We start from the raw sequence: 72,089 nt of genomic DNA, 5'->3' as shown, positions 1-72,089 counted from the left end.
TCTGAACCACAGTAAGAGTAAGTGTGACTGCAACCTTAAAGTCGTCGCCTTCTTGAATAAGCCCGGCTGACCCCTCGGGGTCCCATTCTTCATTTGTATCTATCATATGTACACCATCACCTCTGTGATCAGGGAGGGGATTGTTGCCGACGTTAGGTGTGGCTTCCTTTGCTTGTATGACCTTGTTGTCAATTAGCCTCTGGATCTTATCCTTCAATGTTCGGCATTCAGTAGTGGTGTGCCCTTTCATACTAGAATGGTATGCACAAGTTTTGTTCAGATTGACCCATTGAGATGGATTTTCTAATGCCACAGCGGGAACAGGAGTGACGTAACCTGCGACTTTCAACCTTTCATATAGTTGGTCGATGGGCTCAGCAATGGTGGTGTATTGTCTGGGCGGCTTGCAGTCGAATTTGGGTCTCGGTCTTGGATAATTTTGGCGAGCTGGTGGTGATTGGAAGTGGGATGGTTGGGAGTTATAGGTGTGATAGACAGTGGCTGGTTGGGAATATGTAAGCGGTGATGCTTGGTATGTGGGTGGAGGTGTTTGATATGTGGGTGGAGGTGTTTGATAGGTAAGTGGAGATTTTGGGCCCTGGGCCACCATAAATGCCCCAACATGTCTCTTCTCCGATATGCCACCTGATTGTAGTGCCTTATTCATGGCTTGCAGTGCCTCGAAGTTCGTTACCATCCCGCTCTTGATTCCTTCTTCGATTCTTTCCCCAAGTTTGATGATGTCAGAGAACTTGTGATTTTCGATAACCATCAACCTCTCATAATATTGTGGATCATGTGCCCTGACGAAGAATTTATTCATCTGTTCTTCATCCAAAGAGGGCCTGACCTTGGCTGCTTTCGACCTCTAACGAGTAGCGTATTCACGGAAAGTCTCAATAAGTTTCTTCTTAAGATTCTGAATGTAGAAGACATCCGGTGCATTTTCTGTGTTGAACCTGAACCGGTCCATAAAATCTAACGCCATGCTTACCTAATTGGACCATTTCTTGGGATTTTGGCTGATATACCAAAACAAAGAATCCCCAGTAAGGCTCCTCATAAAAAGCTTCATCCAGATCTTTTCATCTTTCCCGACCCCAACAAGCTTATCACAATAGGTCCTTAGATGAACCCTAGAATCACCTGTGCCATCGAACATTTCGAACTTAGGAGGTTTGTACCCCTCTAGCAGTTCGACATCCGGCTGTATCACGGATCTTCATAGTTCAAGCCTTCTATTCTTCTATCGCCTTCAACACCTTGAACTCAGCTTGTTAACTTCATGAGTTCTTCATCCATGTTTTTAATGAGCAGGTCCTTCTCGGAGGATTCTGGTGTATATGAGATTGGTTGGGTAGAGTGAGGTACCGTTTCCACATATATAGGGTTGCTTTGATAGGTGCTAAGGACTTGGGTGTAATGATAGACATTGGTGGAGTTTTGGGGATCGGGAATGGGTTGTGTGTTTTGGGGAGTGTGGTAAGTGGTGGTTGGTGGGTACGAGATTGGTTGATGATGATGTTGTGGTGGAATTGGTATTGGTATGGGCAATGGATTGATATTTTGGGGTGGAGTTGCGTATTGATTTGATGCGGTAGGATTTTGTGGCTGTTGGTTTTGTGTGTTCTGAAGAGGTGTCGAGTTCTTTGTGTTCTGTTGGTGGATATCGGGGACATTGAGGGTGAGTGACAAATTTGCCAAGTTGCGAACTTGCTCAAGCTCTCCTTGCAATTCTAGTATCTTTTGTTCCAGTCTCAAGACTAGATCATTTGGGGCTGGAGTACTACAGCCATCTGGGGTTTCTGCGTTCTCAATATTCTCCTTTCGGATACCACTTAAGTCGTTCATTTTTGTCTTTCCTTTGCCCTTTGTGTTGCTTGTGGAAATGTATATTCGTGTCCTACTTTGGGAACCTCGTTGTGCCCGAGGTAGGACTAGCGACAAATAAATTTGGAGAACTTTAAATGTTAATAAATGCTTCATTTCATAATATAAAAATAGATGAATCCCAAAACGATACTAAGATAATAAAAATAAGTCACTACTGACACTTTGGCCTTATTATATTTGGAAAGCGAGTAAATCTAGCCTATTTGGTCCCAGAAGGACCTTCCCCAGATTAAATGTTCTCGTTGATCAAATCCCCCAGTTGGCGTAGGTTCACCAGTAAAAATGCCTTTGCCAAATGTCCTCCTTCGTTTCCCTCAGCGTTCTGGCAGTCGGTGACTCTCTTCCTCACTTTTCCTTCCAATTCCAACAGGCTGTATTCCATGTATTCCAGCTTTTCGCTAGATTTGGCGGCCATTTCTTTCCATTCATTGATTTGGTCGTCTGATGGAAGATTCCTCCACTAGTCTAGCAAAAGTGGGGGTGTGCTAACCATACCGAAGCTGGGGACCTCGTTCTTCATTTTCTGCAAAACAAAAGGGTTAGACCTTACCCCCACCAGACTTGACTACTTATACATTTATGATCAACATATCAGCATTTAGTTCTCCAAATTAATGCACCGAACGTGATTGTGTACGTTGGGATTATGGAAAACCCGATGGACTTTGGATAAGGCTTATATTAAAAGATTATTATGTGGACAACATAACTGATCCGACTAGGTTTGACCATGATGCATGCACAATTTTAACCCGAGTAAGGTTTCTATGGGGTTTTTAGACTGGTACCCTCAAGCGGACAACTCGAGGGGGAAGGCACGAAATCGTCTACTGAACCTCTAATCGACTGGTTTTATCGCAAATAAGCCTTTCCGAATTTAAGGGTAGTAAATAGGAAGAGCGCAACCACTCATTAAAGCATTGCTATAGGATTTGATACGCACAAGTGGAATATATTGCGGAGCATGATTTATGCAGCAATTAATAACATGTAGTCAAGTATTTTCACGTAGGAAAAAGTAAATACAGTATTTAAATAATTGAAAGATGGTTACAGGAAAAGAAAACAAAAAGACAAGTCAGTTTCAGGGATAAAGAACCATAAATGCTTAAAAATGGACAGTTAAATTCAAATAAGGGATAATGGTACGGGATAAAGCATGCTTGGACAAATTTGTAAAAAGTTAAGTTTGTTATGGTAAGAGTCTAAAGGTATCCCCAACGGAGTCGCCATGTTGTCACGCCCCCTTTTCTCCTTCCGCGGAGAGAGGTCCGGGTTTCGACATTCATGGGGGTAATAACTCATTTTTTTGGGGGAATTGGGTATTTGAAGAGTCGCCACCTAACGAATTATGGTACGTTAGGGTACCTAGAGTGATTAACTCTTGGATTGGTTTGCATTACCAGAGATTAGGGTAAGGGCTCGAAATTACCTCGAGGGGAAGGTGTTAGGCACCCCTCTTGGTCCACAACTGTGGGTCCTGATCGAATTTATATTCACAAATTAGTCCATTACAAATAAACAGTTGAATCAAATAGGTTGCAAGTAAAGTACGTTGGATAACTCAAATAATAAGATAAAGATTTTTGAACAAGTTGTATAAAACAAAGTTTTAAACAGAAAAAAGGAATTTTGGAAAAGGAGGAGTCCTAAGTTGGTTAGCCTATAGTATCACCCTACACAATGTCCGGTAAATACTTCTCGATGAGGGGTTGCACGTGACATTAGCACGTAGTTATTATATCCCATATCTACCCTTCCCATCCCCTTAGTGGTCATTTAAAGCGAGTGTTGGTCAGCGATATCTATTGCGTGTTGTTGTCCGTCCCTTCTTAATGGTCCTGGAGGGATTTAGGACCTCTACCTATAGATGGTTTTAAATAGACCCCTAAGGTTTAAAAGGTGAAAATACTAAGACGACAAGCAATAACACATAGGACTCTTAGCAAACAAGAACAGGAAGGAGCAAATAAGAGGCTCAGTCTACCTCCACAGATAAGGCATGTAAACAGCACGACTCAAACATAAATAAAGGCCTTTTTGTTAAACAGTATCCTAAGGCATGATGTCTAAGTGAATATACAGAAGACGCGTAGTTTATTTTATAAACTCAAAAGTAATGACCCTAGCAGTTGCCTACTGATTTTAAAACCTGTTAAACCAGAACAACATTAAGTCACCGAAACAATTTCATAATTGCAAGTTTTGAAAACACCCTATAGGCTTGCCTATACGCGGAATACTGATGACTACATTTTATATAGTGAAACAAGGCAGGTTTTGAAACGGACTCTTTAATCCCTATAGACATGCTGTCTAATGATAAATTGAGGCACTTTTTGAAAGAACTCGTTTCAGGAAAATAGACCATTAATTAAACCGGATTAGAAGTGAGCTAATCGTTAACCAGATTAATTTATTTAAAACCAAACTAGTTTAGATCTATAGGCAGAATTCTGGTGTTGTTCTTTATAGGCAAGATATCTAATTTTAATACTGATTTCAGAGACTTGCAGGCATGATGACAAATGAAAACACACATAAACACTTGTTATAACAAAAGTCAGATTTGGATTATACCCTATAGGTATGACATCTATTTGTGAAGCTGGTTTTAAGACTTATAAACATGATTTTTATTATGGAATCAATTGAGACATATAGGCATGATTTCTAACATAACAAGATACAAAAGTCCTATAGGCATGGTTTCTACTTATAAAGGCAAACACAATAAATTGTAAAATTCTATAGGCATGGTTCCTACCCGTATTACCCCACAAACATATAGGTACCCACCTTTTTCACTAATTACCTCAATATTTGTTTACAAGTTATTACAGACCATATGAATGAATTACATAAGTAAATAAGAAAAGAAGAAGTTATTCTATAGGGAGCCTACAGATAGGCTCAGGTTTCCAAAGCCTTCAATAGCCTCAAATGCCTCAATTCCATAGACGATGTCATAGTCTAGGTGCATCAAAGTTCCCTAAGGATCTCAAGGATCCCGGGAAGTGCTTACACCTAGACTTGGTAACCAAAATTGAATAAGTGCAGTGTGGAAGGGCCAGCCTCAGTATGCCAGAGTTCAGAGGGTTCTCATGAGGATCCCAAGGCAGTACACATACTGTAGGGGGCAGAACTTATTGACTTAGGAGTAGAGTGAAAGTGCTTGACACAATTTGAAAGGTTTTAGTAGGAAAATAGTATAAAAAGGAGGTTTGTTTGAAATAGTTTGTGGAGTAAAAGAGGAAGTCATGCAGTAAAACAACTTTAAAAAGAGAGAGTTACATGATTAAACAACAGTAGATCAAACAGGGAGTCCAAAACCACATCAGCAATACTCACAGGACCAAAACAAACCTACACATAGGAGTGATGGGGATTGGAGATACATAGAGCACGTGATTGTAAACACATAACAAACAAAGGTCTTAGGAATTGGTACAGACATGCTCAGACACAACTGATCAGACATAGTCATAGAACCAGCAATGCTTAAGGGGGTTTAGTAGGATGAACATGATTTAAGATCAATCCCAGAACCATACAAGTTCAGCAGTGCAGACTACTTTACAAGGAGATTGATATTAGAGTCCAGATAGTGCAAGATTACATGGAGACAGATTACATAGAAGGGGTAACATGCTCATACTGATTCTAAGGAAGGTGAGTTCATAACATGCTAATCATGTAAGCATATTAACTGTAGGTTTCACAGCAAAACCATAATAAAAGCAAACTAGAAACAGGATGAACTGAAGCAATAAAAGAACCATATTGTTGTAGGAACTTGAATTGAAACTACAACATACCAGTAGAGAAGACAGTAAACAAAAGTGAAGGGGCAGGAGAACACAATAGTTAGCCTTGGCTTGCATCCGGCTAACTCGGAATAGTAGCAAGTATCAGAAAAGAGAGAGCAGAAAAGTTTAAGTGTGAGAGAGAGAGCTTTTGAACCAAAAGTGTTCGTGTGTTTGTGTTAATGAGAGAGTGTGCATATATAGTAGTTCGAAATTGGATAAAAATAAGGTAAGAATCATAGTAGCATAGTAATTATGGAACTCAGAATCAATTAGAGCAAAATCAGGACAAGTGCTCCATTAAGTTAAGGGAATTAATTCAAACGGTATGAACACATAATAGATAAGGAAAGAAATCAGTGTATGACTAATAAGGAAAGATTCAAATTCAGCAAGTATAGGGTAAACAATTAGGGCTAAGTTCAGAACACTATAATTAAGGAAATAGCCAGTAAGAATAAAGTACCACAGCAGACAAGGTAGGCGAATCAGTTAATTTGAATAGAAGAGGTAGAAATTAAGGGTTTAAAGTAAGGTCTTTCAATCAAACCCAAAAAATAGGGAATCCAGAATCAATCAAAGAGGTAGTCATGATTTTGTATTCATTATATAAATAGAGAAGATAAGAATAACCAGACTTAGCAAGCATACAAGTTAAATAATATCGATAGAAAGAGGAAAGTCTGAACAATCAAGATGAACATAAGCACATAGAGGTGATATAAATTAGGCTAAAAACTCAGTAAGAACATATTCGAAGCAAGATAGTTACAAAAATTCAAACAAGAAACGAGTAGTCATGCTAATACACAGAACCAAAAAAGTCTAGAAAATTAGGGTTTTCAACATAGGCGAGTTGAAAAGATAGTAAAATCATAGAATCAGTTGAAATATGCAAGAGATGTAAGTTTAAACATAAGGAATCAGTTTAAACAAAGTTTTAAAAGGAGTTCCGAAAACCCTAATTTTAGAAGAAGGTGAAAACCTTTTGAAATCGATGATTCTTGTAAAAGAGTCCCAAGAATAGTGTATACTACTAAAGAAGCAAACTCAAATCGTTTTAAAATTGTACAGATCTAGAATATGTAGGCAGAAATTAGGGTTTCAGAAGAAACTCAAATAGAGATGAAAGAGCCTGTCTAGAATCCCAAGGATCGTAACAAGTACAATATAATTTTGCTTGAAATTACACTGAAGTAGCCAAGAACAGATAAATAGAAAACCCTAGATGCAAGTTGGCGTGGCCCAGGGCCCTTGAAAACCTTAGAGAAGGCAAGCATAGCATTAGAGGAGCAATTGGAGGCTTAGGAATTGAAGTAAGATCACTGTCACACCTCCTTTTTACGCGCCCGAGGGGCGCAGGGGGAGTTTTTCCAATTAAAGGACAATCGAAACGGGATTGGTTTATTTATTTCAGAGTCGCCACTTGGGAGATTTAGGGTGTCCCAAGTCACCAATTTTAATCCCGAATCGAGGAAAATAATGACTCTATATTACAGTCTGCGTACCAGAAATCCGGATAAGGAATTCTGTTAACCCGGGAGAAGGTGTTAGGCATTCCCGAGTTCCGTGGTTCTAGCACGGTCGCTCAACTGTTATATTCGGCTTATTTATCTGATTTTTAATACAATTATGAACCATGTGCAAATTTTATCTTTTAACCGCTTTATTAATTATTATTATTAAGAAATGTGAACATCGCTTAAAACATATCTTTGGACTGTGTCACATGAAATGCACCCACAATCCGAAACATATTTTATTTGATGTTTTAGAATTTGGATTTGGGTCGCATGAAATGCACACCCGAGTTTAAGAAAATTAAATTATTAAAGACGCGCCTAAAGCAACTAGCGCATTATTATTTTTTGCGGAGGCCGTGAAATTCGCTAAACAACCCTCCTGAATTCTAAGTAATTTAAACAAGTTTTTACTGAGGGCCCCACAATTTGTGTTTTTATTTGGCGAGGCTCATCTCATTCTTATTTTTTTTAAAAGAATTTGCAACGTCATGAAAATGCATCTCGGGCCACGCCACAATCAATGCGCCCGTGACTAAAGACATATTTCGACTCCGTTGAGATTTGGATTTGGGTCACATAAATGTGCACCCGAGTTTAGGGAGATAACATTATTAAAGGCGCGCCTAAAGCAACTAGCGCATTATTATTTTTGGGGTAGGGCCGTGAAACTTGCTAAACGGCCCGTCCCGGAATCTAAGTATTTAATATATACGTTTAGAGGGCCCCGCGGCTTGTGCATTTTTTTTTCTTTTTTTTTTTTTTTTTTTTTTTGCGAGGCTCGTCTCATTTTCACTTTTTAAGGGCAAACTTAAAACAACTACAATTTCCTACTAGTGAAGCCATCCGAGATTAAACAAAAAAAACGATTCTAACCGGTAATAATATCCATAAAAAAAATGAAAAATAGAATAACCTCGTTCATATGCTCACATTAACTTTGAGCATGCAGTAACTAAACATAAAATACCATTTTTAACACAACAACAAAATTGCATTGTTGACATTCATACATATCGAATATTTTCATTTATTGCCTTGAACCATAATATGCAAAATGAATGAAATGAAACAAAGGATGAAGAACACCAACCTTCGAACCTCGACAATCCTAGAACGACAAACAGTGCTTCTTACGGAACTCGAACCGGACCTCTCTGAACGAAGAACAACGACGGAACCTCGGACAGCACCTCGACGTACCGGACCTCGACGGAAAACAGAAAACTCGGCAAGGCCAAAATGAATGAAATGAAACAAAGGATGAAGAACACCAACCTTCGAACCTCGACAATCCTAGAACGACAAACAGTGCTTCTTACGGAACTCGAACCGGACCTCTCTGAACGAAGAACAACGACGGAACCTCGGACAGCACCTCGACGTACCGGACCTCGACGGAAAACAGAAAACTCGGCAAGGCGGGGTCGCAGCGACCCACAACTGCTCGCGAAACGTAGTTACAACTGCTTGGAGGTTGATGACCTTGGACTGGAAATGGCGGACTGAAAATGGCGGACTTGACGACGGGGAAAACTGTTGGTCGTGGTGTTGGGTTGTGGTGAGGAGCTGGTGGGTCGACGGACTGGAGCTGGTACGTGGGGGGTTTACCGGTGGTTTTGGACGATGGTTTTAGGTTTTCTGCTTCTTCTTCTTTAGGAAGAAGAAGCTCGAACAATGGAGGGGTCTGCTGGCGGGTGGTCGATGGGGTGGAGATGGAGTTTGGGCAGGAGGTGAGGAGCTGGGGGGGAGCTGTTTGGGGTGGTGTTCGGACAGTGGAGGGGGGCTGTTCGGACGTGAGGGAGGAGGTGGTTTCGCTGGTGGGCTTTCGACGCTGGGGGGGGGGGGCTGAGATCGTTTTGCAGTAGGGTTTTCTCTTCTTTTTCTTCTGAAGAAGAAGATTGAACAGTAGTCCTCAAAATCTTCCAAAATCATGTCCCGTTCGTTTTCTTTTTGTTCCCCCTCCCCGGTTTCCTTTCCTTCTTCTTTATGAAGAAGAAAGAGCAACAGTACCCTTTTTTCAATTTTTTAAAAAGTCCCCCCATCCCTCAAAGTCTGTCCGCGTTTTGTAATGTTTTGCCCGTGAAAATGAGCCCCACGCGTGGTGGGGTTCGAGGCATATGTCCCCCACGCGTGGTGGGGTTCCCCACGTGTCCTGGACACGGTTTATTATGGGCTCGTTCCGAAAATTAGGCCTGAAACCGGGTAGTTTGAACCCGAATATTATTCTTTTGCCCGGACCCAAGAAATAGAAACACGTTGCTTAACTAGTCCTACGTAAACAAAATAACTACCAAAAATAAGACTAGTATTTAAACAAAACTACATCTTTTTTAAATATTTTTTCAAGATTTAAAATAGCTACAAAATATTAATGAAACTATTTTATTTTTATTTTATTTTTTTTGTAATTTTCGTTTTAAAATATTAAGATAAAATATGAGGTAATATTTTTGTATTTTTTCAAAGTTAAAAATGCCTATAAAACTTTAATAGAATTATTATTTTTGTATTTTTTCGAAATTATATAAGGTACAAAAATAAGGTGCAATTTTTGTATTTTTCAAGTTTATGGGAAATACATAAACTAAAATTTATATATATATTTTTTGAAATTTTCTTTTTGCAACGAAATAAAGTAAAAAATAGTTAAAATAGCTCTATTAGTCCTAAATTAGATATTTTAAGCTAAGAGCGTAAAAATTCCCGGGGAGGGTCAAAAATCACGTGCTTACAGCTGCCCCTCTTTGACTGGAAACACGAAGAGTTTTCCGACAAAGAACGACTAGACGTGTTTTTGACCCGACCATTACTTGGACGGACTACACTTAAGGAAAGGGAGGGAGTGTGACCGAGCCCTGGTATCTGAGCTGCCTACATATCCTTGGTTATACAGGAATCAGGCCACGTGTAGTTCTGGAATGAGAGAGATAGTGAAGTGTACCGAGGTGAAGAGTCGATCGAGGTGCCGTTCCGTTGAGGTTCCGGTCCGCGGTCCTGTCATTACAACAAAAATGAAAACTGAAAAAGACTAACTAAGCCTATCAGCTACTAGTTACAAGGATTCCTATCTCTTAAGTCTTCTGAAACTTGGTCTTGAGTCTTGAATGGTGCTTCATACAGACTTTTGGACTTGAACCTTGATACTTGCTAGTTGTAGGCGCTAGTTCTTGAGCAGATCACATTTGTTCTCCACATCCGTGCTTCGGATTCATTCATTTTTCTCTTTTTCTTTTTCTTCTTTTTTTTTCTTTTTGTTTTTTTTGTTTTTTTTTTGTGACTAGCTTTTGTTGACCCTCTCAGACTGTTGACTCGCATTCTTGGGGCGAGATTCTTGTTGCTTCTATCTTGGATTGAGTGCTGGGGATTTTTGTTGTAATCCTTCTGCTCTCCAGTGGGTCACTGCTTGATTTTGAAAAATGTTTTCTCCGTTCTACAGGCGGGTCCCTGACAATCAAAACAAACAAAACAAACAAAATTTCCTAACCCAGTTTGTGCTGGGAAGGTTTGTGAGTCGTTAGCAAAATTGTAACTCACTTACACTACTGATGCAATGATGAGAGTGAACTAAAGACTAGGCGAGGATGTGCATCTCCTATGAGTAAAACCAAAACTCTTGCTAGCAAATGTGTCTGCTAAAAATAAAAACCTCAACGACTTAAACTAGAAAGTGTGTCTTCTATGGTTGAATCGGAATGAGCTAAACTAGGAAGTGCGTCTCCTAAGGGTGAAACTATTCTTAGGAAGTGCGTCTCCTATTGTGAAACTTGCTTAGGAAGTGCGTCTCCTATTGATGAAACTTGCTTTAGGAAGTGCGTCTCCTATGGTGAAACTTGCTTTAGGAAGTGCGTCTCCTATGGTGAAACTTGCTTTAGGAAGTGCGTCTCCTATGGTGAAACTTGCTTTAGGAAGTGCGTCTCCTATGGTGAAACTGACTTAGGAAGTGCGTCTCCTATGGGTGAAATGAACTTAGGAAGTGCGTCTCCTATGGTGAAACTGAACTTTAGGAAGTGCGTCTCCTATGGTGAAACTGACTTAGGAAGTGCGTCTCCTATGGGTGAAATGAACTTAGGAAGTGCGTCTCCTATGGTGAAACTGAACTTTAGGAAGTGCGTCTCCTATGGTGAAACTGACTTAGGAAGTGCGTCTCCTATTGATGAAACTGACTTAGGAAGTGCGTCTCCTATGGGTGAAATGAACTTAGGAAGTGCGTCTCCTATGGTGAAACTGAACTTTAGGAAGTGCGTCTCCTATGGTGAAACTGACTTAGGAAGTGCGTCTCCTATTGATGAAACTTGCTTAGGAAGTGCGTCTCCTATTGGTGAAACTTGCTTTAGGAAGTGCGTCTCCTACTGGTAGAACTAAACTTAGGAAGTGCGTCTCCTGTGGGTGAAATGAATCTAGGAAGTGCGTCTCCTATTGATGAAACTTGTTCTTAGGAAGTGCGTCTCCTACTGGGTGAAACTATTCTTAGGAAGTGCGTCTTCTATTGGTGAAACTTGCTTAGGAAGTGCGTCTCCTATTGGTGAAACTTGCTTAGGAAGTGCGTCTCCTATTGGTGAAACTGCTTAGGAAGTGCGTCTCCTATTGGGTGAAATAAACTTAGGAAGTGCGTCTCCTACTGGTGAAACTTTTTAGGAAGTGCGTCTCCTACTGGTACAATGGATTTAGGAAGTGCGTCTCCTACTGGTGAAACTTGCTTAGGAAGTGCGTCTCCTACTGGTGAAACTTATCTTAGGAAGTGCGTCTCCTACTGATAAAACTTGCTTAGGAAGTGCGTCTCCTACTGGTGAAACTTGCTTAGGAAGTGCGTCTCCTACTGGTGAAACTTGCTTAGGAAGTGCGTCTCCTACTGGTGAAACTTTCTTAGGAAGTGCGTCTCCTATGGGAAACTTTCTTAGGAAGTGCGTCTCCTACTGATAAAACTTGCTTAGGAAGTGTGTCTCCTACTGGTGAAACTTGCTTAGGAAGTGCGTCTCCTACTGGTGAAACTTGCTTAGGAAGTGCGTCTCCTACTGGTGAAACTTTCTTAGGAAGTGCGTCTCCTACTGGTGAAACTTTCTTAGGAAGTGCGTCTCCTATGGGTAAAGGCGTGGAATGTATGCCTCTGTTATCTGGGCGGGCTCCCAATTTCAACACCTGAAATAAAAAAACTGAATGTATGCCTCTGTTATCTGGGCGGGCTCCCAATTTCAACACTTAAAATAAAAGACTGAATGTATGCCTCTGTTATCTGGGCGGGCTCCCAATTTCAACACTTAAAAATAAAAAAGACTGAATTTATGCCTCTGTTATCTGGGCGGGCTCCCAATTTCAACACTTGAAAGTAAAAAAAGACTGAAATGTATTCCTCTCGTTATACAGGTGGGCGCCTGGTTTCAACACTTAAAAGTAAAGACTGAATGTATTCCTCTCATTATACAGGTGGGCGCCTGGCTTCAACACTTAAAAGTAAAGACTGAATGTATTCCTCTCATTATTCAGGTGGGCGCCTGTTGGTAAAGATATGAAAAATGATATGCCCGCGTTATACTGGTGGGTGACCTAGAACAAAAATGAAAAGACAGAAAAGTATTCCCGCATTATACTGGTGGGTGACCTAGAACAAAAAATAAAAAGACAGAAATGTATTCCTCTCGTTATTCAGGTGGGCGCCTGTCTTCAAAACTTAAAATAAAAAGACTGAAACCAACATATCCTATTTGAGGGCGGATGAACCCGACATATCCTATTTGAGGGCGGATGAACCCGACAGATCCTATTTGAGGGCGGATGAACCCAACAGATCCTATTTGAGGGCGGATGAACCCGGCAGATCCTATTTGAGGGCGGATGAACCCAACATATCCTATTTGAGGGCGGATTAACCCGACAGATCCTATTTGAGGGCGGATTAACCCAACAGATCCTATTTGAGGGCGGATGAACCCGACATATCCTATTTGAGGGCGGATGAACCCAACAGATCCTATTTGAGGGCGGATGAACCCAACATATCCTATTTGAGGGCGGATTAACCCAACAGATCCTATTTGAGGGCGGATGAACCCGACAGATCCTATTTGAGGGCGGATTAACCCGACATATCCTATTTGAGGGCGGATGAACCCAACAGATCTTTAAGACTTGAAAATGTCTTACCTCGAATACTTGCTGGGGATTGGGATGAATTTTCCTTTTCTACCTTCCCCATTTTTTATTATTATTCTTTTTTTTTAATTCTCTTTTTTTTTGTTTTGTTTTTGCATAGCTTCTTCCTTCAAAGACTACCTCCCTTGATTTACTTACCTGTTGGCTGGTAAAATGTTATCAGCTGAGGGTACCTGACTTCCAGAAAATTTTCTAAATGGAAGGAAAATTTTCTGCCCCAGTTTGATAATATCCCTTGTGGCATGCGCTTCTGCATCAATGCCATTTCCTTTACCTGTTTCAAATCAAACAAAATTTGTTAGTTTAAAACATGGTGGTTGGCTGTGATACTCCTGCTGGGATGGTTCTCCCTTTCTCCCTCCTTGCTCTGTGTTCCACAACTTGTTGAGGATGATATTATGTGCTGGGGATAATCCCGTCCTGCTGGAGATATCCCTCTTCTTTTGTGGCATAGCTCGGAAACTGGCATTTTCCCGACCTTTTAGTCTAGTATGGATTTCGCCAAATCATGCCCACTGCTCTCCTTGCTCTGTTCATGGGCCTTGGCCTTTGAGGTTTATAACCTTGGGTTTGACAAGGATATCTCTCTTGACGCTCGTTAATCCTTTTGTCAATTTCCCTTTGCTGGGGATATCTTTTTTGACACTGGCCTCGCGCTTGTTCCTCGCTGACTATACCATTTGGATATACTAGTCAGATCTCATCTTGGAAAGCTGATGGCATATTTTGAAGTCATTTCATACTTGTTCTGACTGGACAGACTCTATTGGGGAAATTTTTTATGAAAGGAGAAAGATAATAGAAACAAAATAAAAGACAAAGGAAACGATGACTCTTTTACAAAAGAAACTATAAATAAATAAAAATATATCAAATGCAGATACCGAATCTAATGGCCATGACATGTATATGGGGCCTATCCTTTACCGTCAATCCTCTTTCAAGATCTTCAATTGGCGATTCCCCATCTGATTCTCACTCTTATTCGACTTGTAGTGCCCGAAGGGTTTTCACTATCAAGCCTCTCTCATTTCGGTTTTCTCTCAGCTTTTATCGCCTTATGGTGTCTGTGAAGGTTTTCACCAATAAGACTCTCTCATTTGTATCACTTTCCAGCTGGGAATTTGGAGTGTTGCCGGCATGACTCTTTTTGTTGGAGATTAGAGTCCTTTCTGTTGTGGAAACAGAATGTTATGTTCGCCGGTAAGAATCTTATTTGTCTGACTTGGCATCTTTTGAAGACTGGTCAGAAGGTCTTTCTTTGGACCGTAATGTGGGTTTTGGATAGGGCTAGAAATAAAGGGTATTAAAGGCTCAAAAATGAATCGATTTCGGGTTATTAATTACAACCTTCGGAATTAGATTTATTTACAGCAAACGCAACTTTTGCCCCAGTTTCTTGCTTGGGGATATTTTGATTGTTTTTTTTTTCATTTTTCAAAACTATGACCGAGCCGTGAAGCGCCTACGTATCCTCTTTGAGGAATCAGGTCAAACGTAGTTCCCAATTCCTCTTTTTCATTTGATTTTTTTTCTTTGCTACCAATTTTCTTTTCTTTTCTTTTCTCCCCCTTTTTTTTCTCTTTTTTTTCGTTGCTGTTTTCTTTCTTTCTCTTTTTTTCGTTGTTACTGATTCCGAACGAGGGGTATGAAAGAAAAATAAATAAGGCTAAAAGGGGTAACGAAGGATAAAGTGTTTAGGTAGCAGAACAAAATGCCTTCGTCATTCCAGTCTTCAAGACATGCCAAGTGCAAACAACACCATTAATCAATAGATTTATAGTCTCTTCCGATGGTGCTAGATTTGACAATTATATTCGACATCTGTTCGTTCATTTGTCACTTCTAAACACCACTGGGCAATACTCTCATTATCATGAACGCCCCTTATGCCAATTTAGCGAATCTTGCTTTTAACGGTTTTCTTTGTGCTGAACTTACCCCAGTTCCACATGACTCGGGCTCCAAATAATCTCAAACCGTCCTTATTTTCTTTAAATGGTTTGATCGCCTTTCTGGGGTTTTATGATTAACTTTAAAGACTAGGCCCAAACTGTGTGCGCATGTCATGTCACTAGAATCAGTGCTGAATAAAAATGACATAATGACTAAACAGAAAGGTGACTGGGAATAATCAAAGACTGAATTTTTTGCATTGGACTGAACAAATGGTTTTAAAAACAAAGAAAACCGGAATAAAATCCTAAACAACTTGGACAAAACTTAAACAAACCGCTATGACAAAACGGAAAGATAAGCGGAAAGATATTGACACAAAACAAATCGGAATTACAATCCTAATAATCCGAACAACGGAAATGACAACAAAATAAACCATCAAAGATCCTCTCCGGTTGACCCAAAATGGAGTGTTTTTCCAACCATCCAAGCACGGCATCTCCGGCTGACCCAAAATGGAGTATCTTCCAACTGCAAAGCATGACATTTTAGCCATTGAGCTCTATATCAACATTGCCAAGACCATCCCCAACTTCAGTATTATCAACATCAATCAACAAGTTCTCAAGATGATTCGCCTGCTCCCTGTCACTGTCGTTGATCACAATTGCCCCTTCCTGAATCATTCTTTCGATTTCCTTTTTCAAAGAACGACAATCTTCAATGCTATGTCCTTGGACATTAGAGTGGTACATGCATCGTACAGCAGGATTGAACCCTTTTGCATATGGATCTGGAGTATAGCCAAGGAGCGGCTCAATCAGTCCTGAAAGCTTTAGCTTTTCAAACAAACTTGCGTAGGACTCCCCAATTGGCGTGAAATTGTTTCCTTGCCTTTGTTTTCCCCCATGCCCCTGTTTTCTAGGGTCGTTGGGTGCTTGAAAACGTTGTGAAGGCAAGAATGCATTACGTGGTGCTGGCTCTCGCCAGCGGGGGTGACCTGATAGTTGACCCTGCGACCGGACTTTGTTCGGAGGATAATATTGAGGCGGATTATATGGAGCTCGGGGGCAGGCTTGGGCATGATGGTCTGAAAAGAGTGGCTCTGATGGTGGATAGTAGGGTTGTGGAAGGTTGTATGGAGTGTGGGGCCTGGGCTGGTAGTGAGGGGAAGGACCTCTGAATTTGGACCCAGTACCTGCTTCGACTGATGCGACCTCGAGCACACCTCCCGCGCCGCTCTGAATAGCTTGGGTCGTTGCCTTGAGCGCTGAGTAATTTAGGATTTTGTCAGACCTTAGGCCCTCCTCTATCATGACCCCTATCTTTACCACTTCATTGAAGGATTTCCCAACCGTTGTCACTAAGTGACCAAAGTAAGTTGGATCAAGTGTTTGCAAGAAGTAGTCCACCATTTCTCCCTCTTTCATGGGAGGATCAACTCTGGCCGCTTGTTCTCTCCAGCGGAAACCAAACTCACGAAAACTTTCCCCGGGCTTCTTTTCAGTCCTCAGCAATGTGAGACGGTCAGGGACTATCTCAAGATTGTACTGGAAATGACCTGCGAAAGCCTGTGCCAGGTCATCCCACGTGTACCACCTGCTGAAATCCTGCTTGGTATACCATTCCAGTGCAGATCCGCTCAGACTTTGGCCGAAATAAGCTATCAAAAGCTCATCCTTGCCTCCTGCCCCTCTCATTTTGCTACAGAATCCCCGCAAATGTGCCATGGGATCACCGTGCCCTTCATATAAATCAAACTTGGGCATCTTGAACCCAGCCGGGAGTTGGACATCTGGGAAAGGGCACAGATCTTTGTATGCCACGCTGACTTGATTGCCCAGCCCGTGTAAGTTCCTGAAGGATTGCTCCAGGCTTTTGAACTTTCTCAACACTTCATCCTGTTCAGGGGCCTTATCCGGCTTCTCAACCTCTGCCGGTACTTCCAAATGGGGATTGTAAGCCTGTGGTTCGGGTGCATGGAATGTAGGCTCAGGGGGATAGTATTGTGTATCGTGAGCCTGAAACAATGGCTCACTGGTCGTTCGCTGCAAAGGGGCTGATGCAGGTCCCACAAAAATGGGAATATTGGGTGTTGGGAGAGGTTGATGGGGTGGTGGAGCCTGGGAATCATGAGGGCTTCTTTCTTGATGGTAACGGGGATTTGGGAGGCTTGTTGAAGGGCCGGAGTGAGGGTATTCCGGCATGTGCCCCAATGGCTCAGGGCTCTTTTGTGCTTTGGCTAGAGCTACCTGCATTGCATTCATATCTAGTCCCATCCTTTCTATCTTTCCCATCGCTTCCTTTAACAACTGGCTCATCGGCCTTTCTTCCTCGGTACTATTCTCTGAAGTAGCCATGCTTGTTGTTATCGGTCCTTTGGATATAGTTTGGTAAGGGTGTATTGCCAGAATTCTTTAACAACTAACTGTTTGAGATTCGGAAAACAACAGACTTGTTAGCGTTTAGAGTTTAACAGATTTGACAACAACACATTGAGGATGCAATGCCCCTGGGCAGTTAACCGTTTCTAACATGCTTTGCTTTAAACAACATGCGTCACCCCGACTTGTTTATTTGCCCCTTTGAAGTACTTTGGGAACCCCTGTATTTATTTTGTATTTCCTTTTTCTTTCGATCTTTTTTCTTTTCTCTTTTTCGATTTTTCATTTTTCCTTTTTTTTTTCTTTTTGTTGTGGTCGAATCTTATGGAGATTGCCTACGTATCATGACCCCGCATGAATCAGACCTTGCGTAGTTCGGACCAATAAGAGATAAACCATAACAAACAATTATTCTTTTCACTTTTCATATTAAAACAAACTGGGTTTCAAAGGTTTAAAGATGACCTACCAACTTGAAAATCGAACAACCCGCCTATTTTAATCAAAAGATTTATAAACTCAAAAACAAAAGGCTAACTCCCTTTCTCTGTTCGACAAATGCAACCAAATGGTTATTTTTGCCAATGTGGCCCCTTCCAAATTTCACATGAATTTTGAGGCCGGGGAGGATTATTTTATGACACTTTACAAACTTGTCCGTTCTTTTACGAAAATAACCTTTCGACAACTGACAGATACTCTAAGGCTACTTCGGCAAGAACGGTTTAAGACGCGGCCGAAACTGGCTCGGCTTATTATTCACTTGACCGTCGACTCTTTGTTTTTTTTTTCAAATTATGATAAACTTGGTGTTGCAAAACACGACCCTTTAGAGTCTCGGGGACGAAGCTTTTTAAGGATGTGTGGGTCAACTGGACCAAAATCCTAAACATGACCCAAAGGTGGCTGTTTATGCAAAGTCAGCCTTCCGGCGTCCCTTTTGGGAACATTCGGCTATTTATGACAAAACAACATCACCTGACTTATTTATAACTCTTTTTATCGTTTTTCAAAATTAGAAAAGTCAATATTGCGAACACGGCCTTTCAACGTCTCGGGGACGAAGATTTTTAAGGCTGTGTGGGTCAACTGGACCAAATCTTAAATATGACCCAAAGGTGGCTGTTTATGCAAAGTCAGCCTTCCGGCGTCCCTCTCGGGAACATTCGGCTATGTCTTGATAAAACAACGTCACCCGACTTCTTTATGACAAAATTAAAATTTGACATGTTATTCTTTTATTATTTTTTTTTGTTTTTGGCTATTTTAGCAAAGGTGGGGTTGGACCCGATGAGGGTTGCCTACGTATCTCACATCCGGTGAGAATCAAACCCGCGTAGTTCGGGTAAATAAACTGTTTTTGAGAGGACCCTTTTCCATTTTCTATATTTATTTTTTATATTTTATTATTATTTTCACAACAATCAAATAGACTATTATTCTATTATTTTCATTTATAACTTCCTTCTTTTTTGAGAAGGTGGGGTTGGACCCGATGAGGGTTGCCTACGTATCTCACATCCGGTGAGAATCAAACCCGCGTAGTTCGGTCAATCAAGGATAAGTAGATGAACTAACTTTTTTTGAATTTGAAAGAACTACTTTAAAAGAAGAAAGGAAGTATATTTTTTTATTTTTGATTGATTTTCTTTTTAAAAGAAACACTTCTAAGATATATTTTTGAATTTCATTTGCTTTTTTTTTTATTCTAAAGAAGAAGAAGAAAATATTTTTTGGAATTTTACCTTTAATAAAAGAAATGCTTCTAAAATGTTTTTTTTTCTGAATTTTCTAAAGAAGAATCAAAATATTTTCGGATTTTTATTTATCTATTTTATCTTTTTGAATTTTGAACTTTCTTTTGAATTTTTTTTTGGATTATATATACTTATTTTTGGAACAAATAATAAAACTCTTTTTATTTTTATTTCTGGCATTTTCATAGACAAACAAAATAAAACATTTTTTTTTAAAAAAAAAAACAAACTCTTTTTCATTTAATGGCAAAACAAACTATTTTCTTTAATATTTTTTAAAAAACAAACAGAACAATGGTGATTTTTTTTTATTTTTCCTTTGCTTTTAATATAACAAACTAACAAGACATTTTTTCATTTTTAAAATTTCGGCAGAGTTTCGACTCTACTCGGACTTCTATGCTGTTATTTTCTCCTCTTTTTCACTATTTATTTTTAATCTGTGGAAAATAATGAAAACATACAAAATCTTTTTGAATTTTCATGCTTTGTTTTATTTGTAAATTTTTTTTTTTTTATTTATTATTTCTTTTAAAAATGTGGCATGGGAGACATAACGATTTCCAAGACTTCTTGGATTCCGCAAATGCTCCCCATGCGCTTTTCCCAACATATGAAGCGTGGGGGACATATGGGAATTCCAAGACTTCTTGGATTCCACAAATGTTCCCCATGTGTTTTCCCAAAAAGCAAGCGTGGGGGACATAGGGAATTCCAAGGCTTCTTGGATTCCACAAATGTTCCCCATGCTTTGATTAAAATAACATTATGCTGGAAATGACCCAATGACCCATACGCCCTTGACTAAATACAACATGTAGCACATAGGATGCCGAAAGATTGTCTATTATTTTCAGGTTGCTTGTCCTAGATGGACCCAACCCCTATGTTGAGCCCCCTAAGTCAAATGCACATGATGCAAATAAACGTTCCTACTAGGGATCCGGCATGTGGCTTTGTTATACTAGGTTCAAAAACCTGGGTCGGTGTTCTAGACAGTGTACCCGAGCGGACAACTCGAGCTGAGGAAGGAGCTCCTTTCCGGGAACCAAAAGGCCAGCCGGCTTAGAAACTTTCCGAGCCTCGTTTATTTAGGGTATGACACTAACAGAATAGGGAGTCTCAACCAGTAAGCACATCCCCGGAGGTAAGAAGAGAAAGGTTTCGGCACAGTTTATATACAGTTCAAATAATATCAAAGCGGTAAAAGCAGCATTTAGCACATTAGGCTCAAAACATGTAATAATCAGATAATAAATAAAGCCAAATAATAACAATTATTCTAAGCTCGAATTCTTAACCCTGAACCAGTGGTTCTGGGTGTTTCGTCCCCAGCAGAGTCGCCAGAGCTGTCACACCTCCTTTTTACGCGCCCGAGGGGCGCAGGGGGAGTTTTTCCAATTAAAGGACAATCGAAACGGGATTGGTTTATTTATTTCAGAGTCGCCACTTGGGAGATTTAGGGTGTCCCAAGTCACCAATTTTAATCCCGAATCGAGGAAAATAATGACTCTATATTACAGTCTGCGTACCAGAAATCCGGATAAGGAATTCTGTTAACCCGGGAGAAGGTGTTAGGCATTCCCGAGTTCCGTGGTTCTAGCACGGTCGCTCAACTGTTATATTCGGCTTATTTATCTGATTTTTAATATAATTATGAACCATGTGCAAATTTTATCTTTTAACCGCTTTATTAATTATTATTATTAAGAAATGTGAACATCGCTTAAAACATATCTTTGGACTGTGTCACATGAAATGCACCCACAATCCGAAACATATTTTATTTGATGTTTTAGAATTTGGATTTGGGTCGCATGAAATGCACACCCGAGTTTAAGAAAATTAAATTATTAAAGACGCGCCTAAAGCAACTAGCGCATTATTATTTTTTGCGGAGGCCGTGAAATTCGCTAAACAACCCTCCTGAATTCTAAGTAATTTAAACAAGTTTTTACTGAGGGCCCCACAATTTGTGTTTTTATTTGGCGAGGCTCATCTCATTCTTATTTTTTTTTAAAAGAATTTGCAACGTCATGAAAATGCATCTCGGGCCACGCCACAATCAATGCGCCCGTGACTAAAGACATATTTCGACTCCGTTGAGATTTGGATTTGGGTCACATAAATGTGCACCCGAGTTTAGGGAGATAACATTATTAAAGGCGCGCCTAAAGCAACTAGCGCATTATTATTTTTGGGGTAGGGCCGTGAAACTTGCTAAACGGCCCGTCCCGGAATCTAAGTATTTAATATATACGTTTAGAGGGCCCCGCGGCTTGTGCATTTTTTTTTTCTTTTATTTTTTCTTTTTTTTTTGCGAGGCTCGTCTCATTTTCACTTTTTAAGGGCAAATTTAAAACAACTACAATTTCCTACTAGTGAAGCCATCCGAGATTAAACAAAAAAAAACGATTCTAACCGGTAATAATATCCATAAAAAAAATGAAAAATAGAATAACCTCGTTCATATGCTCACATTAACTTTGAGCATGCAGTAACTAAACATAAAATACCATTTTTAACACAACAACAAAATTGCATTGTTGACATTCATACATATCGAATATTTTCATTTATTGCCTTGAACCATAATATGCAAAATGAATGAAATGAAACAAAGGATGAAGAACACCAACCTTCGAACCTCGACAATCCTAGAACGACAAACAGTGCTTCTTACGGAACTCGAACCGGACCTCTCTGAACGAAGAACAACGACGGAACCTCGGACAGCACCTCGACGTACCGGACCTCGACGGAAAACAGAAAACTCGGCAAGGCGGGGTCGCAGCGACCCACAACTGCTCGCGAAACGCAGTTACGACTGCTTGGAGGTTGATGACCTTGGACTGGAAATGGCGGACTGAAAATGGCGGACTTGACGACGGGGAAAACTGTTGGTCGTGGTGTTGGGTTGTGGTGAGGAGCTGGTGGGTCGACGGACTGGAGCTGGTACGTGGGGGGTTTACCGGTGGTTTTGGACGATGGTTTTAGGTTTTCTGCTTCTTCTTCTTTAGGAAGAAGAAGCTCGAACAATGGAGGGGTCTGCTGGCGGGTGGTCGATGGGGTGGAGATGGAGTTTGGGCAGGAGGTGAGGAGCTGGGGGGGAGCTGTTTGGGGTGGTGTTCGGACAGTGGAGGGGGGCTGTTCGGACGTGAGGGAGGAGGTGGTTTCGCTGGTGGGCTTTCGACGCTGGGGGGGGGGGCTGAGATCGTTTTGCAGTAGGGTTTTCTCTTCTTCTTCTTCTGAAGAAGAAGATTGAGCAGTAGTCCTCAAAATCTTCCAAAATCCTGTCCCGTTCGTTTTCTTTTTGTTCCCCCTCCCCGGTTTCCTTTCCTTCTTCTTTATGAAGAAGAAAGAGCAACAGTACCCTTTTTTCAATTTTTTAAAAAGTCCCCCCATCCCTCAAAGTCTGTCCGCGTTTTGTAATGTTTTGCCCGTGAAAATGAGCCCCACGCGTGGTGGGGTTCGAGGCATATGTCCCCCACGCGTGGTGGGGTTCCCCACGTGTCCTGGACACGGTTTATTATGGGCTCGGTCCGAAAATTAGGCCTGAAACCGGGTAGTTTGAACCCGAATATTATTCTTTTGCCCGGACCCGAGAAATAGAAACACGTTGCTTAACTAGTCCTACGTAAGCAAAATAATTACCAAAAATAAGACTAGTATTTAAACAAAACTACATCTTTTTTAAATATTTTTTCAAGATTTAAAATAGCTACAAAATATTAATGAAACTATTTTTTTTTTTTTTTTGTTAATTTTCGTTTTAAAATATTAAGATAAAATATGAGGTAATATTTTTGTATTTTTTCAAAGTTAAAAATGCCTATAAAACTTTAATAGAATTATTATTTTTGTATTTTTTCGAAATTATATAAGGTACAAAAATAAGGTGCAATTTTTGTATTTTTCAAGTTTATGGGAAATACATAAACTAAAATTTATATATATATTTTTTGAAATTTTCTTTTTGCAACGAAATAAAGTAAAAAATAGTTAAAATAGCTCTATTAGTCCTAAATTAGATATTTTAAGCTAAGAGCGTAAAAATTCCCGGGGAGGGTCAAAAATCACGTGCTTACAATCACCGGAGAAGACCAGAGAAGAAGGTCGGCGGTTGAAGCAGATAGGGTTAGGTTGAGTAGTTGAGAGAGGAGAGGAGATGAGAGAATACAAAGGCGGTGGTATCTGAACAATGCTAGGGTTAGGGGTCGTTGGAATTAAAAATGGTAAGAGCGGACGAGGGTCGTTGATCTTTTAGATCAACGACCGGGATTTAATATGACTTTGGGTCGGGTAGGCGGGTTAAGGGCTTGGGTCGTGTGTTTTTAATCTAAAATTGTGCTGGGGTTGGGTTTAAATTGGGCTACAATTGAAATGCAAATCTGGCTATATTTTAAATAGCCAATTTTTCCTATATAATTTATAATAAATGATAAATAATTTCTAAAAAATAATTTCACGTACAAAAATGATTTAAAATAGATATGTAACATTTTAAAAATATAGGATATCAATTTTACGCATATAAATGTAATCATACATTAATGTGGCTAATATTGCAATTATATGCAATTTAGCTTTAAAAATACAAAATGCAATTATAAAATGCATAAAAAATATTTTAACCATATATTGGCATAAATATAGAAATTAAATGACTAAATCACCACAACAATAATTTGAGGAATAATTATTGGGGATTTTATGAATAAAAGGGAAGGAAATAAATTAATTTAAAATCTTTAAAATTATAGGAAAATTATAAAAACCTTATGCATGCTTATATATGCATATATATGCTATTTTGAAGATATTTATGCATATTAAAAATATATAGAAAAAAATTGGGTATCAACAGTACCTACCGTTTATGATCCTGTATGTAGGAAAAGAGGTGCTGCTAATGTTTTGCCTTCTTTACAGAGTAGTGGTATTGGTTGTACCTATGATTTTGAGTTACTATCTCGATCCAAACTACTAAGTGCACCCATTGTGGCTATTGTTGACGCCCCTGAAGTTGCTAGTTGGAATGATGTGTATATTGCAATTATTTTTTTGGTTCCTTTTACTAGCGGGGGAGTTTACATGGCCGCCAACTAGAAATTTTAGCATGTTTTCTGCTTATTCAAGCCTGTTACGCACAGACCAAGGGAAGAGATCGTTTGTTATGCTCATGTCACTTTGGATTCCTTCTTCATTGTTGCCGCTATCAGGTAAATTTTTCTATGTTTCCTTCAAATGAGTGTCCAGGAAGACAAGGATGACACATTTATAATACAACTTCTCCACCTATTTTTCATACCAATGTCTCCTAGGGGAAAGAATTCCAACATATCCATAGAAGTTGCTGCAATTATAAAATACAGAGAAGTCATTCAAATACTCTCCATGGCTAAGATTCTTGAGAAGTCCTTCAAATACTCTCCATGGCTAAGACGCTTGAATTATTTCAAAGGGAATATGCCCGTTCTCTTGTAGTGAAAGTAGTATTAAGTGTATTTCATCAGTTTGGGTGGATTACTGCTATTGTATATTATGCAAGTCCTATTTTTTATTTAGTTGATATCTCCAGAAGGATTGCATCAATTCCTATGGTGATTGTAGAAAAATGATTTACCCCTTGTCAGAGACATAAGGGTACTTTAAAAATGCCTAAACACGACAATGTTCCATTGGGAGGAAAGTCATATTTGCAAGATGGCAAGTATGATGATTTCACTAAATTTAAATATTTGAAGGGGGCTATTGCGATGCAGGAGCTGCACTACATCTCAACTTCCCTCAAGCATTTGTTCACCCTATGTCAAGTTGGAGTATTATTGAGTATGGTCCAAACTATGAAGCTGCTGTGGAGCTCAATCATGCCACCAATATTATGATAGCAGTCCTTATTCTACTATTCTTTCTAGTATTGTTGTGGCCTATGGAGCTTTCAGAGAAAACACAAGATTTTTATCATCACAACCCTGTCAAACGTAAACTAAACGTTGCCAACACACTGAATAATTCCTATTTTACTGAGTTCATGCTTTTGTGGAGGTATGTTACTGGAATGTTTGAATTGGTTTTCTCATTTAGCTTGCTGCTAATTGATTCTAAAATATGGCAAGCAAGGTCATATTAATATGCAAAGCATGTCAAGTTAATATATGTGTTACTATCTACTAAGAGCCACAATGACCAAAAATTTGATTGGCACATAAAGGGCACATAGTTTGGTCTAGTCACAAAGCATGCCTTGGTTTTGAGATAATGGGTTGAGAGCTCGCGAGTAACACCATTCTTAACTCGAACCTTGAGGACAAGGTTCTTATTTACGACGAAAGTATTGTTATGAACCAACCACAATCCAATGTCACACAAGTAACTATTGAGCTGAGAAGCATTTTTGGGCCGAGAACAAGTAATAGGGCCAGGTTAATTTAGGATCCATGTTGATTATTGGCGCAAAGGCGCTTCTATTAAAACTGGGAGTGGTCGGTTGTTTTGGAGGTACGCGAATATTATTGAGAAAAATGTCAGAGTCCTCTCACCCCCAATTCTCGTGTCTATCTTCTTATCTCCTTCTATTTGTGTATCTTTTCCTATATTCACAACTATCTTAATTTCAATATTTCCATTGTTAGCCTGCAATTTGAGTTTGGTTCGGCTACTAATAATTATAATAGACCTTAAGTTCTTACTAATATACTTTGAAATTGTAGTATTTGTTATATAAGCGAGTAACTATTGCGAAGTGCATTTAACGAAGTTTGACCTAGTTAATGGGAAGAATCGCGGCATGTACAATTCAATATCATACTTCGTTTTAATAAATATGAGAAGCATGAGTTATCTTACTTTTTGATTTACGGGACACATGCGTTTCACGCGTATTCTATATCGATTAGTAAATAAGGAATAATAAATAAAACAAACAACAAAACAAAAACGTTTCCATAGACCTAAATGTCTCTTATGAGAAGTTGGGAATAATTCAATGGCGGGAAAAAGGAATCTCTAGAACCTCCGATATGTACTCCTAAGTCCTAATGCCAAGCATAAGCATCCCCAGCTTCTTCAAAATTCCTTTTAAGAACAATTCAAACCCTAAATTTCTTCTTCTATTCCTTTCTCCAATGGCTTCTTCCGCGAAAGTCACAGTGGAGTACGCGAAATCAGGTCGGTCCTTGTGCAAGAAATGCGACAACAAAATTCCCGTGAAATCAGTGAGGCTTGGTTTAGTGACGAAACACGCTCAAGGTTTTGACCAGACGAAGTGGCATCACATTGATTGTTTTCCCTTCAATTCTGATTTTGTTTCCTCTGCGGAAGATATCACTGGATTTTCATCACTCCAGGTATAAATTGAACAAAAACTTTTATTTCATGCGTTGTCTTGTTGTTTCAAGCACTTTATGCCTGTGGGGTTTCTTTATTTGGAATGTATTCTCGCTGTTCACCATAAATGAATTTATGATTATTGACAAGGGCAAAAATACTTCAGTTAGTCGAGGCATTCTTGATTGATTTAGACAAAAGGTTTTCCACATGCAGCTTAACTCCGTCAATCTTGTTCAAGTAGTGAAGAAGATGAAGGAATGGAACCACACACTCAGGCAACTTTACAATTATTATTTAGTCATTTCATTTGCTGAAATTTTCAAACATTTTGAAAATATTTTCTTACTATGACAATTATGATTTGTAGTACTTTTATCTAATACAGAGCTTGTCTTAAACTTACATTTTTGAAAAAGTATTGTGCTTGTTTGACATCAGCTTCTGCAAAAACTGAAAATTGTGATACTCAAAGCCTGCTTCGCAACTGCTATATATGACATCTGGATAGAAAGAAATGCTAGGCTATATCAGAATAGAACAAAAACAGTGGCGCTACATGAACTGAAGACTGCTGTATGTATAAGAGTTAGCCACAGCCGAAAACTTTTTGGTTTTGTGAGATCTTTATAATAGAGGAAATTGGTTCTCCTGGGAGGATAGGGAATAGGGTGATATACTGGGCGGATGGGGCTGTTATTTCATGAAAGGTGAACTGGTTAGTTTGCCTTGTTCTGTGCAGTTATACTTGGTAATTAATAAAATTTCTTTAATTGCCACAAAAAAAAAATGAAAATTGTTTTGCAAAACAGTGTATGTTTCAAATTTCAAAATTTTGCAAGATGCAGAAGTTGTTTTTTAACTTGAAATTCTGTCTGACCTTTGCAAGCTACAAACCAATAATAGTGCTGTTTTTGACTTTGGAGATAAAAAATGGATACTAGAAGTCAATTTTTTCTTAAAAAAATTAATTCAAAAACAATTGTATTTCGCAAAAGATTCTTACAGAAAATATTTGCAAGAAATCATTCAAATGCCACTTAATAATTTCACTTCATCCCTAGGTGATGTGTGGTAGTTTTATCATGCAATCACTTTTTCCACATGGAATTTTGTCGTCAACTCGTTGTTTCAAATTGCATAATTAGCTCTGTTTATTGTCCATTCTCACCGAAAAAGAATAGAAAAAAAGTTTTTTTCTTTTAGTTGTATGTATAGGTGAGCATGGGCCAAACTGCCTTCAGCTAGAGCTACGTACAATTTTTTTTCAAAAATATGTTCTTAGTCGGCAAAGCGATTCAGAAAGTTGTGGACATGGTGGTATTCCACACCACCTGACTTAGATCAACTATGTTTCCGCCTTTTCTTGCCATCCTGATAAACAATAGTGCATTGGTTTTATTTGACAAATATCAGGTTTCTCGTTAAAGTGATAGTATTATTCGTTGTAGCTAAGTTTGTCTGTCTGATTTCATGCAGAGCAATGACAAAGAAGCTTTGGAGAAATTGATTAACAAAGAGCTTTCAGCTTCGCAGAAGGTGCAGTCTCATTTAATGTTTACATCCTGTTAGGCATTTTCAGTATAAGTATAAAACGCTTGTTACGGTAATATGTAAAGTGGAGGAGCTCAACTAGCAGCTTAGTCTTTCCGAATTTGGATAGGCTGAACTTTTCTCCCTTATAATTCCCACCATTTAAAATCTGAAGAACATGAGTTTGGCTGATTTGCGCTTCAAATCCTTTTCTGGTTTTCTTTGTTTGAGGAATGTTTCAACTTATGTCATACTAGAGATGAGTTCCCAACTCTCTTCGCCTTTTGCTTTTACTTCCTGAAGTTTGAAGCTTTGCCACTTCTTAACGCTGGGGTACCCAGTCAAGTAAGTCATTGTAGAAACTTCCCTCGTGCTAACAGTGAAGGAATTAATTCACAGGTTTCTGATGCAGACACAGATGGGATTGACAGGAAACAAAAGGAAACATCTGCACAAGTGAAGGTAAGTGCTAGTGAATCCGGTGTTGCCTGCTGCTAACTTATTTATTCTCACTCATTTCCTGCTTCTGGTTTGTAAAATAATTGAGAAGGAAGAATCAGAGCATGAGCAAAGCAAGCAAAAGCGACTAAAGGTAAATATTGCATTCTCCACTTGAAATTTCCAATAGATGCTTTTTAGATTAAAAGGAAACTAGAGACCCCAGGGCATTGGTTTAGTGGTAAGAGGGCAACAAGTGATGTGTTGGTTAGGTGCAAGTCATGGATTCAAACCCTGCCGTATACAAAAGCCGGGTATTAAGTTGATAAGGGTAAAGGGGCAATCCCATTATCTACCGAGTTTCAAGCCGTGTGCCATTGGCCCTTCGGGGATTTCTCCGTTATCAAATAAAGATTAAAAGGCAACTAGAAGCCACAACTTGTATCATTTTAGTTTCACAACTTGTTTAGTGAAACTTAAGCTTCATCATCTATGACATGTCAACAGGATAATGGGAAAGATGGGAGAGTAATCAGGAAACATATACTCCCTCTGTTTCAATTTATGTGAACCCATTTGATTGGGCACGTAGTTTAAGAAAAGAGAGAAGATTTTTGAACTTGTGGCGTAAAATGAGGCACATATATTTTGTGTGGCTATAAATCATTGCATAAAGGTAAATTGTTTCCAAATAAGGAAAGAGGTCATTCTTTTTGGCACGGACCAAAAAGGAAATAGGTTCACATAAATTGAAACGGAGGGAGTACATTTTTTGGTCTTTCTGAACTTTGTTGGCACTTGTCAGGGCAAACATTAACATGCATGTAGAAATCATCTGGCTGGTCCAGAATGCAAATATTTTTGTGGTGCTCTACGAATGCTGACAGCTAAATTTGTCTGTGTTCGTAGAAAGGAGAGATGGTTGGAATCTCCCCAAACAAGGATAGGGAAGACTTCGGGCTTTACCTGACAACAAAAATTGTCTACTTTTCATTCTCGGTATCCAACATTGAAATTGGCATTAAAATAAGCTTTATCCCTCCAGTTAACCATGAATGAATATGGAAATAATGGTTGACTTCATTGATTAATTTTTCCATATGTTCCATGTTCTTGCAGCATTTCTCTTTGTTTCTCTCCTTCTCTTTTTAGGTAAATTAACTTTCTAAGAATATGTCTTGCATGGCAAAATCTCTTTTAGCTGTCTGCCACTGATGAGGGAGCTGAGTTGGAGATAGCCTTCTCTACTTCTGATGTGAAGACCACTTATAAGGTAAAATATCTTGGATATGAAAAAATAGTAAGCCCCCTGTCCCCACATCACAGAGAAGTAAAAAGTGAATGGAAATTTTAGTTTGTACCTATTAGTGTCTTTTTCCTTATAGTTTTTGATTTGTTGTAGAATAACATTTCAGGGGCAATATTTTAACAAGTTGCTGCTTTTCGATTTAGCTGTTAGCTAATTGAGTGACCCCCTTAACCCCTTTTTTCGAAGATATGAAAATTGAATGATCTTTTTAGCTTCTGAGCTACCTAGTATTCCTTGTTACAGTTTTATATTGTCTTAGAATAGATCATGGATTAGATACGTGGCAGCAGTGTTTTAATGGAGAGCTACTTCTTAATCCAGGATGCCAAATTACCACCAAAATGGAGGGCATTTCAAACTATTATATATCTTGAGAAGGTTAGTTCTATTGGAGTTATGCTTGATTTTTTGACTATTATGTTGACACTCATGTTGTATATGGTTTTTGGTTGAATACATGAAGATCGCATTCTGCTGTTGGCGGTAGTGGGGCGGGCGTGTTGTTATTTAGGTATTTTAGACTATTTCTTCTTAGGATGCTCTTGTGTTTTTTTAATCATGTTGGTAGCTCCCTAACTAAAATGTAGGTCCTAGTATATAGATCAATTCTTTCTGATGTCCAACATCAGATAGCTGCAATTTCTCCCTCTCATCATTCTCATTCTACACTTAAAAAATTTTCCTTCTCCAGCTTTTTTGGGCATATTGCTTCACTTTTTCAGCTCCAAATATTATTTTACCAGTTTGCTCAGTGTTCATATTATGACTCTTTCATACTTAATTTTTGTGCTATTTTAAATAGTATAACCTAAAATGGGATGGAGGAGTATGAGATGCAGAGCTAGATGCACGCATGGCATGCAGGCTTTTATTCTGACACTGCTGTGGCTTGTGATCTCAATGATCTGACTTTTCTTTTATGTCATTTTTTTTGAGTTTTTTAGGATGACGTGCTTCATGCTTCACATAAAATTGCCGCCTTTGATTTTGATGGTTGTCTTGCCAAAACATCTGTGAAAAGGTATGGCTTCTTCCTGTGTTTTATAATATCTAAAACTCTTCTCGAGGTGAGAGAGTTTTTGACACATTGATTGACGTAATGATAAATTATTGCAACATTAAATGTTGTGTGATCGAAGCTTAAAGTAACTATAGGATGGAAAAATTCAAACACAACATTTGATAGAGAAGAATTGTCATTTTATGATAAGTCAAAATTTTTTTAATCGCCCCACAATACTGCCTGTATTACAACAACAACAACAAAAAACCTAATGTGATTCCACAAGTGGGGTCTGGGGAGGGTAGTGTGTACACAATCCTTACCTTTTCCTTGTGTGGGTAGAGAGACTTTCCTGATAGACTTTCGGCTCAAGGACAATTGAAAAAGGAGCAGTAACAAGTAGTACCAGAAACAAGATAAGATGCTAAGAAAGTTGATGCAAAAGAAACATCAGGTAGTAATAGAGATCTACAAATAAGAAAGTATGAAAATAATATCAATAGTACTGGTATGGGAAATAGATGTGCTCGACTACTTACTAACCAACTACCCTAATTCTCGACCTCCACACTCTCTTATCAAGAGTGATGTTCTCGGTCAGCTGAAGCTGTGTCATGTCCTACCTAATCACCTCTCCTCAATGCTTCTTTGGCCTACCTCTAGCTTTCTCCAATACTGCCTTTATTACAATCACAAATAATATAATAGAAGTCCAAGAAATGCATCCAACTATCTCTGCACAGAGAGATCTTCATTCCCCCCAAATAACCAAAAAAAGTGTAGGTAAAGAGCTCTAATTTTCCACTAGGGCGTTTCAATTCCTTCAAAAATATTTTATATTTTTTCTCCAAATAATTCAGAAGATGCATGGAGGCATTACTTTCCAAATTTTACTTTCTCTTCCTGATGTTGCTTCTCCTCCAACTTGTCAAAGTCTCTTTCACCTTTTCTGGAAGCACCCGAGCTATGTCAAAATGTGAGGAAATAGAACTCCATAAAGTACTAGCAACATCACAGAATAATAGTGCATGATCTGTGTTTTCCCCTTCAATCTTACACCTGCCGTTCTTTCTTAAGTTGTTGCTGTGAGAATGGCATCAAATTGCGACCCTTTGTAAAAAATTAATTTCTTTGGAGCTTTGGCTTTCTTAATAATCTATAGGAAAATCCTTTTCTTGTTGTGGGGAGAAACAAGGGTAGGAAGGCCTTATTAATTTCTCAACGAAGTTAAAAATTATTTGTTGGAATGTTAGAGGGATAAATAACACGGAGAAAAGGCGGCTGGTGGATCTTCTTCTGAGAAAGTATAATACAGACGTAGCATGCCTATCAGAAACTAAAATGAAGCAAGTGGATCAGTCATGTATCAGGCAGATTGGGGGTTCGAAGTGGACTGATTGGGCGGAACTGGGGGCACAAGGTAGAAGTGGTGGTGTCCAGAAGATGGAGCATGGAGCTGTTCAGATAAACACATAGGGCAACATACTGTGATAGGAAAACAAGAAGGATTTTATGGAAAGAGATGGGAGCAGTTTCTGAACTAATGTCTATGCCATGAGTTATAGGAGGTGATTTCAATGTTGTCAGATTTGAGGATGAAAAGATGGGAAGGGCTAGGAATACAAGAGCAATGAGGGAGTTAGTAGAACAATTCAGGATTTGGAATTGATGGATTTACCACTTCATGGAGGTCCTTTTACACGGTTCAGAAGTAATAGTAATCAATGTGCCTCAAGAATTGATAGATTTGTAATTTCAGAGAGTTGGGACGATCGGTTCAAATTCATAAAACAAACAGCACTGCCTAGAGTTACATCAGATCATTGCCCTATCATACTGGAGTGTGGAGATTGGAGTAAAGGGAAAGGCTATTTTAAATTTGAAAACATGTGGTGTGAGCACAAGGATTTTAATGGACTTGTGGAAAAATGGTGGAATTCATAGTGCATTCAGGGGAGCCTTGATGTGATTCTAGCAAGAAAATTGAAATTGCTAAAGAATGATTTGAAGAAGTGGAATAAAGAAGTTTTTGGTAACTTAGAGGAAAGGAAATCTAGGGCTATGTCCAGGTTGGAGAGACTGGACCAAGAAAGAGCACACAATCAGATTAATGAGCAAGTTGATGCTGATAGAATTTCTATCATTAAGGAACGGGAAGAAATTGCTATTGAAGAGGAGATTAGCTGGAGACAAAAATCTAGATGTTTATAGGTTGAACAAGGTGACAGAAATACCAAGTTCTTTCACAAACATGCAAATGCACACAAGAGGTTTAATACTATCGATAAGATGGTGATAGAGGGGAAATTGGTGGAAGATGAAAAGCTTATCAAAGATCATATTGTTAACTTCTATGAGAAACTGTTCTCTGAATCAGAGAATTGGAGACCAATGTGGGCAGAAGAAGAGTTGGAAAAACTTACAGAGGATGGAAAAGAATGGATACAGAGACCATTTATTGTGGAGGAGGTGGAAAAGGTTGTCAAGTTATTTAAGGGGGATAAGGCACCTGGGCCAGATGGTTTCAACTTTCAACATGTTCTTTTTTCAAAAATGTTGGAACATAGTTAGGGAAGATTTCTGGAGAGCAGTAGAGTGGTTCTATCGGGAAAGTACCTTCACCAAGAGCGTAAACTCAACTTTCATTGCTCTTATTCCTAAGAAAAAGGGGGCATTGGAAGTGAAAGATTTTAGACCAATCAGCTTGTTGGGTAGTGTCTATAAAATAATTGCAAAGTAGATGGCTGAAAGATTAAAGATGGTGATAGAAAAATTGATATCAGATAATTAGAATGCCTTTGTAAGAGTAAGGCAAATTGTTGATGCTGCTATGGTAGCTAATGAGTGTCTTGAATATCTACTCAAGAGGAAGATTAAAGGGGTGGCTTGCAAACTTGATGTGGAAAAGGCTTATGATCATGTTTGTTGAATCTGATGAAACAAATGAATTTTGGGGAAAGATGGATTGGGTGGATAAAATTCTGTATATCCTCAGTTAGCTTCTCAATTTTAATTAATGGGAGTCCACAAGGATACTTTAGTTCTCATAGGGGGCTATTATTTTTGTTGGCGATGGAAATACTTAGCAGAATGCTTTTAAAAGCAGAAAAGTCAGGGTGGATTAGAAGATTGAAAATTAAAAAAAGTGAGGGGGAAGAACTGTATGTCTCACACATACTCTATGCTGACAGTATATTGATATTATGTGAAGCTGAAAAAGAGCAACTCTTACACCTCATAGTAGTACTACTAGCTTTTGAAGCTGTCTCAGGATTGAAAGTGAACTTGGCGAAGAGTAATGTGTTTAGTATTAATGCCGAGCATTGTATTGATGATCTGGCAGATGTTTTGGGTTGTAAGGTGGAGCAGCTACCAACCACCTATCTGGGCCTACCACTTGTAGCAAAAAAGAATGATGCAAAGATGTGGCAATAGGTCTTGGATAGATGTAGCAGTAAACTGGTGCCGTGGAAAAGACAGTATTTATTTCTTGGTGGTAGGCTTACACTGATCAATAGTGTGATGGATGGTATGCCTACTTATCTAATGTCTCTCTTTAAAATGCCAACATCAGTGGAGAAAAAATTGAATACTATGAGGAATAAATTTTTGCGGGAAGGTAATAATGATAACAAGAAGTTTCATTTGGTCAAATGTCAGGAGGTGATGAAAGAAAGGAAAGGAGGGGGATTAGGAGTGAGGAATCTAAAGATGCATACCAAAAGTCTTTTAGTTAAATGGTTGTAGAGATATAATTATGATGAGAATAGATTATGGGAAAAGGTGATAGATGCCAAGTATGGTATGAAGGACATGTGGGCTCCTCGTTCAATTAAATCTTCTTCAAAACGGGGAGTGTGGAGAACAATTAATAATCTTTGGAATGAGTATAGTCAGTTTGTGAAATTTAAACTTGGAAATGGTAATAATACCCTGTTTTGGTCTGATATTTGGTTGGAAAATGGAAGTCTTAGATCAAAGTTTCCTAGTTTATATAGTTGCTCTATTAACAAAAATGGAAGAGTGTCAGATTTCTATTCAGGCACTGGCTGGCAGCTAATCTTCAAGAGGGGCCTCAATGACTAGGAAGTGGATGAATTTTCTCAATTGATGCAATTATTGGATAATGTTAGATTGGAGGAAAACATGAGAGACTCATTAATCCGGGCAGCAAGTAATGATGGTATTTTCACAGTCAGCAGTTTTTATAGCTTGTTACAAAAACAAAAAGGGCTTTATCAATCAAGTTGGCCATGGAAAGCAATATGGAAGTCAAAAGCACCTATTAAAGTAGCATGTTTTGGTTGGATTGCAGCAAAGGAAGCTTTTCTAACTCAGGAGAACTTGCGGAAGAGAGGTTTTGTTCTATGTAACAGGTGTTACATGTGTGAAGAAGAGGCAGAAATAGTCAATCATCTACTCATCCATTGCAGAGTAGCAAAGCAGTGCTGGGAGCTCTTCCTAAATATATATGATGTCAAGTGGCAATGCCTTCTAGTCTATAGAGTTTGTTGGAGACATGGCAACAATAAAAAGTGGCAAAAAGTCAACAGATAGTATGGAGAACAATTCCTCTGTGTGTTCGGGACAATATGGTTGGAAAGACACATGATTTGCTTTGAAGGGGCAAGGCAGCATGTATCCAGGATTAAAAATAGATACTTATTAAACTTGTATTTCTGGTGTATAAGACATGTAATGGAAAATATGGAACAATATATAGATTTTCTAGAGGAGCTAGGAGGAATGTAGTTGCTTTGTTGTATTAGTTTGGATGTTTGTAATTTTGTACCATCTTGGTACCTTTTAATAAAATCTTACCTTATCAAAAAAAAAGAAAATCCTTTTCTTGTTAGTCCTTTCCATATGGTTTTACCATGTCCCACTCAAAATCTCATGAATATTGATTTTATTGAGGAATTCCTCCATGTCTTCCATTTCCGATCTTAAATAGTCTTCTGAATGCTATGTCCCAAGATATTCCAGCCGCACTTCTTCGCATCAAATCCTGTTGCATTGGCTCTTTACTCCCACTGTAGAGTAGGATTGTGGAAATATTCCCTTTAGGGTAGCTCCGTGCATCTTGCGCATGCTAAAACCATATACGTTTCTCATCCCCATGTGAAACCAATCTAATGCGAGAAATCTGCCAATCTTTTCTTTATTTTTTTCCAGAAACAAGCTCCATAAGAGTTGTGACATCTTTAGTGTACCAATTCTATTCAGTACTTCCATAGTTTGCTGCAATCATATTTGTCCACATAGCTTCTCCTTCATCTGCAAACCGTTGTTTAGTCTGCTAAGCAAGCAGCAATATGGAGGAGAATAAGTAGTATCCCTTTACATTTAAATCTTTATGGGATGTCACAACTATTCTACCTAGTGGAGTGCCATGTTACTTGATGGGATGGGTATTCTATTATTCTAATTTGAGATTACAATGTCACGCCGTCATAATAACATAGATCTTGTTTATTCGTCTTGAATTATTCGGTGAAGTTGCGATTAGAATCTACTAGTATTATTTTTCTTGTTCAATTATTTCTATTGAATTTATTCTGTCCTTCATCTGCAAACCGTTGTTTAGTCTGCTAAGCAAGCAGCAATATGGAGGAGAATAAGTAGTATCCCTTTACATTTAAATCTTTATGGGATGTCACAACTATTCTACCTAGTGGAGTGCCATGTTACTTGATGGGATGGGTATTCTATTATTCTAATTTGAGATTACAATGTCACGCCGTCATAATAGCATAGATCTTGTTTATTCGTCTTGAATTATTCGGTGAAGTTGCGATTAGAAATCTACTAGTATTATTTTTCTTGTTCAATTATTTCTATTGAATTTATTCTGCTTATTTTTGTTAGATTATTTAGTGTGTTGAAACTTTTTGCAAGTCTTGATGGATAGAATTATCTGGTACCTATGCTGGTGAGAGTTAGCAGGTACCATGTAGATTAGTCGAGGTGCGTGCAAGTTGGACCAGACACCATGGTTATAAATTTATATATATTCCACTTTCCCTGCAGTGCTCAAATAAGAATGAAATGTTGCCAAAACCTATGTTGCAAATAACGATCCCCCAGCCTCTGGGAAGGTCACTACCTTCTTCATTTAACCAGATGTTACATACTCACACACCCAAAAGGCTTCACCAAGAGAGAAAGTAACTTTTGCAGGCACCTTTGTGAAGTTAAGTTTTGGTTTCAATTACCTATGTATTAGTGGATAGCAAGTCAAATTCTCACATAGGGGTATTGATTTAAAAATTTGTGACTTCAAGGTGTACCTTTTTCCTTCTATTGACATCAAATAAGCAAGTCTACCTTTACATCCCCTCTCTCTCCCCCTCCCTCTCCCCCCCCCCTCTCTGTGTGTGTGTGTCTCTTTTTTGTTTTGGATGAACTAGATATATCAATGTCATAAATATATAGGAATTCGACAAGTACCTTTACAGCCAAACTTTTCATGTTGGTGAGAGTTCCATTTTTCTTAGAGTTGGTGCAGATGCTTGGTCTCTGATGCATCCATCAATCCCAGAGAAGCTGCAGAGCTTGTACAACGACGGCTATAAGCTGGTAGACATCCTTTTCTAGTAAAATCTCTTCATAACATGTTTAACTCATATGTTCCAGTATAAATTCACTTGGGGGGTTTGAAGTATGTAGGACAAGTTCGTTGTGTTCTCTGCTGGTTAGCCATCTAATTTTAATTAACACAAGCAGGTAATATTTACCAATGAGTCCAACATTGAGCGGTGGAAGAACAGTAGGCAGGCAGCTGTGGACTCGAAGATTGGACGACTTGAACAATTTATCAAACTTGCTGGTGTTCCATTTCAGGTGGTTTAATCTGTTTGTGCGTGTCTCAATTTTGGATCCAGCTAGTGTTTTTTCTTAGATGTTTCAAAGGTTATATCTCTTTCAGAAGGTGCTCAATGTAGCTGATAATTTGCTTATAAATGCCTGTGTGATTTTCCCCAGCCCCTCCCCCAATCAGAGGAATGTCAGAGGAATGGAAAATGGGGAAGAAAAACAAGGCTCTCATTTGAAATTACTATTTTTCACAATAATGCTTCTGCGAATTGGTTTGATGGATCCTAGTTTCACAATTCAATTTTTCTAGTAGTTCATTCCATTTCTGCACTTATCTCTTCCTTGTTTCCGATTTGTCTCCTTTTTGCTTTCATCAAATAAGTAGAACTTTTCACAGGCTCACTGAGGTAGGATCTCTTTATAGCTTTTTTTGGTTGTTGGTGATGGGTTGTGATTTTTGTGTGTATGTCGGGGGGAGGGGGGGGGGATAACAAAAGTAGATCTCTTCATAACTTCGTAAATAATGAAAGTAGCAGAGAGAAAATAAACAACAGCATTTTTCTGTATGTATATTATAATGCTTATTTCATAGCTCTGTTGATGCAGGTGTTCATTGCTTGTGGCTTGAGTAACAGTAAGCCAGAAGATCCCTTCCGCAAACCTAAAATAGGGATGTGGAATATTATGAAAAAGCAGTTCAATTTTGGAATTTCCATTGAGATGGATAAGTTATATCCTCTTCCTTGTTCAATAGCCCAATTATAAACTTAAGTTGTATTGTTTCTAATGCTTGTCAAAGCTAATAGAGCTTTGCTTATTGTCATTCTAGATGTTTTTATGTTGGTGATGCTGCTGGCAGACAAGGCGACCATAGTGATGCTGACATTAGATTTGCGCAGGTGCCTGACTAACCGGCTACTTCACTGTCATTAGATGCTGATTTTGGTTGCATGCTTATTTTCAACTTTGCTTTATATGCCAACTTGATCACCTCCCTGCCTAACTGACTGCTCCATTGATGTGCGTGATTCTTGGTTACATATGGTTCAGAAGCTCTTTTCAAAATGCTAACCATATCACAAACATTTTTGCATTAATAATCAGCTGCATAGTTGATTTTTCTTCTACAAGGAAAAAGCGCTTTTCTTCCCATCCCCCAAAATGGCACCCCATTAGTCCCCAAGTGCACATCTTCAGAACATGCAAAGTATAATATGGGGTTCTACTGTTTTTTGTTTGCAGGCCATTGGACTAAAATTTTATGTTCCAGAGGATTTCTTTGGAAAGTAGTTTACTTGCGAAGGAGCCCTTTTTTGTGTGACATCGACTATAGTAGAAAAAGATTATCTGAGCTCAGGTCGGAGAGAACAAGCTAAAACTCCTTCCCTACAAATGGGGGTTGCATTGTGTAAATAATACTTGGTTAGATACCTTTGATTGATTTGCAGAAGATTTTTCTTATTTAAATTATCTTCCATTTTTGTTTTCTGCAATTATTCTTCAAGAATCAAGTCTGCAGAGATGCATTGCTTGGAAATTGGTAGTCTAATTTCTTAATACAAAACTGACGAATAGTTTTAAAGTTATGAATATTTCTGATTGGTGATGGGATGTTGAGGCAAAAAATAAAATATCGTGACATGGGCAGAAAGGATTAGTTTAGCGGAGTGCCGTGGAGCAGTTGGTAGTGCAATTTCTTTTAACTTACCTTTTGACTAATGATTTCATTACTAATCTTTATAAATCCAGTGTTTAGCTTATATGTAAGCTAGGACCACTGTTTTATACCGCAAGTCAAAAGTCAAAACGGGGATAATCGTGTTTGAAACAAGTTTATTTTAAAAATGGTTTTAGAAGCTCCAAATTTCCGCTTAGGCGGCAATTGATAAGCGAATGCCTTCGTGCCTGTATTCTGTGAAGACACATGGGGTTGGTTGGTAGGATATATTAGGGAAAATAATGCCTGAATTTGTGCTTTATGTTAAACCCTATTTGGCATTGTCCTATGTATAACTAATATATAGCAAATAATGTCATGGTTTTTACTTTTTAATGTATGGATAAGTATGTATACTATATAGCATTATGCAATGCATGCTATTTTTAATACACCAAATCAAGCAATGGATAAAAAATAATCCTAGCATAACTAATTTCTTCGTACTAATATCATATTCAGCACTATTCTTATACCAAACGACCCAATGATGCCTGAACAAGCTGAACTTCAGATCAAAACTTCGCGTCAATATAGACTGTCACAGCAAGAATACTCTTCGTGAGATTGAAGAGTCAGCTTTCTGCCTCAAATGACATTATACAAGAAAATAACCTGAGTAACAATACATTCTTTTCTGCGTATCATATCCAATGTAATACAAGGAGTACTTCTTTTTGATCCTTTACCCAATTGCATTACCTCATTTCTTCTGACCAATCTCGCCTTCTATTATTGCGTGTCTGGTCAAAACAATTTCCTTCACCAGATTCTTGTAAGTGAATGGTCTAACTGCAGCTCGCAAGAACAATTCAGGAGGAGTTTTACCTTTCTTAAGTTTCCTTCTAAAAGGACCAAATCCAAGATTCTCCCACTCCTGTGGGCTAACTTTGGCTCTAACACCTCTCATTGCTAATTCATCTCCATCATTTTTCTTTGCTTCTTCTTCCTTCATTTCCATTGCCCTTATATTCTTTTCATAAAATTTCGTAGATGTCTCCATATATTTCTTGGCAAACTTCTCCATCGCTTCGTTACTACCCAATGCCTTCTTAAATTCCTCATCCCAGAATGTAGCATCCTCTTCCTGACTTGAATCCTCATCCTCCTTGATACCCAGCTCATCATCTTCACTTACTCTTGCATCCAAATCCACATCATACTGACCCTCATCTTCATCGCCATCTTCACCATCTTCATCGTCCTCAATCCAGTCCACTATCTCGGTTTCCCCCTTGTTATTACTACCATAATCATCATCATCCCCCTTGTTATTACTACCATAATCATCATCATCCGGTGCATCACATCCCATCTCCATTTCCTCCAACTTCGCCTTCCACTCTTTCGTATAAGGATGCAACAACATCACAGGATGATTGTTCAACAAGAACCCTAAACACTTGGACTTCTTTTCATCATTCAACTTCTCATAAGCTTTAACCACATCATCCACAAAAGCCTTAGGATTCACTCTCACAATCTTACACAACCCACCAAAATAAGTACATAATTCAACCCACCCATTATCATCCTCCAATTCAAACAAAAAATCCTGCTCACTTTCTGGATCAAGCAACGGCGCTAATGCCTTAAAAAAGTCATCTTGAGGCTCAAACCTACACTGATACACAGGCCTCTGTACATATACAATATCAGGTCTCATCCATGCTGCACATTGTGTGATCAATGACCTCGCCTTATTCCCGAGCCGCCCCATCAAATTCCATTTATCCAACCTCTGATTCCCAGCTTCAACTGCAACTTCAGACACCAAAGTCCATTGTTGCCAAGGCACATCCGATATCCTCCACTTAGGATGCCTAACAAACACCCAAAAGTACCTAAAGCCCACATTTTTATCCATTGCATCCAGTCTATTCTGAAATTCCTGAGCCATTTCATGTTGCTCTATCTTTTCCCACTCTTCTTGGTCCTTAACTTCACCAATCATCGATACGCATTCGTCCGAGAATCGGCCACGAATAGGCTCACCTAAAACAACTCCACGCCAAGAATATGGGCCAAATTGACCATATTTATACCAATCAAACGGGTTTTTGAGATTTGGGTCGTCTTTTTCCATGAACCTAACCATTCTATCATAACCTAAACCAATCATTTGAAGCTCTTCTTCAGAGAAATTATCGGGGTAGTTTCCGTGAGGGTTCTTAAGCCTGTAAAAAAGGCTTTCTGCTAATTTCTTGCTTTTCCGGCGAGCATTTCTCTTAGCTTGTCGCCGGAACTCGGCGCTTCCCTCGATGCGACCTGTTGATGGGCCACCAGGTTTTCCTTTGCTTCGACCGGCAAAAGGTCGGATGTCCGTCCGGCGATTGTCATTTCGCCGGAAAATTATGGGTTCCCGGTTGTGGGAGTGAATAGAGAGAGGCTTTGGAGTTTTGAAGGTGGATGGAAATTGAGGTAGTGTTCTGCGAAGAGGGTTGACGAGTTGGGCGAGAGATGGTGATTGAAATGTTGAAAGGGTAGGGTTTAGGGTTTTAGCTATGGACAAATTCTGATTCTGCATTTTTCCACAGCAACAGGCGCAAAGGAGTGAGCTGTGCTGCTTTATTGGATAATGGGGGTATTTAACCAGAGAAGATAACAAATGAAAAAGAAAGATAGGTAAATTACATCAATAAAACAACTCCATAGACCATAATAGAGATTTTTTCTCCAAACTAATTAAGTAGATTAACTTAAACAGAAGCATAATGAAGTGGTTAACTATTTTCTTCCACAGATGAAGGCAAAAATGAGGATGATTTTGTAGCACGTTTCAAATACTTTCCAGTTTTATGTCAAATCTCTCAAGAAATTTTTATTTTTACATGTAAAAAATTTGAAACTAAAATGTAAATATCACATTTTCTTCTATTTAAAATTTTCTATTAATATGATAACAATGACTTCAAACTTGAGAAAATGTTATTTTAAGGAAGAAACTTGAGAGTACTATAATCCTTATGAGGTATCTTTGGAATTATTACATTGTTTTGTTGACATAGCATGGAGATCACTCGACTAGGAGAACATTTCTTATCATAAATTGTTTAATGACAGTTTGTAAAGAAGTGCCATCGGGTGAGTTTTTTTTTTTTAATGACAGTTGAGAAATGTATTTTTTTAACCACGTCTAAAATAATATTTGATAATATATAGAGTTTTTACTATTGAATGCAATTAATTTCGATCCATCGGCTAATTTATATTTTGCTCAAGATATTTTTAGTCAAAGTTGGTTTCTTTTCACACAAACATCATATGTTTAAATGGTCCTCCTGATAGAAAAGGAGGGAAAAAAAAAGTAAGATTTAATATAATTTTTAATATCTCATTTCTATACTCATTCCATCCTAAGTACAAGTAATAAGATCAAATAATATCTTAGTTGATTATTTTTCTCAATAAAATTTGCTAAATTCTTAACTGTAGAATTCATTGGAAGTTTATCTAATTTTCTCAGTATGTAAAATCCACTTTAAAAGTTTAAGAAATTGATGTCCTAATTTATATAAAAATATTAAATACATTACAACTCCGTTTTATCAGAACCAAGTATGAATTTCCTTCACCTCTATGAAATAAGTATTTTATTTCCCTTCCCTTAATTTACAGACAAGCAAAGTATAAACAAAGATAAAGTGTACAATTATATTCCGGGATTTGACGAATTTCCGGTGATCTTATTCTAATCTTTTCCATCTGACCCGTAATGGCCCGACGAAACCTTACGACGGAGCTGGGATGTATAGCCTGCGAAGATTTGACGGAGCTCGGCGCCGGCAAAGAAGGTTGGCTTCTAAACAACCCTAATCTCCTCGCCGCTCTCGATACTCACTCTCTCGCGTTAGCCAACCGCTCGATTGTTCTCATTCTTCATTGGTCCGAAGGATCCGACCCGGTTAGAAACCGAGTGAAGATCGTGCCCGAACTTTCTCCGATCGAGGCTGAGTATATATCGGCGATCGCGTGGTTAGTCTTTGATGATATCAAAGTTCTCGCTTTGGGCACTTCTCGTGGTTATTTGTTGACTTACTCTCTCCGTGGTGATCTCATTCACAAACAGGTACCATTTTTCCAAATTCATAGTTTGCCAAAGCAGCATAATTATTACTGTGTTCTTTATCAATGGAGTATAATAATAACAATACATATAATAGTTATAATATAAATGTATGTTGTGAATTTGATTTGGAACTGATTTTTGTGTGAAGAAGCTATTTGGGAAACGATTATGGTTGTCTAACATAACAATAACAATAAAAAGATTTGCGTTGATGGTTTATGAAGGGAAAAGGAAATGGACAGTGAACAGGCTGTAATATTTTGTTTTTTCTGAGAACGTTTGTTCAACAATAGTGTTACTTTTAGTAATAGGACAAAATGTCAAAGAAAGAGCTAAACAAGCACTAGATAAGCAAGTTGGTGCTTCCTGAATGGATTAAGATGTTATTGCACATGCTGTATCCGTCATTCGATTGAACTTGCTATTTCTTCCTCTTTCTGCTATAAGAAGAACTGATAGGGGGAATAAAGAAAGGAAAGACTGAATCTTTATTCTTCAGCAATGCATTTGAGTTGTCTTCCTTGATAATGTGTGTCACACCTCTTCTTTACGCAACATTCCGGAGGAGGGCGTAGGGTAAAGAGAGTTTTTCCGATTAAAGGACAATCGAAACGGGATTCTTTATTAATTTCAGAGTCGCCACCTGGGAATTTTATGGCGTCCCAAGTCACCGGTTTTAATCCCGAATCGAGGAAAATATGACTCTGTTTGTCGTTCTGCGAACCAGAAATCCGAGTAAGGAATTCTGTTAATCCGGGAGAAGGTGTTAGGCATTCCCGAATTCCGTGGTTCTAGCATGGTCGCTTAACCATTTTGTACTTGGCTTAATTATCTTGATTTACTAAATACATTTTTTTTTCTTTGTTGCATGATTTTGTTACCGCTTTTGGTTAGATTGTTTACAATTATAGACCTACCTTGAAACGAATCACGCGTACGTATATTCGTATTTTTTTTTATAAATGTAAAGAATCGTGTCACGCATACGTGTACACAATAAGATTGATAGTATTTTTTTTATATTTTTTATTATAAAAATGAATTTATGGCCGAAATTGCGCGTGCTTAAAATAAAATTACGAACATTCGCCATTCTTGTATGATTAAATAGTGAACTGTACATCTCGGGTTATATGAAATAAATTAATTTAATAACCTCCGAAAACCCCCTTTTATTAAGAAAGTTTGCTCGAAGTTGCGCGACCGCATACTCCGAATTGTCTTTAGAAATGTAATCATGTCACGCGAACGTGTCCCCAATTACACAAAATATTCTTGATGGTAATATAAATTTTCTACAAATGTTTATTATGTCCATCTATTTTTAAATATGAAAGCCATGGGAAATCACCGAATGGGATGCCTCGAGATTTCTTGAAAAAATCAAAATTTATTAGGTGTTGACCACAGGTTATATTTTAAACGTGTGAATTATATACCTCACAACTATTCAAATTAAAAGAATTAATGAGATGAAAAATAAATAACGTGCAACTAAAACTACCATTTTTATCGTGAATACAGTATCCGTATTTTGTTTATGTATTTTTAGTACTTGATAATTATATGCACAAGTTATTTATTATTTTTCTAGGCTTAAGACTAAATGTATATGTTTGAAAACTTACCAAAGCGAATTACGTGTAAAACTAGAAAAATTTAATTGATAAGCAAACTAATAGTTTTCGAAGAATTTCCATTATTCTATTCGGAGCGAACTCTACTTTGTATATCTTTGACTTAAAATGTTGCAATTAGTATTTATAAATCCGACCTTCTTCTACACAACTTGTTTTTAGTCCAAAGTTCTAATTATTTGGTTAATTTGCTTACGATGATTGAGTTTTGAGATAGATAAAATCAAACCAATTTTTATCTCGGCTTATGCAAGCTATTTACAAATACTAAATCTATACTTTGTAAAAAATCATTGACATTATTTTTATATACTATTTTATAAGGAAATGGGTTAATCGCATTCCTAAAATAAATGGCCATTTGTTGTTAAGAAAGAAAACTAATTTACAAATTTGATTAAATAAATTGACATTATATACCGCAAATACACATCTAAACCTTTAGGAATATCCCAATATCTTAAACGTAACGGATTATGTCAATTTTCCTCTCACTTATGGTTATACACATAACCATTAACATGCCATATACGAACAAGAAACCCTTACATCAACTAGATTTAACAAAAATCTGATGCTTGACGAGATAAATGTGCATAAATAAAAAAACAATAGCTTCTATTTGAAAGAACAAAATAACAATTTCAGCTTGATTTCATAGGCTTTGATCTAGATTTACTTCAAGGTTCAAATGTCTTTACGTACCTGGAAATGAAAGTCAAAGGAAGTAAGATCAACAAGCATAACAACAGCTATCACCAGCAGCAACAAACAGCCCCGATCAAACAATATCTCGTACAGCTTTAAACCAAATTTGAAGACCAATTCTAAAACCTTTTTCCCTCAAATGAACTGAGATTGTTTCGAAAGTTTAAAAGAACAATTCTCAATCAGTAAAAAAAAACTTCAATGGAACAGCAGAATTGTCTTCCTGTGTGTGTATATCCGTGTATGTCTTAGCCCTCAATTTTCAGAATTTTTAGAGTTTTAAATCTCTTTCTCCTAAATCTCTTAAGCTCTCTTTTCTCTCTATCTGTCCGTGTGTTCTCTCTTTCTGTCTGTTTCTGTTCTCTTTTTTTTTTTTTTTTTTCTGTTTTTCTCTTTCTGTTCTTTCTCTCTCTGTGTGTGTTGTATATCTCTTTGTTCTTTTTCCTCTTTTTCTCTGTATATCTCCTTCTGTTCTCTGAAATCAGTCCCAACACACCCTTTTATACAACTTGTTTCCCCTCTTTACCTATTGCCCGGACCCCCCTTGTTATCCAAGGCAGATTTTTCCCTTAAAATCTGCCACTAAAACTGCTTTTCTAATTAATCAGCACTTTCCCTTAATTTCAGCCCCTCCACTTCCTTTGGTTCCCCATTAGGATTAATTAATACCCCATTGATAAAGCACTAACAATAAAGTATCATACTAACTGTTTTATTCCCCAAACACCCCTGAAATTCCCTTACTATTACTGCCCTAAACCAATCTGCCTAGACTGAACAATTATCTACTAATCTGCCTAACAGCTAACAGCCAATTCCTAAAGTCTCACAGCAGAAAATACAAAAATTTCCAATTTAGGATAACATAACAGAATTTCAACTAATTGGACAATTAACAATCAGAACTAAAACCAAACAGAATTTTGAATGATTCCATCTATACAAACAAACTAATCAATGAAGCTTAATCAAACGATTACATATTATAACTGACATTGATCAGCAATCAATGAACACAGGTCAAACAATTTCAGTGTTATGGCCAGAATCAAGGATTAAATGGAAACTAATTAATCGACGCAACTTATTAATCGATTACACACATAACAATCATAGCATACATAAACAAATGACAGAATTGGACAAAAATGAAAGTCCACTGAAGATGAGCAAAATTAATTGCTAGGAAAATGGAAAAAATTAATAAAACTAAATTAATTAGATACATAGATAGAAAATCATGAATACAAAAATAAAGTAAAATACCTCGGAAATATTCTGACCCCAGCTCGAATCCAAATTTGGACATTTTGAGGTCGAACAGACTTTAATCGAAGTATTCTCGATTGAGAATACCTCGATTAAGGTCTATTAGACCCCCAATCTTTTATTTAATTTGGCCATATTCCATGGTTTGGATTTTTAGGGTTTTGTTTTTCTTCGGATTTGGGGGTTCGATCATTTTTGGGCAGATTCGAAGGGAACCAATGACGACTTAGGGGTGAGGGAGGCCTAGGGGTCATTTGGTATGAATTTGGGACGGATCTGGATGAGTTCACGTTTGGCTCGAATCTTCAAATGAAGATTCGAGAAACTCTGAGATGATTCGAGCCAAACGGTTTGAAGATCCGTGTTGGGGGTGGCTGGAAGGTTACTGGGTGTTGGTTTGGTGGTCATCGGAGATGGTCGTGTCCTCATGCCCACCTTCGATTTAAGATTCGAAGAGCTGGGGCCTGATTCGAGGGGAGTTATGGTGATGGTTGGGAAGAGGAGGTCGAGGGGGTTCAAGGGTGTTAAGGTGGTGACCGGCGGCGTCGTTGCCGCCGGGTTTCTGGTGAAAGGGAATTAGGCCGGCTAGGGTTTGGGGGAGGTCGTCTCAGAGACGACGATGAACAGGAGGGTAAGGGGGGGGGGTGTTTGGTTAGGGGGGCGGGGTTAGTTTGGACCCTTTATACATGCACGTGAGGGTTGGATCCAAGCCGTTCGTTCTGATGAGATCAATGGTCTGGATTAATCGAGTAAGTGGAACGACGTCGTTTTGTTTATCCTCAATACCGAATCACTTTTGGACGGGCACGGGTCGGGTGTGGAAGAATTGATCTGGAGCGTTGATCAAGTGAAATCAACGAACCAGATTGAGCATGATGAAACGACGTCGTTTAATTTAGAATAGGTGGACTGGATTTGGGACGGGTATGGGCTGGGTAGGAAGTGCAACTCTTTGGGCCTAAAACTGGCCCAATCCGATTCTTTCTTCATTTTTGAATTCTTTTCCTTTTTTCTTCTTTAATTTTCTGATTTAAATACAATTCCTAATTAATTGTAAAATCTAAATACAACTACAAATATTAATTAATACTTACAATAATTAACACGCAAATCAAAGAAAATGAAATCAAATAAGGGCACATTTAAATGACAAAATTACAACAATTACATATTTTTTGTGATTTTCTTTTTTTGTAAAACAAACCTGTTAAATCCTAAATTGAAAAACTAAATCCTAAATGCACATGCAACACATATTACACTATATTATTTTTTGTATTTTTTAAAGGCATTAATAAAATTACACACGCACATATACCTATGCAAACAAACAGGAAATCCGTACAATATTTCCTAAAAATAACATATAATTAAAGAAAAGACCTAATTTCGGGAGTTATTTTGGAGTAATTCGTACGAGTCAAAAATCACGTGCTCACAATGTGTACTTTGGTTTGGGATTATGTGTTGTTTGCTTTCTAGTGTCCTTCGCTGTGCCATAAGATAATTAGCAAACTGACGAGAACTTTTGTGTGGCAGATAGTAAGCCCTGGGAAGATTCTCAGATTGAGAGTCCGTGGAACCAAGAGAGATTTGACCCAAGATGCATCATCAGAAGAGGTCTGTGTTGTTATGCCAGGTGTTATTGCTCGGTTTGATGGATCTGACTTTCAGGTACTCGGATAATCTCGCAGTTACAGGAAACACTAGTTTTTTATTTATCAACTATAATATGAGAACATCTATTTTTCAGTTTCACATCACCATTCAGATCTTGATACATGAAGTTTAGGATCTCTATGCCATACTGCTAATTCATGTTGGCAACATAATGCAGAATATGCTTCAGAGGTGGTTTCGGGAAAGACACTCCCAGTTCTGGGATGAAAGAGATTCTGAAAATTCGATAGATACTTTTGGTAGGCTTCCATACCAGTTATGGAATGTAAGTAAGTATGGTCCTTGTGTTGACGCTGCCATCACTGGTCTGATGCCCCCTCCTCTGCTGGAAATCCAGGTAATATTTAATTTCTAACTGTATCAAATCAGTACTTTCTTTTCTTCCTTTTATACAAGGTATACATTTTTACTGGGATTTGTTGTTTTCTCAACCCTTTCACCTAAAGTTCTACACTCACCAAAAATGAATTTTTACTGCCCAAATGAGATGCTATTTTTTGTCTTATGACTTTCGGAAATTTTCTGAAGTTATTCTGGTATTTGAATTCAGCTGCCTTTGTTGTTGGGCAGTCAAGTCAGCGTTATTATTGCGCAATCACTGTTGGAGATGACGCTGTGATTTCTGCTTATCGGTTAGTCTGCAGCATATTGTATTCAGTACAGTTTATGGTTCTTTTCAAGATCACATTTAAATTTTCTATCTAGAAAGCTGTTCTCACTCCCATTTCTTACTTTATTTTACTAAGTTGAGTTTCTCTTCACACTTTCAAGACTTTCTGTAGACCGAAGCCGATCAATAGTAGGGGCTATTCTCTCAAAGGTTGTGCCTGCAACTTTTTCGACAATAACTTCTATCTCAAAAATGTTATGGAGAAGTGATCCAACTCCCGCAAAAAGACCAGAACCAAAGCCTCAGCCTTTTGCTCGAGGTAGATGGTATTTCTTCATCTGTTGAAAGAATTTTTTATTCTGCTCTCTCTATGTAGTTAGTCGTTATAGCTGTAGAGGTTGTTCATGTATCATTGCTTTTAGATGTCAAATACTAAATTATATTTCACCGTCCAGGCATCCTGCCATCTCTCCTTTGCTTCCATGAACTTTCATCTATAGATCAAGACCGGAAGAAGGTGTTCTTTTCTACAAGTTTATCTTCGAGTTAGAAAGTAGTTTGTGAGCCACTGCGCTGTAATTGACACTGACCATTGTCAAGGTATTGTTGCCAAAAGTTAGTTATAAAGTCTGTAGGAGTTTTTGGGTGGAGGCTTGCTTGGTGTTAATTAGGATTTAAGAAGTGATCAATTCTTTTTCTATGTATAAAGTTAGCTCCTAAGTTGCTCCGACACGGCAGTTTAGGTGTCGCACCCTTGTTGACACGATACTAGTATGGGTGTGGGTATGGGATCCGTACCGGATCTGATCAAACAATTTGAGTACTTTGACCACGACCGACGGAAAAATACGAGACGAGATACAATTTGATTCCCGAAATCAGAACCAAAACTAGGGTAAATTTGAAGAAAATAGCATACCTTATCTAGGAAATCAATCATTTACTTATCTACAGCTTGAGAACAAAAAAGAAATCCACATTTTACAAGCTATATGTAAGTATTCACAAAATTTCTCATAATTTAGAGATATTTTTATATTTTTATTTTCATGAATTATTTTTAGCCGGATCCCTGCACCCGTATCCATATCCCCAAATCTTAGAATTTACATCTCGAAGGATTCGTCCTCAATATCCGCACCCGTGTCAGACACCCGCACCCGTGTCTGAGCAACTTAGGTTAGCTCTATGTATTTCTTTCTTGTACCTTCTCCCCTCCCGTCTCCGTCCCTGTTTATTGCGGTACTAGGTAATTATAACTTTCATTAACACATACAATATATTCGTGTATTTTAGATGTATAGGCGATTGTTACAAAGTTTCAACGTCCTCTCTCTTTCTTTTGAATTAGTTTCAACCTGTTTTTAACTAATGTAACTAGTTGGAGAAAAAGTTAAAATGGGGTCGGCAGTTGGCACTTTAATGCAAGTTGGAGAATGTTTATGAGGAAAATAGTATGATAGTATCAGTGCAATGCAACAATGATTTTTGTATAAGGATCATTTTTGTGCAGAGTCTCTAGTCGCTCTTGTAATGCCAGGGTTGCATTTGGTGTTGCTCAGATCTAAGGGTGTCTAATGGGTGGGCCGGGCCGGGCTGGGTAGGGAAAATTTTGAACCGGGCCGGTTACGGGTTAGGGATTACCAGGCTTATCGGGTTCAGGTTCATCCGGGTAAAAAATAAACCGTAAGGATTACGGGTACAAGGGGCCGGGCCGGGTTAGTGTAATTTTTAATTTTTTTTTGTATTTTGTATAATTATTGTAAGTTATATTAATATAAAGTAAAAATATAAAGAATACAATGAAGATGGAAAAAAAATACACTTATAAATTGCAAGTGCTACATTTATTTCAAAATTCAAACTTACAAATTGAAAGGTTTATATTTAACAAGTAAATTAACGAAAAAAGAGTAAATTCAAAGGTTTTGCATTGTCTTAGTAAGTTCTTCATAATCAATATGAACTGATTGGCCTTCTTCCGGAGTGTTAAATTCAGATGGGTTACCATGTGTTAATATATCTCCAAGTTCCTCGTCTTATGGGCTATCAACATCTTCACGTCCTTGATTTCTTCATTCCGATCTAATCCAATCTCTGAAATATACTAAAACTTCCAAAGCACTGCTTCCCAATGAGTGACGGGTGTCTCCAAGTTGTTGTCTTGCTTGGCTAAATGCACTTTCTGATGCAACAGTTGAAATTGGCACATTTAGTACGTTCCGAGCCATAGCGGGAAGAACAGGAAATTGCTTTCCATTCTCATGCCACCATCCCAACGGTGAAAATTCCTTTGTGCGAGGCTCTTTTTGCTTTTGCAAGTAGAATCGAAGTTCATCAATGCTCTTGCTACTGGTTTGAGTGTTAGAAAATGTAAAAAAAATATTAAAACTATCAAGGCCTTCATCATCATCCACAGTAGTAGAAGTGGTACAATGCATAGTGGGATTAACATTGCCTACATTAAGAGCATCATCATCAATTATATTTGCATAATAATTATATAATTGTTGTAAAGAATCATTTAGCTTGTTCATACAAACATATATATATATGGGGTTTCAGTTGGTCCAATCTCTATATAAGTATATAAAACATTGATTAATTGGTGCCAATCAGACATCTTAATAGAAGGATTTAAGACATCACCAATTAAGTAAATCACAGAAATTGGAAAAAAATATTTTTTGAATTTTGCTTGCATTTTTTCAACAACATCCTTATATTTTTCTTTCTTCTTAAATTTAGATAGTAGAAAAGAAATTTCAGCTATATGTACTAAAGCCATAGTAATAGTAGGGTAATATGCTCCAGAAAACTCAGCAGTAGCTGTATAAAATTTATGTAAAAATTTAACAACATCATTAATGGCCTCCCAAGTAGTAGTTGTTAACATACGGTTTGGATCAGTACAATGTGCATTAGCAACTTCAGTTATTGGGAATCTATATTTGTAGCAACATTTTAAAAATATATATGTATAATTCCATCTAGTAACAATTTCGTCTGGCATGAATCCGGGCTTAAGGTTATGCTCGGTATACTTATTCTTAAATTCCCTAATTGTAGATTGTCTATTATTTCCTTGAATAACACCAACTGCTCTTCTAACATGAGTAATCTCAGTTGAAAATAAATCAAGGCCACTTTTAACAATTAAATTATAAACATGATATGCACACCTAATATGAAAAATTTCGTCAAGTGGTGGTTGCAAATGCAGTTTTAATATTGAAATTGCGGCATTATTGTTAGAAGCATTATCAAAAGACATACACTAACGCTTTTTGCTTGAGATTATAAAATTCAACAACTTCACAAATAGTAGTACTTATAAACACAACAGTATGACTCTGATCTTCATCATATTTAAAAACGATAATACGTTTTTGCATACAATAATTATCATCTATCCAATGACACGTAATTGTCAAATAATCATTTCCATTAACAGCATGGCCAATATCAGAAGTTAGAGAAACTCTACAAGGAAGATGACTAAACAAATGACGTATGTATGTTTGATATTGTCCATGAAGTCTAAAGATATTAGATCTACAAGTACTTCTAGGGATACCTTTACATAAAGGATTATAGATCTTTTGAATATACATAATAAGATATGATGAAGAAGCAAAAGAAAAATGTAGACAACCCAAAGCAATCATTTTTGCTAACTCCTCCCGATCCTTCATTTTATTATATTTCATAAGTCCTTCGGTAGTAGGGTTTAGAGTTGCTTGATTTTCATCTCCATCAGAGCCCCATTCTATAGGATGCTCAATTCTCATATGTCTACTAAGTGTTCCAATCCCCCCTAATTGTCCTCCAGTCTTATGTTTAAAAGTATCATTACAAAGTTCGCATTTAACTCTATTAGTACCTTCTGTTTCGTCAAAAAATTTCCAAGCCTTACTTCTTTTTCTCCGATTAGTAGTTGGGGCCACAGGTGGTCTACTACTAGCACCACGACCACCACCCTTGCTACCAGCTCCAACACTACTAGGTGTAAGTGGTATCTCATCTTCCATTTCTAATTCATTATCTTCTATACCGAAATTTTCCTGTAATTGTTCATAATCTATATTATTATTAGGTAATGTTTCAGGAATATGTGTAGAGTCATTTAAATTACTACCAGATGCTGAAGCAGAAATACTGCCTCTTTTTTTATTTCCACAATTAGTAACCTTATTACAAACTCTTTTTGCAGCATTAAACATATTATAAAAATTTAACTACTAGCAAAAATTGAATATGCAAATAAAATAGTAAATAAGAGAAAGAGTTGGAGGGAGTGCATCGAATTCGGCAATAAATTGAACACTTGATGATTTCGCAACTCCAATGTTACCACGAAGAAACGACAATTGTTCAAACTCAAACTTCAAATAATAAATAATACGATAAATGAAATTCCAAAAAAATGAGAGCCAAATACTTGATTGCACTTTAGGTGAAGAATGAGAGAATGATAATTGAGAATATGAGTTTGAGAATTGAGAGATAGAGTGAAGAAATGAAGAAGAGGGGGGTGTATTTATAGTTTTTCAAAGGGCTAATTAGGAAATTATAAAAGGTGTTAATTTAAAAAAAAAGGCCCAAAAATGGGCTATTTGTGCAAAACTGCCGTTGGGCAACGACCCCAAGGGCCAGCAGACCGTTGCCAACGGTCAGAAAGTCAGGCCCCATTAAAAATAAAAAATAAAATATTGAAAGTAGCCGTTATACCGGTCTGGGTCGGTTAACCGGTTCTACAGTAAATCCAGTTGCCCGGGTTTGACCGGACCGGTTAACCGGTTGCACCAAGGTAAACAGACCAACCCCCCTTACCCTATTAACCCAGCCCACCCGGCCCCCTTTGTATCGGTCCGGGCCGGTTCCGATTTCAACCGGTCTGGGCCGGTCCGGAAGCGGGCTGACCTAGCCCGTTAGACACCTTTACTCAGATCCTTCAAAACCCTTGCTACACCTGTGTCGATCCAACACGACTTGGGTATGGGTGAGGGATCTGCACTGCATTTGGTCAACCTAACTTGGGTGTTTTGACTACACCTGTGGCCAAGAAGTATAGGTTGATTGGTATTTAATTTGAAATTTGGTTTACTTCATGTATATATTCACATAAAGTACTAGAACACTTTGCTACTATACGAGATAACTCATGAATAAATTATTAAGTGTCTAGGATGAATTTAATTATACTTGCTTCGATTTAATAACTTCAACTAATTGTCAAAATATATATGTACTCATATATGTCATAATATACATTATTGGTTATATCTTAACACCCGTACCCATACTCCAATCCATATTCCCCAATCCGTAGATTTAGGTGATGACGAATCTGACTTCCAGATCCGTGCTCGTGTTGGGTGCCCGCACTGGTATCCGATCAACATAGGTTGCAGTGAATCAGATTTTGTGGTGTATAGGCTATTGCAAGTTGAAGGAGACACCCTTTGTGTCACTAGGTGGAGAAAAAAGTTGAGTGTAATGGTGTACCATATGTTGTATTGCCCTCTGTACATGACAACTCCTTTTTTCAAGAAAAACCTGTTCAACTCTCGTTATATTTCTAGACTTGGAGAAAACATGGTCAATATTGATTGGACCAAACAATGGTAATTTTGTTTGTTTGCTTTGGGCTTTGGGTAATTTACTTCCCAAATTTGTGCTGACTGTCAGTCAACAAGCTGAACCTGGCAATGCAGGATGGTAAAATAAACACTATAGTTTCTAGGTGAGCCGTAAAACTCAAATAACTGGCATATTGCTTTCCAATTGAGGTTTTATATGTGAAGTGGAGAAGGCTAAAGATATCTTCTGGGTGATTCTTCTATTGCTCCTTATTTTTTCAGTTGAAGTCCTAGGTTCTCAATAATTCACCTGATAATATAAATTTTTGCTGTTCTTTTTCGTCTTCCATGTTTTACGTAATTGTACTTCAGATTTTGTCATATACTCGAGTATCTATTTTGGATGTCAATATAGCTGACATAATGTCATTGTAAATTTGCTTTTTTTTTTTTTTTTTGGCAGCTTCTCCTTTGACTTGCTTTAAGGATCACCCTAGAAAGGGCGAGAAGCTGACGTTATCACCTAGTGGTACTTTGGCTGCAATAACTGATTCTCTTGGTCGTATCTTACTCTTAGACACTCAGGCCCTTGTGGTGGTCCGTCTGTGGAAGGTTCATTCTATGCTCTTATTTGCAATTGTTTAGCATGGTTTATCCAAATTATGAATAGTTATATAAGTGATCATTAAATGGCGAAGAAAATATACTTGTGTAGTTGCGGTAGAATAATGTTTGATTATTAGTTCACTGAATCAACTTTTTATATAAGAACTGAATCTCAATGTTGACGGGAAAGTTGGATTTAACAAATGATTTTGAGTAGTTCAGTTGAAATACTCCATAGCAAACGAGATATCTTTCCAGGTTTATCGCCTGTTATAATGATGAACATATTGGTTTGCAGGGTTACCGTGATGCAAGTTGTCTATTTGTCGAGATGCTTGCCAGTAAGGATGTTGAAACATCTAGATCTGCTTACGGTGAACACATGAAGAGTGATTATTGCCTCTGTCTAGCGATTCATGCACCGCGTAAAGGGATTGTTGAGGTATGTTGCTACACTCTCTTGCTGTATCACTCTTCTCGTTCATCTCAGCTCCATTATATACTTCAGACTCATTTAAAGTAACTCAATACAGCCACGAGTACCATCCTTTTGCAAAATGATTATTAGAGTAAACCACAAACACGTCTGATTTGTTGTTTGCTTATGAAAACTGTATCTGATGAAAAATTGTTCGAGTAAATTTGCTGAGCAGTAATTTCTCTTGATAATACTGTTTCGAAAATGAAGATTGAGACTTTTCTATCTAAATGAATGGTTATGTTAGTGTATTTGTCATCTATCCATAATCTCTTATAATTGTAGAAAGATCTGAAAAAGGACAGTTAGTCCATGCTGGAAAGAGCACTTCCAAGGATTAGATGGGAACTCTAGCTGATTGTATATCTGGACAATGCATTGGAGATTATGCTTGTTTTGACACTTGAGTTTATTATTGCAGATATGGCAGATGAGAACTGGTCCGCGTCTTCTAACTATTCCATGTGCCAAAGGTAGCAAGATTTTGCAGCCTACATATAGATTTGCGTCATCAGAAGTATCTGTGTCTTCTTATGTACCTTTGGAACTTTTCTTTTTGAATGGCGACTCCGGTCAACTCTTTGTTTTGAACCGATATCTTAGTTGACATTATATAATAAATTCAAAAGAATACGAGAAATTACAGATAAGGGGACGGCAGCTGACTGTACAGAATGTAAATTTCATTTGTCTGTTACTTTTTACAAAATCCTCCAAACTTCCAAAGAAAAAGGAGGTGCAACGTCCCATTTCTTTTCATTTTGGAATAGAGGTTGGGCCTGGATAACAAGGGAAATATCATCCTCATTATCTGCATCACTGTATGTTTGTATCGCGCCGACCCTTATTAGTGTATTATGCAGAAATAAATGGATGGTATTCCTCGCCATCCCCTTATTTTCTGAGGTGATTGTTGGAAACGCTGATTTTTTACCATAGAGGTGAAGGATCAATCAAGGTCTGCCTGGTGGATTCCAATGTTTAAGGTTGCTGTAGCTCATTTAAGTATAAGTTGGCATGTTTGTGGTGAAGAGGTGACGAAACGAAAGAAATGAATGAATATACGAACATTCTGTGGCCATAGATGTGGAACAATTGGCTGAAAAAATGAAGGTACCAATGCAATTGCCACGGATGATTATATGGTTTTATTTAGTCGTTTTGTGATCGTATATGACAATTTCAATGGAAACATTATGAAATATTTTTTCACTATTCCCTTGTTAATATTGTAGTGTTATCATTTTTCTTTAAATTAAAAGTTGCTTAATTAATTCTAGTATTTAAACCTTGATGTGATGTTATCTGGTTCACCTTAACCTCTTTAACTGTTAGTTTTAATTATTTACTCTACATCATGTATGTAATTCAAATATGTGACATATATTAAACGTGATATATATCGAAATATTTTAGATAAACATAAAAGATAGTAACGCTAACATACAGCTGTTATCTTGTACTCTATTAAAAATGTTTCGAGGAGAATTCAAATCCTCGCTGTTGGATCTTTCATGACTCATCATTTTCTGTCTTGTTTCATGCTAATTATTGTCATTTCAGGATTCATTTTAATTGCTTTACTTTTTGGGATCGTCACGACTCATACCATTATCTGATTTCATGCAAATTATTCTCATATTTCGGGATTCATATGATTGCTTTACTTATTTGGGTATCAGTGCTAAATATATACTAGAATGAAGTCATCCATTTTGGTGAATTTCGAAGCAGTCGTAAAGAACAAGGAAAACTAGGAAACAATTTCACTTTCCATAGGACATTATATTGTTTCTTGCTCCAAATATCCATTAAACAAGGCTAACAATTCATGGCTATCTCTTTCTTCTTCTTGTTCACTTGTTTCTCAGTACTCCAACTATCGCTCTTTTCGACAGCAATACTTCATAATGGAGCTCTCTCTAGATCACAACTCACTGCTCAACTAGACTCTTTATCCAAGAATGACACTCCTACGACTTATTTTGAAGTCACTAAGCCTATAAAATTACCTAAAACCAAACCTTGCTCGTACTCAGTCCTCAAACATGACTTTGGCTATACATATGGTAAACCACCGGTACTAGCAAATTACACTCCTTCAAATTGTCCATCTCAGAATTTTTCCAAGATTGTGTTAGAATGGAGAGCAACGAGTAAAGGAAGGCAATTTGATCGTATATTTGGAGTTTGGCTTGGTGGGGTTGAGATTTTCAGGAGTTGTACTGCTGAGCCAAGGCCTAATGGGATTGTTTGGACTGTCAAGAAAGACATTACTAGGTATTATTCTTTGCTCATGACCAATCAAACTCTTGCTGTTTATATAGGGAACATTGTTGATAGTACATATACTGGAGTGTATCATGTGAAAATATTTGTCCATTTCTATCCTGCTGATAAAGAACTGGGATTTGATTCTGGGGCTGATTTGATCATACCCATTTCGAGAAATCTGCCATTAAATGACGGTCTATGGTTTGAGATTGAGAATTCTACTGATGTACAGTCAAAGGAGTTCAAAATCCCACAAAATGCATACAGGGCATTATTGGAAGTTTACGTATCATTCCATGAGAATGATGAATTTTGGTATGGAAATTTGCCAAATGATTATATTACTGCGAATAATCGTACTGATATGCAGGGGAATGGTGCTTTTAGGGAAGTAATAGTAAGTTTAGATGATGTTGTAGTTGGTGCAGTTTGGCCTTTTACTGTGGTGTATACTGGTGGCATTAATCCTCTATTGTGGAGACCAATTAGTGGAATTGGCTCATTTGATCTTCCTTCTTATGACATTGAAATTACCCCTTTATTAGGAAAGATATTAGATGAAAGTATCCATAAGATTTCATTCAGTGTCACAAATGCTTTAAATGTGTGGTATATTGATGCAAATTTGCATCTTTGGTTGGATGAAAAGAGTGTAAAAACACAAGGGAAGTCGTTGGAGTATAGTAATTTGCCTCTTTCCTTTTCTTTGGCAAGCAATTTTAAAGGACTTGATGGATCCTTTGTCACGAATGCACGTAGGTCGATCTCGTTGAATGGATGGGTAAAATCATCTCATGGAACCATTACTACAAGGTCATCTCAAGATTTGAGTTATAGTAACAAAATTGTGATGGGAAATGAAGCGAACTTGCAAATTGTGGATCAAACTATTGATTTTAATGACACAGTTTATGCCAAGACGCCGTCTTTTTCTGGTAATGTTCTTGAATCCTTTAAAAAGTTTCAGTTTCAACTGTACTCTGATGGTGTTGAGATAGGAGATCAAAGCTATGTTTCTATTTCAAATGTGAGTTTGATATTTGATGAGAAGAGATTGAAGGGTTTCAAGAATGGAACCTCAACTAGCTCTATTCAAAATGTGCAAAAAGCACAAGGATATATGCTTTTAAAGGACCAGTCTATAGTCAGTGGAGTTGGGAGTACCCAACAAAGATATAAATATGATGACAATTCAGGCTGCTATCTCAGGAACATAAGCAGCTCAAATTATACACTGTTTTATGATAAGGTGAGTAATAGTTGTAACAAAACTACTCGGTTTCAGTGGTGATTTAAGAGAAAGCTTCAAATAATTGAACATATAATTTTGGAGTCAAACTCAACTGCTTTAACTTCTAATCTTGGTATTTAACTGCTAGATTGATATTTGAAAGAGTTTTTACATGTTGTTTTGCTAGCAATTTTTGTCTCTGAAATTTCAATTGGCCTCTTTTATCTTCCATTTGGATCTCTTCCTTCACACATAGCAATTACAAAGGCCGGATAACCAATAAGTTTAATTTTTATATTTGCAAAGATTCGAATTGGGGGTTCCTCAAGTTTGGAAGATTATGAATTTTTTCAAAAATGATCATATTCAAGAAGTTATGAATAATATGAATATCCATATTATCCACGAATAACCTATTTTTATCCATATTACATATGAGTTGGGTCAGCTAATTGATCCATTTTTATATCACTTGTTTTTAACACGCCCATATCCGGCCCGACCTGCTCACCATCCTAAAGTAAGTCCGCTTCACTGAATATCTAGATTTCAATTGTTCTAGCTGGAAAATATCTTCAACAATTTTTTCACCAAAAAGCAGTTTAGGAAAAGCTACTAACTTCTGAATAACTTATAGATTGCAAAAATTCTGCGGGTAAGTAATATAAGGGGGACGCTTGTTTCTCTCTTTTCTTTTTCTCGATAGGCTGGTATTTGTTTTAACAAAATGTTGATTTCCCCAAATCCTTCATTTCTCTTCTAACAATGAATAGTGAGCCCGTTTGGCCATGCATTTTTTTTCCCCACTTTTTTCGATTTTTTTTTTTAAAATTAGTATTTGACCATAAAATATCTAATTTTCACTTGAAAATGAATTTTGAAAATTTGAAAAACTCCAGAAAGTTTTTTTTTTTAAATTTTTGCTCAGATTACTCACAAAAATTTAAAAACAACCCAAAATTATATTTATGTCTAAACACAACTCTAATTTTTAAATACCATTTTCATTTGAATTTTTTTTTTTACTTTTTTCGGAATTTCACAAATTCTTATGTGCCAACGCTCACTTAGTTTGCCGTACAACAATATTTTGCTTTTTTTTTTTTCAACTGAATTTACTGGTGGCCTCTGTTTCAAAATTTGAAAAACTTTTCAAAATTGATAAACAGTCTTTGAGAAACATTAAAACAAAAATTAGTTGGAACTCTTCAAAAAAATTGAGCAAAGGCCATTTGAGTTCAACTTTAGAAACAGTCGCGAGTTTTCTTTGTAATACATCATCGACTATAAAGGCTCTAATTATTGCGAAAAAATAAAAAATAACCTAATTTGCAACTACTAATCAAAAATTAGCCATAATTTAAAATAATAAAAAATTAGTCACTTTTTCACGTAAAAATCTGAACAAAAAATACCTTTAAAAATTCGGGATATATTTCTCTCTCGGCGCATGTTTGCTTAACCTGCACCATCCATGAAAAAGAGAGTACGGATTCCCTCGCAGAAGGCACTAATGGCCCAGGAAGCTGCATCATATGGAGGAAAATCGGAAATCACCAAAGGAAGAAAGGATCTCAGCCAAAAGGGACAAAGGACAACATGCAAATGTCAAGCGAATCAATAATTGAAGGAATCGCGGACCAAAGCAATGGAACAGTAGATCTACAGAGTGCTGATAAATTAACTCCAAATCAAAGTGCGAATAGTAATCGAAGGATGACATGGGCAGAAGAGGTGGAAGCATAAGTTGAGATGACAACGAAGAGCTCAATTTGGGATAATTTCGACATTATCAAGGTCTCAAACGCAGGGTTCAAACTTGATTTTGTTGAACCACAAAAGCATGGTGAGTTACCTGTTTGTGAAATTGACATAGAGGACATAAGCACCGAAATAACATACTGGAAAAATGCAGTGGTATGCTATGTATTGGGGGCACATCCTCCATTCACGGTATTGAATGGATATATACAAAGGCAGTGGGCAAAGCATGGCATTAATGAAGTAGCGATGCTGAAAAATGGTATTGTATTAGTACATTTTGACACAGAATTGGGTAAGAATGAGGTAATCCAAGGAGGTATATATCACTTTGACAACAAGCCATTCATTGTAAAGGCTTGGAGTCCGGATATGGAATTCACTAGAGAAGAGTTATATACAATACCAATATGGGTGAAATTGCCAGGTTTGGACTTCAAATATTGGAGCCCTAAGGGACTTAGCAAAATTGGGAGTTTGATTGGGAAGCCGCTGATGGTGGACCAAAACACTGAGAAAAAAAGGGGCTCAACTTTGCTAGACTACTGATTGAAGTAGATATTGATACGAAACTACCTGAGAAGGTGTATTTCAGGAATGAGAAGGGAAACCTGGTGGAACAGAGAGTACACTATGACTAGAAACCTACTATATGCAAATATTGCCAGAAGTTTGGCCATGAGGAAGAAAACTGTAGGAAGAAGAACAAACCCCAGCAAGAGTCTCCAAAGAAGCTAGAAGAAGAGAGGCACAATGTAGCAGAAGAGCCAGAGACACAAGGAAGAACAGTAGCAGAAAACAAGAACTTGAAAGCAGCTGAGGTTTCAAAAGAAGCTGGAACAAGTAAAGGAGTTGAAAACACTCGGGGAACGAATCCACAACCTGGTAAAGGTGCATGGATTACTCCCCTGAACCCAAGCAAGCAACAATTAAACCATGGAGTAAAAGATCAGAACAAAAATGCATTCCAAGTACTGAAATGTGCAGAAAATAACAATGAAGGACAGGGAGCCAGTAAAGTTAGAAATGAGGGAGTATTATACCTCTCTCATGCCATGGATAACATGTTATGTTGGAATGTAAGAGGCCTAAATGACCCAAATAAGCAAAGAGAGGTACAAATCCTTTGCAGGAAAGAGGAAGTAGGACTGGTAGGTTTGGTAGAAAAAAAAAGGATTGAGCAGGTGGCAGGCAAACTGTTTGGAGGTTGGGAGTATGTCACCAATCTTGAGCATCATTGTAATGGGAGAATTTGGTTAACTTGGAGGCCAGATCTCTCAGGTAAACCAAATCTCAAGTAATGCACAAGCAATAACTTGTAGGGTGACAAGCAGGAATATAACTTTTACACTAACAATGGTATATGTACATAATGCCAAAGAGGATAAGAGAGTACTGTGGCACTATCTTAATGATATAAGTAGAAGCTGCAATGGACCATGGATCACTATAGGAGATTTTAGTGCAGTGCTTAATATGGATGACAGGATTGGGGGCAACTCAGTAATAGTGAATGAAATCATGGAGTTTCAAGACTGTGTGGAGTCTTGTGGACTATTGGAATTGCCTCTTAAAGGAAGCAGATACACATGAAGTGACATGCATGAGGGACAAAGGGATGCTCTCTAAGATAGATTGGGCCTTTATCAATAATGAATGGCTGCTCCAGATGCCTGCATACATAGCCAACTACATGCCAACAGACATTAGTGACCACTCTCCAATCAAAGTGGAACTACTTAATGCACCTAGAAGAATTAGCAAACCCTTCAAGTATTGTAACATATGGGCAACTCACCCTAAGTTTTTGAAGGTAGTAACAACTTGGCAAAATGTAGAGTCAGGATGTGCTATGCTACAAGTAGTTAAGAAGCTGAAATCATTAAAGAGGAATCTGAAGGAGCTCAACAAGCAACATTTCAGAAACATTCTAACGGAAGCTGAGGATGATAGAACTAAACTAGAGCAAATACAGAAAGCACTGCAGGCTAATCCCAGGGATCAAAATGTGCAAGTACAGGAGAAGGAACAGTATCAAAAGTTTAAAAGATCATCATATCTAGCAGAAGGCTTCTTGCAACAGAGCAGCAAAGCAGCATGGATTCAGCTTGGAGATGATAATTCTAAGTACTTCTTCTCTGTTATTAAACATAGGAGATTAAAATAGTGTATTATACAACTGAAAGATGCTTCAAATGTAATAACCACAACTGAAAGATGCTTCAAATGTAATACCCACAGAGCCAGAAGACATAGCTAGACTATTTGTGGAGTTCTACCAAGAATTACTGGGCAGCAAAGCAACAACTAGAACTAAAGCTTTTAAGAGTTTTTTGAGCAATGGGCATGTATTGACATTTGAACAGCAGATGGAGGTACTTCAATCATACTCTGACAAAGATGTGAAGAAGGCTATTTTTAGCATAGATAGTAATAAGAGCCCTGGCCAGATGGATATGGGAGTGATTTTTTCAAGAAGGCTTGGAGTATTTTAGGGAGAGATGTCACTACTGCTGTACTACAATTCTTAAACAATGGAAGGCTATTGAAGCATATCAATGCAACAAATATCACTATGATTCCAAAGGTCTCTAATCCTGAATATGCAAGCCAATTTAGACCAATATTCTGTTGTAATACCCTATACAAATGCATCTCTAAAGTCCTATGTGAAAGATTGAAACAAGCTCTGACTCACTTGGTGGCAGAAAATCAAGCAACTTTTGTGACATGTAGATCTCTAGTACACAATGTGCTAATCTGTCATGATCTCATAAGACACTATAACAGGAAAACAACACCTAGATGTCTAATGAAAATAGATTTGAGAAAAGCATATGATATGGTGAGCTGAGAGTTCTTAGAAAAAGTTGGTCATGGCATGTGTTACCTCAACAAAATTCTCTGTGAAAATCAATGGACAAGGTTATGGATATTTTGAAGGTAAAAGAGGACTGAGGCAGGCAGACCCCATGTCACCTCTTCTGTTTGTGCTTGTAATGGAGTACCTCTCAAGGACACTAAAGAAGATGAGTGAACTCCCAGATTTCAAATACCACCCTATGTGCAAGGCCCTTAAGCTCACTCACCTAATATTCGCTGACGATTTAATAATCTTCTGCAAAGGTGACACTAGATCAATAGCAAGGGTAATGAAAACACTAGAGCATTTCAGTAGAGTTACTGGACTAGTGGCCAATGTGGACAAATCTTATATTTTCTTGACTGGAATAGATGAAGCAGCTCAGGCACATATAATAGAAAGTACATGATTCTCTGTAGGTACTTTACCTATCAGGTACCTTGGCTTGCCACTGTCATCAAAGAAATTGAGCAAAATGAATTGCCATCAACTAATTGGTAAAATCACACATACGATAACAAATGCCTACTCAAGGAAGCTGTCCTATGCAAGGAGATTACCGATTATAAATGCTGTGCTGTTCTCTTTATATAACTTTTGGGGGGATGTTTTCATTTTACCTTAGAGTGTGTTTAAAGATGTGGATCAAAAGTGTAGAAGTTGAGTCTGGGGTGTAGGAGTTATCTCTGGAGGGGGGTGGGGGGTGGATCTAGTTGCATGGGAGAAAGTGTGTGTGCCAAAAAAGTATGGAGGCCTCAATATAAAGAACTGTAGGCTATGGAATATTGCTGCAGTAGGGAAACTACTATAACAACTGGCAAAGAAGGGGAACATTTTATGGGTTAAGTGGGTCCATGGAGTATATATGAGGACTGAAAGTAATATATGGCAACATAAAGCTCCAGCTGACTGTAGTTGGTATTGGAAGAAGCTAAAGCCCTTATGGAGAGTTGGTATCAAAATGAGGATACACACTACCTCCTAATGGTGCTTATTCAATGACAAAGAGCTACAACATGCTACTAGGGGAGCAGGTGAGAATGCAGGAATCCATCTTAGTATGGACAATAATGATGCAACCCAAGCATAGGTTTATCATCTGGTTAGCTAGTCAAGATAGGCTGCTAACAAAGGAAAGGCTTCTCAGGATGCAAATCCTAGTGGCAAATGGATCATGCAGCTTATGTGATCCAGGAAGATTAGAAACTCAGGCACATCTGTTTGTTGAATGTGCATGGATTACAACGGTCAGGAATGGAGTGTCTATATGGCTAGGAATACAGCTCTAGGAAAAGGGCATCAGAGAGAGCCTACATTGGATACAAAGAAGGAATTGGAAACAAGTTCAAAAAATAAAAATGGTCGCAGCAGTGTGGGGTGATATGATGTACCATACATGGCAAGCTAGGAATTGGAGAATCTTTAGGAATATAACTGTAAATACAGAGTTCACAATAGCAAAGATACAGCAAGAAGTTAAAGATTAGACTAGATAGCATGAGAAATACAGGCAAAGCTCGTAAATATCAATATTTGTTTACTCGGATATGTAATTAGAAGAGATCTCATGAGGCCTAGCAAATACTAGGTTCTCTCTAGGTTTAATATTTTTTGTTGTTAATGGTAATATTCACATTTATTACAAAAAGAAAATCGATTTTTTTTAGCATAATATGTTGGAATTCATATGTTTTACATTTGAGATTCCAGCATAATGTGTTGGAGTTCCAAGATAATATACTGAAAGTTTATACATGAGCTCCATAATCCAATATATTATGTTGAAACTTTTCGTGTTTCATCATATTTTATTTTCGCATAAAATAATAGTTATTTTTAATGACTTTATAAATACTGACTAATTTTTAATTATCAATCCGAAAACTAGTTAGCTCATGCTATTTTACCCTAATTAGTTGACAGTGTCAAAATGACATATGGTATTGCAAGTCACAAAAAAGCAAATTAGCAAACCAAATCATGTCAGTGACCCCAACTACCACCATGTTTATAAAAAATTGGGACAAAGATTGATAAGCCTTGATTCTGTTTGACCAAATTAAATAAAAAATTACTCAAATCTAATGCTTCCTCTCAATTACTTTTTTATACATGTTAATATTCGTTTAGGAGCCACTATTAATATAAAAACTAATGCCGGTGTGGGTAAATTTTTTCCGTGCATCAAGCATGATAAAAAACATTAATTCGATCTTAGATGAATGAGAATGATATCAGAAGACTACTTAACATTAATGTATCTGAAAAATAATAACTCCTATGTGATTTTCGGTGAACTTTTGAAAAGTAAAAGGCCATTTGTAATTTGAATTTTTATATAGATTTGAATTAATGTGTAAAAAGAACTTAGTATTATGAACAAATAGAGATTAAGACAAAAGAGGCGACTAAGGTTAGTGTACCTCTCAAAAGTTACGACTATGAATATCGCCAATAACAAAGTGATTAGCTTTGTGCATATACTTATAGGACGTTCAACAGGTAGTCTCACGATCGGGCACTCATGTCCCGACATTGTCATTGTATACTCCCGCGGGTCGGAGTAACTAGGGGCAAGATACAGACTTTAGAGCGTCAAGTCATACACAAATCGGAGTGACTTCACTACCTGAAGAAAGAAAGCTGCGGTCGATTTTGTCCTTCAAAAATTAAATCACAAGCTCATTTTCTCATTGCTTTTTTGTTGTTGTTGTTGTTCTTTTTTAATCTGATTTATATTTGCATTGGGGCTTAAGTAAACTTGAATTTGCGTCAGAAAATCTCATGTTAGGGTGTAAAATATTCCCGAATAAAAGAGACTCCATACTCAATGCTCGAACTTAAGACCTATGGCTAAATGTGAAAGATTCACCACAACTCTTGTTGGTGCATTTTCCCATTGTTGACTTATATGGTAAAGTTACCTCAAGACTCAAAACTAAACTTCCATTTTAAATAAGATAACAATAAGTTGGACACTAGTTATAATTATGATCCATATCACAACAAAGATGAAAGCATTTTTGAAGATGAAAATAGTAGGGCCAGTGTCGTGCCAGAAATTTCATCAAAAGCGTTCAAACATGAAACAAGTGTTATACTCCATTATCGGAGTCAATCGAAGAAATTTGAAATGAAAGGAAGCCCTAAATCGGGAGAGAAAAGAGAGAAGAGAGCAGGGAGATCTTTTCTTATTATTTCATTTTACATGTTCTAGATCCATCTGAATGTATATAGTCATTTAATGACTTAGTTACATGTGAACTGAGCCGGGTACTATACAAATGAGCCCAAATAATAAAGAATGAAAATTGATTAAGCTACTAGCTAATGGGCCTTGTAGTAGAAGAATTATACAGCCCAACACCTCCCCTCAAGCTGGAGGGAGAAGCCACTCCAAGCTTGCCAAGAAAATGGTAATGAAGAGGGCCTGCAAGAGATTTAGTTAAAATATCAGTAGAATAATCTGCAGTAGAAATGTGGTGGAGAGAAATCAAACCAGACTACAAACAATCTCGAAAAAATGGCAGTCAATATCAATGTGCTTAGTCCTTTCACGGAAAACAGGGTTCTTGGCGATATGCAAAGCAACGTGGCACGAAAGACCTAAATAGGAGAGGAGAATACCAAGCCCATGTCACCAAATAAGTGAACCAACCAAGGAACCTCAGCTACAACTTTCCTCAAAGCTCAGTACTTAGCTTCAGCAGAGGAAAGAGAAATAGTAGGCTGCTTCTTGCATTTCCAAGAAATGGGACACCCACCAAAGCTAATGAAGAAACCAATGATGGACTTGCGAGACTGGGTACTTGTAGCCTAATCAGAGTCAGCATAGGGAACAAGAGAAGTATTAGAAGACCTTGATAAAAGGATACCATGTCCAGGATCATTTAACAAGTACGTAAGAACATGGAGGGCAGCTAACATATAGGGAACATGAAGAAATTGGCTCAAATACTGGACAAAAAATGCAATATCTGGTCGAGTGTGCTGCCGAAAATTTAATTCCCCACAAGTTGTCTGTAGAGGCTGGGATCAGTAAGGGGTTAGCCCATATCAGGAGTGAGCTTGAGAGAAGACTCAAAAGGTGTGACCCCTAGAGTGAAGTGATGACAGTTGAATTCATTCAAGAGTTCAGAGGCAAATTTTTGTTGACTAACCAAAGACCCTTGAGAATTCTTGAGGACTTCAAGACCCAAAAAATAATGGACAGACCCTAGGTCCTTAATCTTGAACTGGGAGTCCAAGAAAGATTTCAAACTGTCAAGCTCAGTCACATCATCCCCAGCAAGTAATATATCATCAACATAAACAACAATGCCAGTGAGAGAAGAAGCAGAAGACCTAGTAAAGAGTGAGTAATCATTCTTACTAGCAATGTAGCCCCTTGAGAACAAAGCTTCAGACAATTTAGAAAACCACTGTCTGAAAGCCTTCTTAAGGCCATAAAGAGACTTAAGGAGCTTTTAAACCAAATGAGAATAACTAGAAGCCATGAGGCAGAAATCAGAAGACCAAGTGGAGGTTTCATGTAAACCTCTTCATGGAGATCACTATGAAGAAATGCATTATTCACATAAAGTTGATACACAGTCCAGTCCCTCTTGGCAGTAAGGGAAAGAAGGCACTTGATAGTGGTGAACTTGACAATAGGAGAAAAACTCACATTGTAGTCGACTCCCTCCTTTTGAGTGTCACCTCTAATGACCAACCTGGATTTGTATCTTTCAATAAAACCATCAACTTTTGTTTGATTTTATAAACCCATTCACATGGGATAGACTTCTTGTTATGAGGAAGAGGAATAATTTTCCAGGTATGATTTGCATCTAGAGCCTCAAAATTCCTGTAGCATAGCCTATTGCCAAGCAGGATGAGATGCAGCCTGCTGTTAAGAAAGAGGTTCTTGCAGATGTAGCTCAGTAGGAGAAACCTTGGGGATGTTAGAAGCAGGTTTGGTAAGGGATGATGAATAAACATAATCCTTGAGATAAGGAGGAGTGTGTCATACCCTAGTGAACTTTCTAACAGGAGGAGAAGGTGGCAAAGGAAGGGGTGTAGAAAAGTTGGAGTTGAGAGAATCAGATGCACATGAAGGAGGATAAATAGGAGGAAAAAGAGGAGCAGAAGGTACTGAAGGAAAGATTGGAGGAGGAGAAGAAGGTGTGGATGAGGAAGATATTGTCCTAAAAAAGAATAGGATGGAAAGGCTAGGCAGGTGGAGAGAGAAGAATAAGGGAAGATGTGCTTATGAAACACAACATCTCTAGAAAAGAAGATGGAATGGTTGGTGAGATTAAGTAGTTTATATCCCTTTTTATCACAAGGATAATCTAAAAATACACATTTGATAGGTCTAGACTAAAATTTATCCCTGCCAGGCTTGGGGATAGTAGCAAAACATAAGCCTCCAAATGATTTGAAGTGATCATAAGAAGGGGGCACCATGAAGTATTTGGAAGGGAGAGATATTGTCTAGGACAGAAGAGGGCATCCTATTTATTAGATAAGTTGCAATCAACAAACATTCAACCCAGTATTTAGCAGGAAGATGAGATTGAAAGAGCAGGGCTCTAGAGGTTTCCAAAAGATACTTGTATTTTCTTTCAACCACTACATTCTGTTATGGTGTGTGAGGAATAGTAGTTTGGTGAATGATCCCATTTTCAGAGAAGAAGGCTTTTGCTTCAGAACTCCCACCCAGTTCAAAAGCATTATCAGCTCTGAATGTTTGAATAGAAGAGTGGAAATGAGTTTGGACCATTTTGGTGAAATCTTTAATGATTGTAAAGGTATTGCTTTTACATGGTCCATGTTACTCTAGAGAAATCATCAACAATGGTGAGAAAATATCTAAAATCATTGTATGTTTTGGTATGATAAGGACCCCAGAGATCTAGGTGAACTAGTTGAAAATGGGAAGTAGATTTGACATGACTTTCAGGAAAAAGGAAGTCTTTGTTGTCTAGGCATAGGGCAAATAGAACATGAGAAAGACTGTTTAGAGTGAATATATGAGATAAAACTGAAATTGATTTCATCTTATGAAGAGTCATGTGACCTAATCTTTGATGCCAAAACAATTTCATTTTAGTAACATTGGTAGAAGAAGTACAAGAGGGAATGGGGAAGGGGATAACAAAATTGGAAACATTACATGTATTAGAAACATTACATGCATTACTAGATGGATTGACAGAAACAGAAGATGAACATTCAGGCATGTCAGGAAGCAAAAAACATAACCCATGAGAAGCTCTACCAATTTCCAGTGACTTCTTCGGAGAAGGGCCCTGTAGAAAACAAGAATGATTGCTGAATAATCCTAAGCATTATAATTGAAAAAGAAGTTGATATACAAAAATAAGATTGAATTGAAAAGAAGGAACCAATAGTACATTGTGCAAGATAATGTCTGTTCTAAGTTGTAATGACCCAGTAGAGATTACTTTAACTTTATATCCATTTGGTAGAGTTATTAAATAAGGTTTATGTAAAGGTTGTAAGTTGTGTAAGAATTATTTATTAGAGGTCATATGATTAGTTGCTCCTGAATCCAATATCCAAGGTATCTTTCCTAACTATGCAGACAAATATTGAACTGCAGAATTGACTACAGGAAACTGATTTACAGGTAGGTGACACGCACCTGCAAAGTTGGCATAGGCAATATTGTCATCAGAAGTGGAAGGATGATTGCCAGTAAATATGTGAGCCTGCTGAAACAGGGACATGAGGTGCTGATACTGCTCTTTGCTGAAATCATAAGCTGTGGGTTTATTTGGAGGTACCACTTGAGCAGCATTATCTTCTACTTGTGCATAAGAAGCAGACTTTTTGTTCTTGGTAAACTTAAAAACAGTGGGAAAACCATGAAGCCTATATTATTTGTTGTCATGACCCCAAATACCCCAGTCGTGATGGCGCCTATTATAGTACTAGGCCAGCCGAAACAACACGAGCAATATAGAAGATCTTTTGTAAAATTTATTTTTCGAAGCAGATTAAGAGCCAATTCTTTTATTTTAAAATATCAAGAGAAATACGCGAAAACAAGTACGAAAATACATTGACAAAGCCCGAATCCGGTGTCACTAGTCATGAGCCACTAAGTACACTCAACACTGTCTACTTAATACAAAAATAAGTCTGAAATTCAAAGTACTAGAATAGGAATGAGAAAGGCAGGGCTGCGAATGCCGTGCAGCTACTTTGCAATCTCCGAATAAGACTCTGAAGGTGCTGAAGGCTCTTACTCTGATGCTCGAGCACCTGGATCTGCACGGTGCATGGAGTAACGTGAGTACACCAACTCAGTAAGTAACTAAAGTAAACAAAGTCTGAGTGCAGTGACGAGCATTTAAAATCATATGCATACTTAATCAGGAATCTCAACAGAAATATCAAAGTCAAAAGTCTGCAGTTCTATAACCAAATACCTCATAAAAACTCCAGTTTCAATAAAAATCCTTTAGAACATTTATTCCACATTTTCAATAGAGGCTCAGTGTAAAAGAACGGCGAAAACAGAAAATATCATAAACAAGCCCCTCGGGCAAAGTATCACTCATAAGTGTAGCCTCTTGGGCAAGCCTCTCAGTCACTCGTGACTCAACTCTCGTCAATGAGTACTCACACTCCGGCTCAATGGATATCTCATAATAATAATAACCGCTACGGAGTGCAACCCGATCAATAATATATAGTTAACTACACTCACTGGGGGTGTACAGACTCCGGAGGGGCTCTTACAACCCAAGCATCATA

General features: G+C 37.7%; 4 protein-coding genes and 1 non-coding gene across 10 annotated transcripts; 4 read left to right on the top strand and 1 right to left on the bottom strand.

Annotated features, from left to right (window-relative positions):
- The first annotated feature begins 26,337 nt into the window (after positions 1-26,337).
- Positions 26,338-39,321, top strand: LOC107816055 (polynucleotide 3'-phosphatase ZDP). Of its 6 annotated transcripts, none has more exons than XM_016641728.2 (12): positions 26,338-26,758; positions 28,218-28,277; positions 28,671-28,733; positions 28,819-28,863; positions 29,911-29,982; positions 30,340-30,396; positions 30,963-31,039; positions 37,519-37,600; positions 37,748-37,864; positions 38,444-38,565; positions 38,667-38,736; positions 39,080-39,321. In XM_016641728.2, the coding sequence occupies exons 1-12, from the start codon at positions 26,450-26,452 to the stop codon at positions 39,125-39,127; spliced, it is 1,122 nt and encodes a 373-aa protein (XP_016497214.2). In that variant the 5' UTR covers positions 26,338-26,449; the 3' UTR covers positions 39,128-39,321. The 6 variants fall into 6 exon arrangements, with proteins under 6 accessions (XP_016497214.2, XP_075079327.1, XP_075079326.1 ...); XM_016641729.2 differs by having other exon boundaries at positions 26,339-26,758; positions 28,822-28,863; XM_075223227.1 differs by lacking the exon at positions 26,338-26,758 and adding an exon at positions 26,859-27,016.
- On the top strand, positions 29,609-29,728 carry LOC142165635 (U6atac minor spliceosomal RNA). The gene has a single exon (XR_012696292.1). It is a non-coding gene; the product is annotated as a U6atac minor spliceosomal RNA (small nuclear RNA).
- A 755-nt stretch (positions 39,322-40,076) lies between the features above and the next one.
- On the bottom strand, positions 40,077-42,131 carry LOC107816053 (uncharacterized). Its single transcript, XM_016641727.2, has one exon. It carries the CDS (start codon positions 42,079-42,081, stop codon positions 40,258-40,260), a length of 1,824 nt encoding a protein of 607 aa, XP_016497213.1. The 5' UTR covers positions 42,082-42,131; the 3' UTR covers positions 40,077-40,257.
- Positions 42,132-42,896: 765 nt separating this feature from the next.
- LOC107780618 (uncharacterized) lies at positions 42,897-57,448 on the top strand. The gene is made up of 8 exons (XM_075223224.1): positions 42,897-43,623; positions 48,777-48,911; positions 49,075-49,254; positions 49,488-49,549; positions 49,689-49,846; positions 55,573-55,721; positions 56,014-56,157; positions 56,615-57,448. The coding sequence occupies exons 1-8, from the start codon at positions 43,270-43,272 to the stop codon at positions 56,798-56,800; spliced, it is 1,368 nt and encodes a 455-aa protein (XP_075079325.1). The 5' UTR covers positions 42,897-43,269; the 3' UTR covers positions 56,801-57,448.
- A 307-nt stretch (positions 57,449-57,755) lies between these two features.
- LOC107780617 (peptide-N4-(N-acetyl-beta-glucosaminyl)asparagine amidase A-like) lies at positions 57,756-59,993 on the top strand. Its single transcript, XM_016601175.2, has one exon. The coding sequence runs from the start codon at positions 58,025-58,027 to the stop codon at positions 59,756-59,758; it is 1,734 nt and encodes a 577-aa protein (XP_016456661.1). The 5' UTR covers positions 57,756-58,024; the 3' UTR covers positions 59,759-59,993.
- Positions 59,994-72,089: the final 12,096 nt, after the last annotated feature.

This window comes from Nicotiana tabacum, chromosome 10 (genome assembly GCF_000715075.1).
Source record: "Nicotiana tabacum cultivar K326 chromosome 10, ASM71507v2, whole genome shotgun sequence".
Taxonomy (NCBI): domain Eukaryota; kingdom Viridiplantae; phylum Streptophyta; class Magnoliopsida; order Solanales; family Solanaceae; genus Nicotiana; species Nicotiana tabacum.
The sequence above is the reverse complement of the archived record's forward strand: the minus strand, read 5'-3'. Positions and strand labels throughout refer to the sequence as shown.

Bases quoted from the DNA above. Each gene is read 5' to 3' on its own strand.
- LOC107816053 (XM_016641727.2), bottom strand. From the start codon at position 42,081: ATGCAGAATCAGAATTTGTCCATAGCTAAAACCCTAAACCCTACCCTT.
- LOC107780617 (XM_016601175.2), top strand. From the start codon at position 58,025: ATGGCTATCTCTTTCTTCTTCTTGTTCACTTGTTTCTCAGTACTCCAA.
- LOC107816055 (XM_016641728.2), top strand. From the start codon at position 26,450: ATGCCAAGCATAAGCATCCCCAGCTTCTTCAAAATTCCTTTTAAGAAC. The intron at 29,983-30,339 runs GTAAAATATCTT...TTCTTAATCCAG, and splicing joins ATGTGAAGACCACTTATAAG to GATGCCAAATTACCACCAAA. The intron at 37,865-38,443 runs GTGGTTTAATCT...CTGTTGATGCAG, and splicing joins TTGCTGGTGTTCCATTTCAG to GTGTTCATTGCTTGTGGCTT.
- LOC107780618 (XM_075223224.1), top strand. From the start codon at position 43,270: ATGGCCCGACGAAACCTTACGACGGAGCTGGGATGTATAGCCTGCGAA. The intron at 43,624-48,776 runs GTACCATTTTTC...TTTGTGTGGCAG, and splicing joins GTGATCTCATTCACAAACAG to ATAGTAAGCCCTGGGAAGAT. The intron at 55,722-56,013 runs GTTCATTCTATG...ATTGGTTTGCAG, and splicing joins TGGTGGTCCGTCTGTGGAAG to GGTTACCGTGATGCAAGTTG.